The 72,089-nt window shown below is 44.3% G+C and overlaps 1 protein-coding gene and 1 pseudogene across 2 annotated transcripts; one reads left to right on the top strand and one right to left on the bottom strand.

Moving 5' to 3' along the window:
• Positions 1 to 3,072: 3,072 nt before the first annotated feature.
• LOC309553096 (E3 ubiquitin-protein ligase TRIM39-like) lies at positions 3,073 to 35,727 on the bottom strand (annotated as a pseudogene). Its single transcript has 2 exons — positions 35,583 to 35,727; positions 3,073 to 4,736 (listed from the first exon to the last, which is right to left on the bottom strand). The product of its transcript is annotated as an E3 ubiquitin-protein ligase TRIM39-like (transcript).
• A 6,108-nt stretch (positions 35,728 to 41,835) lies between these two features.
• On the top strand, positions 41,836 to 43,383 carry LOC309554215 (E3 ubiquitin/ISG15 ligase TRIM25-like; the record flags this gene model as incomplete). Its single annotated transcript, XM_082255848.1, has 1 exon — positions 41,836 to 43,383. The coding sequence occupies one exon, from the start codon at positions 41,836 to 41,838 to the stop codon at positions 43,381 to 43,383; it is 1,548 nt and encodes a 515-aa protein (XP_082111974.1).
• Positions 43,384 to 72,089: the final 28,706 nt, after the last annotated feature.

Below are 72,089 nucleotides of genomic sequence, written 5' to 3' on the forward strand. Positions count from 1 at the left end.
CTGCCTGGCCATGCTTCCGCTGCCACAAAACCTGACATGACATTAAGGGGCAGCACACTTGGGGTGGCGCCCCTCTAAATTTTGCACCCGGGGCCATAGTCTTGACTGGCTCCCCCCATGCTATGCCACTAGCTGGATGAACAGTGACTGGGAGATTCTGACCAATATGTTGTAAACATTTCTGCTGCAGAGGAGTACCTGACCTATCTCCTGTAATACTCTCTAATACTGGGAAATTACTTTAGCCCCATCATAGTAGAATGACCCCCATTCCAGTATTTGGATTTCTTTGTTTTTCAGCTTCTTTCCCGAAATATTAAAGACAGCAGTAGACCTCCATCTTTTCAGGTCATGTCTATCTGTGAGCTGCAGAAGTCCCTGTGTAGATGTGTCATCCTCCAGACCCTCCCCCTATCAGCCTCTATAATGATCCCCATTGGTGGATGTGGGTGGGGCTTCTGCTGGCTCAGATCATGCTGTGTGCAGTGGCGGAGCTCCTCCTTAATATACACAGTAACCCTGGTGTGACGGGTCTTTGGGGTTCTAGAACTTCTCATATCATAGTGAGCACAGCACAACCCAATCCAAGGAAATGCTTCATCTCCATTTATTATAAAGAAATCACTTCCAATACAATACGATTCCTTACAATCACTTCTAATTACTAGACATGATTGGGACATAAAAGATCTGAAAAATGATTGACAGAACTGATCACATGACTCCAGTAATAGAAATAGAACAAGACCAATAGAAACATGAACATTCCTAATCAGGTCCTCTGGTGGACAGCAAACGGCAGGATGACTATAACAGATGATAGATGTCTCTGGGGTTATCATAGGGGAAATCTGAGGTGGATTGTCAGCTCTTCCACCAAGCATAATCCAGACCCTGATCTGCAGATCTATTTCTGGATTATTTTCTACTAAATAAAGATTCGCTGGGATCCTTTTAGACATGGACAATACTAGTTCTATCACCTCCTCAGTCCAGCCTTTGCCCTATAACGCTAAATCTTCATCACTTCCTATCACTACATGATAAAAGAACATTAATGGAGACTTTAGGAGAAAACATTCAGAGAAAAATCTCAGGAAAGCAATGAGGAGGAGAATGTCGGGGGTCTTCTCTAATTTAAAGCTAAACTCCGGGCAGATAGAAGAGAGAAATGAAGTCAGCTCTGTATACATGAATACATCATTAAATGTCTTCTGTAAATACAAGCAGTAAGGACCTGAATGTCACCTGGGACAGGCTGGATGATGTACAGGTATGTGATGCGGCTTGGCTGTGCTGTCTAGAAGTTGTTCATTTGGGTACACGCAAGAAGGTTTTTTGTTGCTTAACCACTTCCAGCCCAGCCTATAACAAGATGATGGCTGGGCGGGCATCTCATTGATCTGGGAGGACGTCATAGGATGTCCTCCCGGGACATGCCCCAGGTGCAGCCTCACAGCGTCACGATCTGTTATCAGCCAAGTCCACCGGACACAGCCGATGACTGATCAGTGTACCGGCTCGCTGCCAGTAGCATGTGACCAATAACAGCAGAGTAAACAACAGTTGTAAACAATGGATGGCTTCCTTTCATGTAATGTGTACAATTGTGTTGCTAGCTGTGATTGGTCAGTGTGATCACATGGTACAGACAGGGTCAATCACAGCCCATCTGAACTATGTGATTATGTCTGGCCAATCACAGCTAATCAAAACAAAACAATCTAAATGAATCAGTTGCATTCAGTAAAATGCTTGCTTATAGCAATGTAATACACTGCTATAAGCAATCATAATGTGTAAAAAAAAAAATTTATAATAATAATAAAATCCCGATCACTTCCCCAGAGTAGTACAATGTTACTATGGAAACATTATATTGCTCTGGTCACAGTGGGTTAAAAAAAAAAAAACATAAAAAAAAATGTAAAACAAATTATTACTTTTTTTATGTACTGTCACCAGTCAGTATTCCTCATCACCGCCATACCTCCTCACTGCCACACATATGATGACACTGTACTGCACTGGTGACAGTATGTAAAAAAATAATAATTTTTATTTTTTAATTTCTTCCTTTTCCAAAAAATGATGACAAAAAAGTTCCAACTTTAAAAAAACTCACCATGCCTCTTACTAAATACCTTGGACTTTCTTTTTTTTCAAAAATGGGTGATTTTGGGGATATTTGTACTGTCCTGGAATTTTGGGCCTCAAGAAATGAGATTGGCTGTCAATACATCAGGGTTGATCAATTTTCAGTCAAAGAGTCAATACCGTGGACAACATGGTGTATATCCCATAGTTTGTGGACTCTATAACTTTCCTACATACTAAATAATATACACTGAGTTCGGTTGTTTTTACCAAAGAAATGGAGCAGAATACAATTTGACCTACATTTATAAAGAAAGATTATTTATTTGCAAAATGTCATAACAGAAAAGAAAAAAAAAAACAAGTTTTTTTTTCAAAATGTCTTTTTTCAGCATTTAGCAAATATAAAAAAAAAGCAAACCCAGCAGTGATTAAATACTACCAAAAGAAATCTCTATTTGTGTTAAAAAAAAATGATAAAAATGTAATAAGGGTACAGTGTTGCATGACCGTGCAATTTTGGCAACCCTATCTATGAAGGGGCAGTGGAGACCCCCTTGGACAGCAGCATTGTCTGGAGAGGGGGGTGTTATGTGGATTAGTAGATTTTGATGGACTTTACATAAGTGACTAACAAAATAAAGCCAAATTCCAGATAACATTTTATAAGCCGTTACACCCACATTTTTGTTTCCTATTGGGATAAAGGTTTTACATCAATGAATAAAAGCTGATCATTGTAACCCCCACTGTCAGTGGTATATGATTTTTCCCAACCCTCTAACTACCACTGCAACTTTTTCTGGACAGACTGGTCCGTTAAAGGGAGTTGAGAAAACAGAGTAGGACCAACAGGGTAAAAAAAAAAAAAGTTACAGGGGTATTCAGAAAAACAAAGGTTCCCATATTACTCACAGCCAGATAACTAGTATTTTCAGAAGAAGGTTTGCAATGGCAGCCCTAATACTTCTTCCAGGAGCAACCACTTCCTCCAAGCATTGGCTGATCAATGAACCAATCCCACCACCCGTCCCTGTGATGTCAACAGACTCTGGGCAAAGTACTCATATCTCTTAATTCCCCCCACATATCTTTATACATCCTCCCACTACACCTAACCCAGCATGGAGGGGCTCAGTGAAGGTGGTGGTGAAGGTGTGGAGGTGCCGGATCGGGTTACAAAGATCATAAAAGGATATCCGCCCAGCCTCATAATCCAGATATATCCTGACTCTCTTACTAAATATGTCATCAAGTAAGAAGGTCTCATCACTGTCATGTATCAATATATGCTCATCACATGACATGTTCAATGCCCAGGACTTGTTATTATATCCAATCGCTGACTGCCCCCCTCTCCTGTCTATACTGGGGTAACACATCCCAACTGTCCAATTTCTCGATCCCCTGACATCCACTTCCCAGTAATGTCTCCCTGAGGAGAAACTCTGACTGCTCATCACCTGAAGATCATTTTGAAATCTCTCTGGTGTTTCTGGGCGATTCTGGTTTATATCTGACCTGGATACAGTTTTCCTGTCATCTGATATCTATAGATAATTATTAGCTGTGTTTCCATCCAGTAATATGTCTGCAGCTCCCTGTATGGGGAAATATACATTTACCTCTGTTATTATATCAGATAAACCTGTGTGTAAGACCCCCGCCACATCCAGATCCCCTCCATTATAGAGGAGTTCCTCATGTCTCTCTCTGTCCTCATTATCTCCATCCTCAGTATCACACAAGTCACCTGTGTCTGATTCCTGTAAGACAGTCAGTGGATCCGTCATGTTACACAGCTTCTCAATGTCCACCATCTTCCTGGACAGCTCCTCCTTCTTTATTTCCAGATCCCGGATGGAGATGGAGATCCGCTCTGCCCGCCCGTAGATGTCTCTCAGGACTCTCTTCTCCAGGTCTTCCAGACGTCTCTTGATATCTCTAAACAGGACAGTGACTCTCTCTGTGTCACCAGCTGCTTCTTCTTCTACTTTCCTACTGTGTTCCTGCAGACTCTGGACTCTTTCCTCCATCTCCTCTCTCTTTGTCAGAAGTTTCTGCAGAACATTCCTCAGTGTCTTCTTCTTCTTCTTAGAAGCCTTATCCAGTAACTCCATCTCATGCCCTTTATGTCCTCCAATCATAGAACAAGACATACAAATACAGATCTCATCCTCAGTGCAGTAATACTCCAGGATCTTCTTATGGACGGAGCATTTCCTTCTCTCCATGGACAAGGTGGGGGTCACATAAGATGTGTTCTGGGGACTTTTTGTGGACTCTTAGGTGTTTATCACACAGATAATCCTCACAGTGTAGAGAGGATCTAACAGCAGGCAGCGGAGAATCAACACAGTAAGTACAGAAGACCCCAGAGTCCTCCTGATCCGGCTGAGCAGAGAGAAAATTCTCCACTATGTTACGCAGTGTTATGTTCCTGTCCAGTGCAGGACGATGCGGAAAATTCTCTCTGCATTCAGGACAGGAATATCCTCCAGACCCCTCCTGTGTATCCAGGAGACGATCAATACAGACCCAGCAGAAGTTGTGACCACATCTCAGGGTTACAGGATCTGTATAAATGTTCAGACAGATGGAACATTCCAGCTCAGCTCTTAGAACAGCCGATGCTATTACTGACAGCAGAAAAGGGAAGTGAAACTGAAAGTCTCTGGACTAGAATGCAGTTGAACCGGTTACAACTAGTTTGCACAAGGTGAGGCTGAGCTCAGCTCTCAGCTGATTTGTTAAAAAATAAATATGGGTATCTCAATATCTCAAAAAGTGTTATAAATAGATAAGTAAAAACTCAAAATTCATGTAACAAATGGACAAAACACAAAAAATATGCTTAAAAAATTGGTAAGTGATCAAGCGATTCCACTGTGCTAATAACCACCAGCACACCGCACTCACCAGAACATATGGCTGCATAAATTATAAGCAGCAAGTGCGCTCTGTGGGGTCATTTAGACAATGACATTTCTCCATTGTGTAGTGCTACACCCGTAGGAGCCACAGGATTACTGTCCAGGCCTTCCCAAAATGTCTGCCCTTCAGCCAGGCACACAACTAACTCATTCACGCTTTCTTCAAGGACTAGTATAGGGAATGTTGTTTTTGTGGTTTTTATATTTGGAGAACTTAGACAGGGAAGAGCGAAGTTGTGGGATACTCTAAAATAAAAAGAACTATGTACAACTTGAGGACTTGGTACTGTTAGACTTCCAGTAAAAAATAGAAATACATTTTTCCTATTACAGGTCAAGAATTGTGAACTTTGAGGCCTCAAATGACCTTGTCACTGATTCAGTATAAACCCCTTCAGTTTGAAGCACACATTGCGTCCATTTTTGAAATTGTTTTATTTACATGTACTTTGAGATGAGAAGCTATGTCGTCTGCCCCCAAAAGGAATTGTGTTCGGTAAACTTTAAATATAATGCTCTGGAGAGGCAGGCGACTAAATTGCTTATCCCAGGTGGAACGGCCTTGGGGGGAAGGTTTACATACAACGGACCTCAAAGGATAAAAAGCCATTTTTTCCCTGGTCATGAAAGGAGAGAAACCAGGGAGATCATAAAACATTAGGTTCTGGCCATGAGATGTTTTAACACACAATGGCCAAAACTCAAATTCAGGATCACACCTGTGTTCACCTATTCCCTAGCAAATAAACTTTTGTTTCTACCATCAGAAGACAAACAAACGGAAAACTACCTGGACAAAGAGAAGAACCTGTAATTCATTTACCTACACACCAAGACGGGGGTAGAGATTGTGTCATACAGACAATTGTCCATTGGAAGCTACATGGTGTCAAATAAACATTGTCACTTAGACTGATGAGAACTGCATCTTCAAATGAATTTAATATAATCATAAGCTTATACAACATCCTTGTCCCATCATATACCAAAGGGGGTGTGGAACTTATAATTTTATGACAATCTTCTATTGAGAATTACATGATATCTGTTATATAGTAGTGTCAAATGGTCAGAATGTCTCCCATATTTTATAACCCAGTCCCAAATCATAATTGTATTGTTGTTAACATAATAATCCCTTAATAGATAATATTCTGATTGGAAATAACCCATGTGTAGAAAAGTTTACATACACAAGTTGTTGTGTAGCAATATATATATATAACTGTCTATGTATCTATATAATTTGTACTGCTACTAAATGTAAAGTATGTGGGTAAATCAGTCATTTCCAATGTACATATCATATTAATAATATATCCTTATTAAATGGTGTTACCAGGTTCAATCCTTATCTAGATGCATGATGGAGATATTAGATGGACATGTATAGAGGATGAGAGTATGGATAAATTATTATGTTGTTTTTATGAAATTCTTAAATGGAGAAATAATCATATAGTTTTAAATATCCAATATATTGGTTAACAAGTAGAGGTGTTGCCCAATGACATCACCAGTTAATGGATAAGTTAGCCCAACCAATGGGGATAAAGTTACTCCTTCTGGGTTTGACTTATGGTAATTTTACAGCCCTTTTGTTCAATACAATATAAAAAGGGAACCCCAGGTGAGAAAGGGACATTACATTACACAAGATACATTACACATACAACACACACGCTACTACAGCCATGCATATACTCATCTATACAGACTCATCTTGCTCCATAATGTATCTGAAACTTTGAAGGACGCCAAACTAAACTCCTCCCTAACTGGCCACCATTGTGAGAAGGCAGCCATCTTAAGGACTCTGGTAATGACCATTTGAAGCTAGCAGCCATTTTAAATATGGTAAATATACCTTGCTGTTTATTTGATTATTTACAATTGTTTATTTCTTTCCTTAAATGTAGATTTTTCTCTAAGAGCTGACTTTTGCTTTTTATACATTTTTATTAACCACTTTACCACCGGAGGGTTTTGCTGTCTTACGTCCCGGCCACATTTTGCGATTCGGCACTGTGCGACTTTAACTGACAATTGCGCGGACGTGCGACGCCATACCCAAACGAAATGTACGTCCTTTTTTTCCCACAAACAGAGCTTTCGTTTGGTGGTATTTGATCACCTGTGCGATTTTTACTTGCGCTATAAACAAAAAAACAGCGTAAATTTTGAAAAAATAACAATATTTTCACATTTTTTTTATATGAAATCCCCCCCCCCCCCAAAAAAAAATTAAAAATCTAATTTTTTTTTAATTTTTGGCCAATTTGTTTTCTGCTACTTATGTTTGGTACAAAAAATCACAATAAACATATTTTGATTGGTTTGCGCAAAAGTTATTGCGTTTACTAACTAAGGGAAAAGATTTCTGTCATTTTTGGTGGGTTTTTTTAACGATTAATGGCGGCGATCTGCGATTTTTTTTGCGGGACTGCGACATAGCAGCGGACAGATCGGACCCTTGACTGACATTTTTTACACTTTTGGGGGTACCAGTGACATTACTACAGTAATCAGTGCTATAAATATGCACTGTTACTATAAAAATTACACTGGCAGGGAAGGGGTTAATTTTATTGGAGAGGGAGGGGTTAATGTATGCCTGGTGCTTACTAACGTGTGTGGGGGGAGGTGACTGAGTGACACAGGGACAGATCGCAGGTTCAGCTATGCTGAACCCTGCAATCTGTCACTGTCTGTCACTTAGGAGATCTTATGTTTACACAAGCGGGCGGATCTCCAGACTCGATTCCCCGACGATCGGGGAAGAGCAGCGGCGATCCCCTGGCCCGACTCCCGCTGTGACTGAATACAGCGGGAGCGAGCCTCCGGCGACGCGCGAGCGCTGCCCACAAGGGGAGGAGTCCAGCGACGTAGGTCTACGTCGCTGGACTGGAACAAGCCACTGTGCCGCAGTAGAGGCACAGTGAGCGGGGGTAAAGTGGTTAATATCAGATTTAGCGCATATTGGCGTATTATAAAAAAGGGGGTGTGTATAAGAGCCTAAGCCCACATAGACACTAGCAGCGCTAGAAACAGCCCCTAACGAGGTTGATGGTATATAGCAAAAACAAACAGCCTAACAACAATATTGGCGTATTAGTCTCTCGTTTTGCATGGCCTATTCTTGCTCCATCTGCAGTGGAGTGACTGTCGGCTGCGCAATTTGCAGACAATTGTGGTCTGATTATATAGCACACTTAAATATGGTTTATGCTACTACATCTGGGAAAACGTAATCTTGCTTTATTTTTACTTTCATCATTAAGTTAAATATCACATTGCATTCATAGTTTTAAGTTTGTATTTTATGTAAAGTTATCTTTTTGTGTCATCTCAAGTTTAATCATTTAATGTGAATACATGTCTTGCGAATAAATATTCTTATATATTCCATACTGTAGACTGTTTTCACTAAGATTGGTATATGCTATTAAAAAGAAATTAATCGATCAAAAAGAACTCGTTATACTCGTTCAGAATAATATTCTCGAACGTGTAAAACGCACAACATATTAAATGGAGGCGCTGCTGAGATCTCATTAATTTCTTACATATGCCAATCATAATTTTGATCATGGTGACATAATTAATAATTTTGCATTAAAAAAAAAAAAAGTTTTAATTATGAATGTTGATAGAAACGCCCTAAAAATGTCTACATAAGGTAAGGTTCACGCTGCCAACTCAGGTAAGGTGTCTATCCCACAGCCCCAGTAGATTCGGTACAGATCTAGAATATGTGGAGACACCTCTCTGAGTCTGAAATGGTGGAATATGTAAAGGCTGGTTGGAGTCATATCAAAATCCTCAGAAGTCGGGCCAAATATGGGCACCTGACATGGGTAGAGGAAAACCCGATGTATGAACTCACCAATAGCTTCTCTAACACCAAAGACGTCAGGAAGCGTGATCACATACTTTTAGAGTCATAGAGAACTGCACCAGAAGGCTCAGCAAAGAGGAATTTAGTAAAGTTCCAATTTCAACTCCAAATAAAAGAGAGTGAGATAAGGAACCTCCTTGAGCAGGTGAAAGTGACCTCTATTGGGACACATCAGTTAAGAGAATGTAGCGTGAAACTGCAGAAAAAAGTAGAACTGTGGCAGAAGTTTTATTCAGAAAGCTGTAATGAAAGTAAGCAGTTGAAAGAGAAATGTAATGATTAATGCAATAAGTAGGAAGTTTTGAGCAAGGAAAAATGTTTTCTAGAAAAAGTTGCCGAGTAACCAGCAGTGGAAAATTAAGTTGCCGAGTAACCAGCAGTGGAAAATTAAAAAAAAAAAGTGTGTAACAGTTCAAGTCAGGACAGGAACTCATTAGTAAATAAATAGGAGAGTTACAAAAGGTTATGGTGTCCATGTTAAAGGGTAATGCTCATTAGTCCTGCATTATAAATAAAATGAAGTAATTAAATAGACCCAGATATGACTCCCAGTCTGATGGTCATGACCCAGACAAGGGGGGGAGTCAGGCAGAGAGTCCACGTCCTCCCCCAGCCATCTTCTAAACATAGGAGGGCAGAAATTGGGCGGCCATGCATAAATAGGTATGAGTCATATCAAGGTCACTGCAAAAAGACGAGCACCCCTAAAAAGATACCGGACGCCTCCAGAATTATAAAGTTTTTAAATAGAGTACTGTCCCGATTTTTGTTAAGAAAGGGTCCTTAGACATTACTGATCATCTTGAGGCCTATGAAAACACCCTTTCTGTGTTGGGCCTGTAGGATGTAATTTAGTATTCAGCCCATACAAAAACCTTACCGCTGCTAGAGCTGCAATCTACAACCTAAAAATGTACACAGCACCAAAGCCCCACTGAATTTTTGGCTGTACTCAAAAGTGCCTACCACTTACCAATGAAGGAGCCTGAGTACAACCACCCAGAATTTAAATCCCTGTGCTTTGAGGCATTGCCTACATACATAATAATATGTTTGGCAAGGGACTACAAGTTGGGGTGTTCACTGGAATGGTTGGTAAAAGAGAGCGACAATTTGTACTCCATCCAACAGACCGGTGAATACAAAGAAAGGCGTGAGCCTGTCACCAAAATTGTGGCAGAAACGCATCTTTCTTCTCAACCCTCACACTGAAAAAAAAAAAGGAGCAAGATTTTATACTGGATACCTGAAGAAGGACACCAGACCTCCCACCAATTAGGAGGGGGGGTGGAACAGAGGCCAATTTAGGATTTCCTTCCAAGGGGACAGGGCCCAAGGTTTAGAAGAATCTCTAGGGAGTATCCCCAAAGAGACAAATTTACCCTTGAGGATGGAAACCCTCGCTATGCACAATATTCTCAATAAGGGGGGAACCCCCACAAATAAATAGGGATTTGCCCCACCTTAGGGCTCCCCAAAATCCTCGGGAAGATCAAGAGACATTAAGGCCCAGACCCCACGCTAGAACCGAGCCAGTGGTTCTGATAGGGATCTGTCCCATCTGTCTGTACCCGAGAGACATAGGCACCACAGGAGGCGAAGCCAACAATCCAATTCTGAAGAGGTTTTCAGCAGAGTAGATGCCAAGTTGGATCAAATGATCACTTGGTTCCCTCAGGGCATTGCAGCCCAGAACCAAAATATTCCTCTTTAGAAACAAATCCTGTGGCCAGCCAAAGGCTACAAAATCCTTAAATGCCCAAATGGCCAGGAATCAGAGGGATACACTGAATGAAGGCATAGGAGACAGAGGTTCTAACACCATTTTATCCCCAGGTCACAGTATTGAGGATCCTGAAATCCCTGCCACAGGATCTTGGTCGTTAGATACTAACTACCCTCCTATTTTTCAGTGGTCACTTTATCCCTCTGACTCAAACAGGTCGCTCAAAGCGGGCACATTTTGAAAAATCGCCAATGACGGTGATACCAAGGAGGATCAAACCCTAATGACGTAATGAAGTCAAGAGGTTAAAGGTTGCATTACGGTAACCAAGAAGGAATCCTCAATGTCAGGTAGTTTTGTTGCCTACAATGATTTGCATTGATGCCCCAAAGGGGGAGATATTATATATATTTTTTCCTCCCAAGTAGAAGGTAAATTCTAACAAAAATATTGTATTACTGTTCAATTGTTCAATGTGTGGTATCCATGGTGATGAATACGTCCCCATGTTAATGAGCCCCAGAAGTCAGTCTCCCCTGGAAAAGGTTGCATATATAGTCTCACCTTCCATGGTGGTCAGATAAAAGGCTGATCACACGGTGGACTAAAGGAGGACTCTGAGGAAGCTCAGGATACCAACCTCACATGGAAATTTCAACTACAATTTATGGATGAAAACTGTATGTATAATTTCCTCATGGAATCCATTTTCCTTTATAGGACTAAGAGCAGTGGCAGCCCGCCCATAGAGGGCGCAGGGGCGCCCCAAATGAAGCAGAAAAAAAAAGATTAAATAAAAAAAAAGTCAAGTTTTCGCCCACTAGGGGCGCCGGACTTAGTGCTGGGTATGGGGGGGGTTTGATCCCACCCTCGCCCGGCAGAGGCGCCGATTGGCACTCTTCTGGTCATCGGGCGCAGAGCAATGCACCCCGACACACCCCACTTTAACGATGTCCGGGCTGTGATTGGTCAAGAGTCCAGCCTGGACCAATCACAGGAGGACATCGGACCTGGTGACGTGACGCCTGGGGGGCGGTGCACCGCCCCGGCGTCACATTCACCTTCAGTTCCCGCCCGCCGGCACCGGAGAAGAGAGGAGATGGGAGAGCCGCCGCCGTGCGTGAGGAAGAAGAAGATTGTGTCATCACCGCACCGCATCCCGCCGCCCCTCGGGCTGACTCAGAGCAGCACGCCGTCCATAGGTAAGAGTCTGCTTTGAAGGGGGCACGCACGTTGATCTCTGTATTGGGGACATGTACACTGGTCACTGCACACTGCATTGGGGACATGTACGCTGGTCACTGCATTGGAAGCACGCACGCTGATCTCTGCATTGGGGACATGTATGCTGGTCACTGCATTGGGGACATGTATGCTGGTCACTGCATTGGGGACATGTACGCTGGTCACTGCATTGGAAGCACGCACGCTGATCTCTGCATTGGGGACATGTATGCTGGTCACTGCATTGGGGACATGTACGCAGGTCACTGCATTGGGGACATGTACGATGATCACTGCATTGGAAGCACGCATGCTGATCCCTGCATTGGGGACATGTACACTGGTCACTGCATTGGGGACATGTACGCTGGTCACTGCATTGGAAGCATGCACGCTTATCTCTGCATTGGGGACACGTATGCAGGTCACTGCATTGGGGGCATGTACGCTGGTCACTGCATTGGAAGCACGCACGCTGATCTCTGCATTGGGGACATGTACACTGGTCACTGCATTGGAAGCACGCACGCTGATCTCTGCATTGGGGACATGTATGCTGGTCACTGCATTGGGGACATATACGCTAGTCACTGCATTGGGGACATGTACCCTGGTCACTGCATTGGAAGCACGCACGCTGATCTCTGCATTGGGGACATGTTCACTGGTCACTGCATTGGGGACATGTATGCTGGTCACTGCATTGGGGACATATACGCTGGTCACTGCATTGGGGACATGTACGCTGGTCACTGCATTGGAAGCACGCACACTGATCTCTGCATTGGGGACATGTGCACTGGTCACTGCATTGGGGACATGTATGCTGGTCACTGCATTGGAAGCACACACACTGATTTCTGCATTGGGGACATGTACGCTGGTCACTGCATTGGGGACATGTATGCTGGTCACTGAATTGGAGGCACGCACACTGATCTCTGCATTGGGGACATGTATGCTCGTCACTGCATTGGGGACATGTATGCTGGTCACTGCATTGGAGGCACACACACTGATCTCTGCATTGGGGACATGTACACTGGTCACTGCATTGGAAGCACGCACGCTGATCTCTGCATTGGGGACATGTACGCTGGTCACTGCATTGGGGGCATGTATGCTGGTCACTGCATTGGGGGCATGTATGCTGGTCACTGCATTGGGGGCATGTATGCTGGTCACTGCATTGGGGACATGTATGCTGGTCACTGCATTGGAGGCACGCACACTGATCTCTGCATTGGGGACATGTGCACTGGTCACTGCATTGGGGACATGTATGCTGGTCACTGCATTGGGGATATGTACGCTGGTTACTGCATTGGGGACATGTACGCTGGTCACTGCATTGGGGACATGTACGCTGGTCACTGCATTGGGGACATGTATGCTGGTCACTGCATTGAAAGGGGGCATGTATACTGGTCACTACATTGAAAGGGGGCATATATACTGGTCACTACATTGAAGGGGGCATGTACTGTGGGATTAGTGCTAGGGGGTCTGTACTGTGGGATTAGTGCTAGGGGGTCTGTACTGTGGGGTTTGTGCTAGGTGGCCTGTACTGTGGGGTTTGTGCTAGGGGGACTGTACTGTGGGGTTTTGTGCTAGGGGGTCTGTACTGTGGGATTAGTGCTAGGGGGCCTGTACTGTGGGATTAGTGCTAGGGGGTCTGTACTGTGGGGTTTGTGCTAGGGGGTCTGTACTGTGGGATTAGTGCTAAGGGGTCTGTATTGTGGGGATTGTGCTAGGAGGTCTGTACTGTGGGGTTTTTGCTAGGGGGCCTGTACTGTGGGGTTTTGTGCTAGGGGGTCTGTACTGTGGGGTTTGTGCCACTCTCAGTCAGTGTATCCCATAATAGGGTGTCTCTCTCACAGTATATCCCATAATAGGGCCCCTTCTCCCTATTATGGGATATACTAGTACTGATTGACCCCTTAATATGTGATATATTGGGAGAATTTGTTCATGCAAGCAAAATAGAGGGGACAAAATGGGTGGAGTCTATAAGGGGTGGGGCTTCTGAGAAATGGGAGGGGTCAAAATGGAAGGGCGGGGTCTTGCGCCCCATCATCTTAAAACTTCACCAGCCGCCACTGACTAAGAAATCAAGGAAGTAAGCAGGAAACCGAGAGTCTGATGTGTCTGAGACACCCAAGAGGGGGTGTACAGTGTGAAGGACCCCGGGATACCCCTGATGGCCGGTCTACCAAGACGAAACCGTCAAGACAGCCAAAGGCAAAAGTGCCCGGAGAAATCCACATTCCACTGGCCAACAGATGATCACCATGATGACCAACATTCCACTGGCCAACAGATGAGTCACCATGCTTATCTACTGAAGTCACTGCACCTACTTGCAGGTCTCTACACCCCATTCAATTATTCCATACCCACCTACAAAACTGTCAAAGTCTGATTTAAGCCCTATTTCTTCAAGAGTCTGCCTTGGAAAAATGTTTCAAATGACTACGGCACTTTTCACACTTTTTCCAAAGGGGGGATTTGTTAGACTTCCAGTACGAAATAGAAATACATTTTTCCTATTACAGGTCAAGAATTTTGAACTTTGAGGCCTCAAATGACCTTGTCACTGATTCAGTCAAAACCCCTTCAGTTTGAAGCACACATTGCGTCCGTTGTTGAAATTGTTTTATTTACATGTACTTTGAGATGAGAAACTATGTTGTCTGCCCCCAAAAGGAAATTGTGTTCGGTAAACTTTGAATATAATGCTCTGGAGAGGCAGGCGACTAAATTGCTTATCCCAGGTGGAATGGCCTTGGGGGGAAGGTTTACATACAACGGACCTCAAAGGATAAAAAGCCATTTTCCCCCTGGTCATGAAAGGAGAGAAACCAGGGAGATCATAAAACATTAGGTTCTGGCCATGAGATGTTTTAACACACAATGACCAAAACTCAAATTCAGGATCACACCTGTGTTCACCCATTCCCTAGCAAATAAACTATTGTTTCTACCATCAGAAGACAAACAAGCGGAAAACTACCTGGACAAAGAGAAGAACCTGTAATTCATTTACCTACACACCAAGACGGGGTAGAGATTGGGTCATACAAACAATTGTCCATTGGAAGCTACATGCTGTCAAATAAACATTGTCACTTAGACTGATGAGAACTGCATCTTCAAATGAGTTTAATATAATCATAAGCTTATACAACATCCTTGTCCCATCATATACCAAAAGGGGTGTGGAACTTATAATTTTATGACAATCTTCTATTGAGAATTAAATGATATCTATTATATAGTAGTGTCAAATGGTCAGAATTTCTCCCATATTTTATAATCCAGTCCCAAATCATAATTGTATTGTTGTTAACATAATAAACCCTTAATGGATAATATTTTGATTGGAAATAACCCATGTGTAGAAAAGTTTACATATACAAGTTGTTGTGTAGCAATTTTTTGCTTGTTTGTTATGTATTCGGTCTGACCAGACTACCAAGGTTGAGCAACCCTCCCCACCCCCCACACACACCTGTACTCTATCAGTGTCCACTATCAAGTAGATATAGGAGGAGTCCCCTGTAGTGCATTTGCACATCTTTCCCAGCAAGGAGTATTATCTCCAAGGGTTAGAAAGGCTGGATTCATCTCTTTTTCATGGATAGTGTAGGACCCACTGATAATGGGGTACTTTGACGCAGTGGTGGGATTCAGCCGGTTCGCACCGGTTCCATAGAACCGGTGGCTAACTTTCTGCAAGTTCGCAGAACCGGCTGAATCCTTCTGCGCGTCTGAGGACGTGCAGGACAATTGAATGTCCGCGCTCGGGCAGACGTGGCGGCCGGGGGGCGGAGCAGTGCGCCCGACCCGCCCATTCTGTGACAATAGCGAATGAGAATTCGCTATTGTCACATGATCCTCCTCCTGGCCAATCAGGGAGCGGGTCCTCTCGCTCCCTGATTGGCCGAAAGGCAAACACCGTGCCATTGGACGAGGAGGAGGCGCCGCGGGAGGACTCGGAGATGCGGGGAGCCGAATGCGAGACCGTCCGTGAGGTAAGTGCATGGGTCTCGCGGGGATCGCTGGCACTCTGCAATTGGGGGCAATGTTGTGGCTGGCGCTCTGCAATTGGGGGCAATGTTGTGGCTGGCGCTCTGCAATTGGGGGCAATGTTGTGGCTGGCGCTCTGCAATCATTGGGGGCAAAGCTGTGGCTGGCGCTCTGCAATTGGGGCAATGTTGTGGCTGGCGCTCTGCAATTGGGGACAATGTTGTGGCTGGCGCTCTGCAATTGGGGACAATGTTGTGGCTGGCGCTCTGCAATTGGGGGCAATGTTGTGGCTGGCGCTCTGCAATCATTGGGGGCAATGCTGTAGCTGGCGCTCTGCAATTGGGGGCAATGCTGTGGCTGGCACTCTGCAATTGGGGGCAATGTGGCTGGCGCTCTGCAATTGGGGGCAATTTGGCTGGCGCTCTGCAATTGGGGGCAATGCTGTGGCTGGCGCTCTGCAATTGGGGGCAATGTTGTGGCTGGCGCTCTGCAATCATTGGGGGCAATGCTGTGGCTGGCGCTCTGCAATTGGGGGCAATGCTGTGGCTGGCACTCTGCAATCATTGGGGGCAATGCTGTGGCTGGCACTCTGCAATCATTGGGGGCAATGCTGTGGCTGGCACTCTGCAATGATTGGGGGCAATGCTGTGGCTGGCACTCTGCAATCATTGGGGCAATGCTGTGGTCACTGTGCATTGAAAGGGGGGCACACTGGTCTCTCTGCATTGAAAGGGGGGCACGCTGGTCACTGTGCATTAAAGGGGGCATGTACACTGGTCACTGTTCATTGAAAGGGGGGCACGCTGGTCACTGTGCATTGAAAGGGGGGCACGCTGGTCTCTCTGCATTGAAAGGGGGGCACGCTGGTCACTGTGCATTGAAAGGGGGGAACGCTGGTCACTGTGCATTAAAGGGGGCATGTACACTGGTCACTGCATTGAAAGGGGGCAAGCTGGTCACTGTGCATTAAAGGGGGCATGTACACTGGTCACTGCATTGAAAGGGGGAACGCTGGTCACTGTGCATTGAAAGGGGGCACGCTGGTCACTGTGCATTGAAGGGGGCATGTACACTGGTCACTGTGCATTGAAAGGGGGCACGCTGGTCACTGTGCATTGAAAGGGGGCACGCTGGTCTCTGTGCATTAAAAGGGGGAACGCTGGTCACTGTGCATTGAAAGGGGGCACGCTGGTCATTCTGCTGGGAAAGTCGGAACTGGTTACTAAAATTTTTGAATCCCACCACTGCTTTGACGTAGTAGTGGGCTTGAGCACTATATGGCCATATGGTGGGACCAAATCCCCATTTTTATTTATGGATTGTCTTCAGATTTGGTAGTAATTTCTTTTGCATGTGCGCGCTATTCTTTTTTAATATATTTATATATATATATATATATATATATATATATATATATATATATATATATATATATATATATATAACTGTCTATGTATCTATATAATTTTTACTGCTACTAAATGTAAAGTATCTGGGTAAATCAGTAATTTCCAATATACATATCATATTAGTAATATATCCTTATTAAATGGTGTTACCAGATTCAATCCTTATCTAGATGCATGATGGAGATATTAGATGGACATGTATAGAGGATGAGATTATGGATAAATTATTATGTTGTTTTTATGATAGTCTTAAATGGAGAAATTATCATATAGTTTTAAATATCCAATATATTGGTTAACCAGTAGAGGTGTTGTCCAATGACATCACCAGTTAATGGATAAGTTAGCCCAACCAATGGGGATAAAGTTACTCCTTCTGGGTTTGACTTATGGTAATTTTACAGCCCTTTTGTTCAATACAATATAAAAAGGGAACCCCAGATGACAGAGGGACATTACATTACACAACATACATTACAGATACAACACACACGCTACTACAGCCATGCATATACTCATCTATACAGACTCATCTTGCTCCATAATGTATCTGAAACTTTGAAGGACGCCAAACGAAACTCCTCCCTAACTGGCCACCATTTTGGGAAGGCAGCCATCTTAAGGACTCTGGTAACGACCATTTGAAGCTAGCAGCCATTTTAAATATGGTAAATATACCTTGCTGTTTATTTGATTATTTACAGTTGTTTATTTCTTTCCTTAAATGTTTTACATTTCATATTTAAGGGTATTGAGATTACAGTCCCAACCATATTAACCATATGTAGATTTTTCTCTAAGAGCTGATTTTTGCTTTTTATACATTTTTATTAATATCAGATTTAGCGCATATTGGCGTATTAGTCTCTCGTTTTGCATGGCCTATTCTCGCTCCATCTGCAGTGGAGTGACTGTCGGCTGCGCAATTTGCAGACAATTGTGGTCTGATTATATAGCACACTTAAATATGGTTTATGCTACTACATCTGGGAAAACTTAATCTTGCTTTATTTTTACTTTCATCATTAAGTTAAATATCACATTGCATTTATCGTTTTAAGTTTGTATTTTATGTAAAGTTATCTTTTTGTGTAATCTCAAGTCTGATCATTTAATGTGAATACATGTCTTGTGAATAAATATTCTTATATATTCCATACTGTAGACTGTTTTCACTAAGATTGGTATATGCTGTTAAAAAGAAATTAATCGATCAAAAAGAACTCGTTATACTCGTTCAGAAAAATATTCGCGAACGTGTAAAACGCAAAACTTAATTACCCCTTTCTGAGCAAGTTATAATGAAGTCCTTGAAACAAACAGTAGACTTCAGCATTTAGTAGTTAAAGTCACAAGAGTAAGAGATTAGGTAGACAAAGCTCTTCAGGACACCAGCATGTGTCCCCTTTAACAGACCCACAACTGACTATAGGGGCACCAGAGGGGTAGCTAGAGACTAATTTTCCCAAGATCTCTAAGTGTCTGTACTCACAAGGCCCAAGGAAAGATGGATGCCTCCAATCTTCCAAGCGACACCTTCCAGTGATACCAGGCAGATCTTTAGCAGACCGCTCCTCTCAGTCAGCTTCGCTTTGGCACCTGGGTCTCAGCATTCCTCCCCTCAGGTCACCCACCTGAGGCCTCACCAATAGTGGTTTGTGCCTTGGACGGCAGCATGCCCCCCCCCCACCTCCCCCCCAGGCTGGACTTCTCCACTCTGGGATAAGACCCAGAGCTCTGTGTGCTTCCAGAATATATGCAGTCTCCCAACATGCCATCAGACTCTACCTCTCTGGGATAAGTCAGGGCTGCATCAATATTCAAGCCATGTGCATAGCTCCACACCTATCATCCAGAAACTTCTCAAGTTACCTGGATACAGAGGGATCTATCAGGCAGACTGGCAGCAGCAGAGCACACATAGCAGGCCTAGCTAAACAGTCACAGCTCACTGAGTCCAGTGAGCCAAATTATGCTTTTACCTTATCCAAAATTACAGCCACACTGACTACAATGTGGCAACTAAATTCACCTATGAAAAAAGACACACTAACACTTAGCCAACTATCCTAGCACCTACCTAGGAGGGTGATACAATATGAATATGGTCCCTTTAAGATGATGTCTTATGTAAGGTTATGGCACTTACCGGATTAAAACTCGCCAAGGCCAGCAGGTAAGTATTACAGCTATGTGGAACAAATGCTCCCCAACCGGACCCAAATAAAACTTTTCATAGTGTAGTATTTATTAAAGCAATCCAGCATAGAGCAAAGTAAGTAAAAGAACACAGTTACCAGGACAAATATGGCCGCCACATATAGTCCATGAGGTGGCGTGACATCAGCACTCTAAAACTCTGCAAGAAGATGAACAGCAATTCATTGAGAGCATAGAGAAGGGTGAAAGAGTCAGGATAAACCAATTGACACATGTGTTCCATGGGTGGAGCCAGTGAGTGACATCATCCCACACAAGCATACCCCTCTCGAAGCCTGAGGTCACGGGTGGAGCCTGGCATTGCTACAAATAGGAAAAGTGTATGATTCCAGTGCCAGGCATGACACAAGATATTGTAAGTGTGTTTTTATTGTTTTCCCAATAAGCGATTTGTGGTTTATTGTAATGTGTCACCTTTCTGTCTTCCTTCTATGATGTGCTTTGATAAGGAGCACCAGTGTGATTCTGGAGACTGATCCAGGCTGATGGCAAGTGGAGATCTATGTCAGATCATCTGAATGCAGATCAGCCACATTCACTATTGGATTGGACATGCTGTTAAGTTTTTTTCAGCAGCATTTTTTGGGGTGAGTACCCATTTTCCTTTTAAGTTGGGGGACACTGGGTACCGAACTTTCTATTTTTTGCACAAGCACATATGCCGTTACCTGGTGATTAAGGATTGCATGAGAGAAGATTGATTTCTTAGCTTGCACCTTCATGAACTTCTTCATTGATGAATTGTTTTGGACTTTCACATGAACTTATTTTTTCAGCATTTGCACTTTCTATTATAAGTTTCATGAGCTCCTTCAAGGATGAACTTTTTTTGGATTTTACGTAAATTATCTATTGATTATTTGCACTTCAAATGACAGGCAGACAGGGGTCAGTTGAGGCCACCATGTTTCTTTCCTGAGTGTTTCTTTAATGAGTGATGTACCAGTTTCCACACAACAGTTTAAAGCAGGATAACTAAAGCTGTATAAAGAAACAACAGGAACTCTGATCCACTCTGGAAAGAAGGCAAGCAAACCAACATTTGATATTTCTGCTCGTGAACAGAAGGTAATGCTGGGGGAGTTGATAAAAAGTCTGTGTGGGACAGAATCGCTCCCTTGGAACAGCGGCCTGGATCTGTAAGCAGTGACTCAGTGCTAGACTGTGCCGTGGCCGAGTTGCAGAGAGGAGGAAGAGGGAGTCATTGCAAGCAGGTGCAGGAGCCTCAACTACCAATCAATTTGGGTCATTCAGCGGTAGCCTGGAGGCTGCTCTCATCACATCCATGCCAGATACAGCTGGGCGGTAGCGAAGTGCGACTTAGGATCAAACCCTGTCCCTTAAACCAGATTCTGCAGAGGCCTGCTGCAGAGCCCTCGTGCCACTTTTAACACTAAATTTCACTAGGATTGGTGAGTGGGCACTTGCCCATTCTATGTACACCAAAGGACAATGTATGCAGACATCATTACCTTTGTCATTCCACCAAGCTTGCAAAGGGACCTTTGGTACACTTGAATCCACACAGAGAAAGAATCTAGTGAACATCTTGTTTGTCAGGACACATTGTGCACATTTCAAAGTGCTAGCTGAAGACTCAAACCTATTCCAAGCCTTCTTCTTTAAAGGACTACAGAATATCACTCCCCACAAGCAAACCAACATTTGATATTTAATTTTCTATGAAGTGTAATTTCCGGTCTCCCTTTCCTCTAATATGCTCCCTACACTCATCTTTTTTACATTAGTGTTCTCTGTCCTCAAATTGTCCTTACTTTAACCCTCATCTCTACCCCACAGCTTACACATATAGCCAGGAGCTGGATAATTTTGACTGCATTATCAGGAGACACTGCAGCATTGCTACAGTAACACTGTCCTCTCCTAGTGCTCAGCCTGGACTCTATGTCATCACATCCTGAATGCCGAGTTAATGAGACCTAGGAGTGGAGCAAAGCATCTTGGGGCATATAGTCCAAAGAGCCAAATTTTACATTTAGTCAGACTGTTGTGGACTACAAATCCCAGCCAGCTGGTGAACAGCAGGGCATGCTGGGGGAGTTGATAAAAAGCCTGTGTGGGACAGAATTGTTCCCTTGGGACCGCGGCCTGGATCTGTAAGCGATGACTCAGTATTAGACAGTGCCATAGTGGAGTTGCGGGGAGGAAGGAGAAGGAGTCATTGCAAGCGGGTGCGGGAGCCTCAACCACCAGTCACTTTAGGTCATTCAGCGGCAGCCTGGAGGATGCTCTCATCACATCCACGCCAGATCCAGCTGGGCAGTAGTGCAGTGCAACTCGGGATCAAGCGCTGTCCCTTGAGCCACATTCTGCAGAGGCCTGCTGCGGAGCCCTCACACCACTTTTAACACTAAATTCCGCTAAGATTGGTGAGTAGGCACTTGCGTATTCTATGTACTCCAAAGGACACTGCATGCAGACATCATTACCTTTGTCATTCCACTAAGCTTGCAAGGGGACCCTTGGTACACTTTAATCAACACAAAATCAACAAGTATCTAGTGAATATCTTGTTTGTCAGAACACATTGTGCACATTTCAAAGTGCTAGCTGAAGACTCAAACCTCTTCCAAGCCTTCTTCTTTTAAAGGACTACAAAATATCCCTCCCCACAAGGGATAAGAATGTTCAGTGGCCACAAAGGCCTATCTATATTAACAGTATATGTTAGAGAGAAAGGTGAAAGAACTTTAGAGTGTTTGTTTAGTTTGTAATCAGAGTTACACATTGCTGGGACTGTGGTGGCAGGAAATGAAAGGCAGAGTTTTGACAGAAGTCTACAGTAATCACTCCTCTACCCTTTTGGCCTGTAGCAATAGACCCTGTCCAGGGTTAAATTCTGTATGTTCTTAAAGTTTTCTGATTACGTATTCCTTTGTTGAGTTTGCCACCAGATAATATCAACTTTGCTTTACCTATTGTATGTTGCACACTATTGTTGCTGAATACATTGCCATTATTCTGCCAGTAAACAAATTTAACTGGTTCACTTTGCTTGTGTGTGTGGGCCTTTGAATTATTTTACCTATAGCAGAAATGTCAGAACTCAGAGTGTCAGAGGTGTCAGAGGACTTGCAAGGTCAAGGCAACCAGTGGGGTACAGAGTCTTTGAGCAGGCCTTACGAGCGTAGCGCTACAGATATGTGGGACATCACAAGAATAGGAGGTGGGATTGGTTCATTGTTCATCCAATGTTTAGAAGAAGTGGTGACTTCTGAGAGAAGTATTAGAGTACAGATTGCACTCTATTAGCTTCTTAAACACCCATGCTTGCTGGGGGAAGTAACACCAGGTGATGTTTTACATATCACTTTATTAGTAGAACAGGGAGATCCGCAAATGGATGTTTGCTAATCTCCCCCCTGCAATCCCACCTTGCTGGTTCTGGGTTCACCGATGGGCGCACAGAGCCCGTAAAACATGATGGGACCACATGAGGGAGGGGGACTGGCACTTGTTGAAGTGATCAAGTAACTGCAAAGCCACGCAATCACTTCCATCTGACAGTCAACAATTAGCTTGTCAGATTTACACACATTGTAAAACCTTTCCTCTGCCAAGATGATTTATAGTGATGGGCCGAACAACCCCATCGCACCAGAACACCGTGAACGGGGGAAAAGTTTGTTAGAACATTCAAACTCCATTGAAGTCTATAGGACTCGAACATGAAAAATCAAAAGCCCTAATTTTAAAGGCTTAAATGCTTATTGCCCAAAAAGCTTGTATGGGGTTTTGGGTACTGCCCTGGGAGACATAAATCAATGCAAAAAAAATGTTTTTAAATTATCATTTTTAAAGGAGCAGTGATTTTAATGATGCTTAAAGTGAAACAATAAAAATGAAAAATTCCTTTAAATATTGGGCTTTGTGAGTCCCCTTAATGTGCCTGAAAAGTTGCGCATTTGTGCGATGTATGTAGCCTGCTGCAGCAATCCTGCATTTCTAAAGGAAAAAATGCCATTTAAACTTGTTTGCGGCTGTAATGTATTGTCGGCTCCCGACAATACAGATAAAAAAAAGAAAAAAATAGCATAGGGTTCCCCCCAGTCCCTTTGGGTCTGGTATGGATTTTGATCTGGTACGCCAATTTTATAAAAAAAAAGTGCAGGTGCAAGGTGCAGGAAGGGGCCCCGCTGTTAAAAATTCCATACAAAATTTAAATTGCATGTACTTGTCATACAGGTGCAGAAAAATTGGGCCTTGGGTGTTGGTGGTGCCTGGATAATGCAACCCCTCGAAGTTACTCTTGTTGGGTGCAGCAAGGGGTACTGCTGTTAAAAATTCAATGCAAAATTCAAATTGCGTGTACTTGTTATACAGGTGCAGAAAAATTGGGCCTTGGGTGTTGGTGGTGCCTGGATAATGCAACCCCTCGAAGTTACTCTTGTTGGGTGCAGCAAGGGTTCCTGCTGTTAAAAATTCAATGCAAAATTTAAAACGTGTGTACTTGTCATACAGGTGCAGAAAAATTAGGCCTTAGGTGTTGGTGGTGCCCTAATACAAAAACATTAATGGAAGCTAGTATATTCAAGATTTAGAAATAGGATAGGCAGCATATGCAGTCTTCAAGGGATGCCAGACCCCTAGCAAATTTAATGAGTTACATCAGCATCAGGGGCTTTTTAAGCTGCTGTTGATACAGGACTGATTCATTTTGATAAATGTCAGCTGGTCAACAGAGTCTGGGGACAGGCACGCATCAACGTATTTCCGGTATGGCACCTTGGATTTGTCACTTCCGGTTTACTTCCTGAACAGCCGTGGAACCCACGCCGCTAGCGGCGTTCCCGGAACTAACTGCAATATACCTTGCACTTTATTATATTGATATTGTGAGTATGTTTTTGGCTATTATTAATAAAATATCATAAACGGGCTTCACCATCCCTGCTCTTCTTTTTGGCAATTACGAATTGGAGCCATCTAGGATTACCACTGAGTAGGATTGTCCATTCAGCTCTTAATCATTAAGGAGAAGATTTGGTGTTATCTACATCCACTCGTTCACAGGCTTTTTAGACCCTATTTTAGGGTCCACATGTTCTGGTGAGAAGGGTTCCTGGAGGGGTCACAACAGCCACTTGGAGCACTAGTGTTTAAGTATTTGCACTAGAGCACTTCACTACTTATTAAATATTTATTTTATTGGACACTGCTTTGGATACCTATTCTAATTTTGGACACTTATATTTTGCATTTAAATTTTTTTTTTATATTTTTTCATATATATTGTTTCCTTTTTTTGAGTCACGTGATTTTGTTTATATATTCATGTATGCAAGCACTGTGTTAAATTGATTATATACACTCTTTTATCCATCACAAAACCTCCAGCAGCACTGAATGTCACGCTGGAAGCAGGACAGGCCAGTAGCTCGATTGCATATTGAGCAAGTTCTGGCCAGTGGTCCATCCTCAAGACCCAGTAACTCAGTGGATGCTCAGTTTGAAAGGTCTCCAAGCATGCTCTTGCCCCTTGATAATCCTGTACCATATGATGGAGAGGCTGCTGGTGGTTGCCTAAACCTAACAGCCCTGGGTGCTGAGGACTAAAGAATTGTTTAAAGGCATTGGTCAGCCAGCCGCCTTCTACGCTGCTCCTTCTTTGGCTGAACGATGCCTCAGAAACACGTCCAGAGAATGTTAACCTCCCAGTGTCTGGAAAGGTGTTACACAAATTTTTCTTTAAGGCGCCCTCAAGATGTTTCATCCTCTACTCCCTCTGTTAAGGCAGGATGAGCTCTTTAACTTTACCCTTGTAACGTGGATCAAGAAGGGTTGCCAACCAGTAATAATCCCTCTCCTTGTCCTTTTTCAGGCTTTGCAGAATTAGGGAGCCCATGCAGTGTAAGTTTGAGGAGGCATGCAACTCTGAGTCCTGTGGGTCACTAAGGATGACATTGTCAGGAGCAACCTCTCCCCAGTGACGTATAACTCCTGGGGTTTCTGGGGAATGAAAACCATCCCTTGAATACTGCTGTATGTTATCCTCTACATCCATGCTGCCACAATCCTCCTCTTCCTCTTCCTCCTGTGTGTTTTGTGGCCCAGCAGGAATGTTATCTGCATGTAACGCTCATGCGTTTTTGTAGTAGGCTGGATTTGCAGCTGAAAAATCTCCACTCAGTAGTCATGTAGAGATGTGTTGAATAACCAGATCCAACTCTCCAGACTCATCACTGTGGGCCTGTCAGCTTCAGCATACAGATATATACACACTCAATAAGATGTTCCTGGAGTGATAGGATGTATATGACAGTATGAAGGTGATGTGCTGAAGGGACAGGTGTGAACAGTGATAGAGATGGTAAACACTTGATAGGTTTGTTCAGGAGAGTACTAGATGGTATTTAGGTAGAATGCAGATAGGTTAGTAATCGAGTATGGTAACAGGTGGTAAGGACAGCAGATGACAAATACAGGATAGACTAACCCAGTGCAAGGATAGATGGTAGTAGACTCAAGAGCTAGCAATCTATGTAGCAGTGCAGATGATAGTTGGTAGTAGACTCAAGAGCTAGCAATTTATGTAGCAGTGCAGATGATAGATGGTAGTAGACTCAAGAGCAAGCAATCTATGTAACAGTGCAGATGATAGATGGTAGTAGACTCAAGAGCTAGCAATCTATGTAACAGTGCAGATGATAGATAGTGTAAGTAAGGTTATGGAGGATTCCCCTGTGGGGTACTTATCACTAGTAATGTTAGTAGTAGAGGGGTCCAGTAGAGAGGGAATGATCCGGTAGCGAGATACAGGGATCAGTAGCGAGGTTCCGGTCTGCTCCAGGTAAAAGTAAATAGCTGGAGGTTCTGACAGCGAGACAGGCTTGAAAGCATGTGGATACACAAGGCAGGTTAAACGAACGATGTGAGTGAGAACGCCGGCGGTTGAAATAGCCGCTCTGCGGCGCTCGGCGATGACATCATCCGTCTTAAAGGTGTATGCGTACCACCTAATGAGATAAGTGGGACGCATATTTGAAAGAAAATAGAATATTAAGGGTACCAGAGGTACCAGAATCTTACAGTACCCCCCCCCCCTTAAGGCCGGCTCCGGAAGGCCTATAGCACTGGTTTCTCTGGGTATTTCGAGTGAAACCTTCGTATAAGCCTAGGTGCATGAACATCAGAGGTATCCAACTAGGTGTCGTCTTGGGGTCCATAGTTCTTCCATCTTATGAGATACTGGAGTCTTCCTCTATGGATGCGAGAATCCAAAATCTCCTTGATCTCATATTCTTCTCCGCCTTCAACTTGTACTAGAGGTGGAGGCAAGATGGTAGGCCTTATTCCTTGGTTAGGAACATGGGGCTTCAGTAGCGACACATGGAAGATGGGATGGATCTTGAGATCTGCTGGTAAGGTGAGCTGTACTGCAGCTTTTCCAATAAGTTTCATAATTGGGAAGGGTCCCAAAAATAAAGGTCCAAGCTTTTTGCTAGGGATCTTTAATCTTAAGTTTCTTGTCGATAGCCAAACGAGGTCCCCAATAGCATACTGAGGAGAAGGTCTTCTACGAAGGTCGTAGTACCTTTTTTGTTGACTATGAGCGTGTGATATAGTGGTATTGAGTAAACCCAGAGAGTCTTTTATTTGGGTAAGATAATCCGAGGCTACTGGGTTACTTGATGGCAGGATGCGTGGTGGAAGAAGAGTGGGATGAAACCCATAATTCAAGTAGAACGGACTTTGCTTAGTAGTACTGTGGGTTGCGTTGTTGTAAGCAAATTTCGCCAGAGGGAGGAGATCCACCCAATCATCCTGTAGGTATGATGTGTAGCAACGTAGATATTGCTCAATGCACTGGTTGACTCTTTCAGTCTGTCCGTTGGTTTGAGGATGGTAGGGAGAAGTGAGCTTTCGCTCAATCCGTAATATTTGACAAAGTGCTTGCCAAAATTTAGAGATGAACTGTGAACCACGGTCGGACAAAAGAGTCTTTGGAATTCCATGCAACTTGAACACATGTTTCATCAGTAGTTCCGCTGTTTGTTTAGACGAAGGTAGTCTACGGATAGCAATGAAATGTGCCATCTTTGTCAAGTGGTCCACTGACACTAGAATGGTATTAAATCCTTTAGAAGGTGGTAGTTCTACTATAAAGTCTAAGGACACAACTTCCCATGGAACCTGGGGTATTGGTAGACTGCAGAGTAGACCAGATGGTTTTGTAGTGTCAATTTTGGACCTTGCACAGATGTCACATGAAGAAACAAATTTTTGTACAGATGTCTTCATATCAGGCCACCAAAACTGCCTGGTAAGCAAATTAAGGGTTTTCGTCATACCCATATGTCCTGCCATGGGCACATCATGTGACAACTCCAAGATCTTGGTGCGCATAGTAGGGGGTATGTAGAGTTTGTCGTTGTAATAGAGGAAGCCTTCTGCATCAGTACTTAGTTGTGGTGGAGGTGAATCCAATCCTATACTGTGCAAAATCTCTTCCTTCAAGGAACGGACAACACCAATAATACGTTCATAGGGTATTATGGGAATGGAAGTGATTTCGGCGCAGTTATCTTCGATTAATCGTGATAGCGCATCCGCTTTTTTATTTTTGTCTGCAGGCGTGTAGGTCACTAGGAAGTTGAATCTTAGGAAGAATAATGACCATCGTACCTGCCGGTGGGAGAGAGTTTTGTTAGTCTGGAGGTATTGAAGGTTTTTATGATCTGTATATATGAGTATTGGTAACTGGGTACCTTCGAGTAGATGTCGCCAATTCTCCAGTGCCAGTTTTATGGCAAGCAACTCCTTTTCACCCACTGGGTAGTTCACCTCTGGGCTGCTTAGTGATTTTGAAAAGAAAGCAACTGGGTGGAGTGGTGAAGTATTTGTTGGTCGTTGGGAGAGAACTGCTCCTACTGCCATATTTGACGCATCTACCTCCAGAATATATTGGAGGGATGGGTCTGGATGGCGTAGTATGGGAGCAAAAGTAAAGCTTGATTTTAACAAGCAGAAAGCTTGATTCGCTTCTTCTGACCATTTGAATGGTTTCTTTATACTTGTCAGTTGTGTGAGAGGTCTCACAATAGCGGAAAAGTTCTTGATGAACTTCCTATAGAAGTTTGAGAATCCAAGGAATCGCTGTAATGCCTTACGAGTTGTTGGTATAGGCCAGTCCAGAATACAGGATATCTTGCTCATATCCATCTTAATTCCAGTTTTGGATATGATGTATCCTAGAAATAATATTTCTTCCTTATGAAATAGGCATTTTTTTAATTTCACGTATAGATTGTGTGAGAGTAATCTGGATAACACAAGTCTTACATGTTTTATATGTTCAGGCATAGATCGCGAATAGATAAGTATATCGTCCAGGTATACTACGACACAGACATCAAGTAAGTCTCTAAAGATGTCGTTTATGAACCTTTGGAAGGCTGCGGGAGCATTACACAACCCGAATGGCATCACAAGATATTTGAACAATCCGTATCTGGTTCTGAATGCTGTATTCCACTCATCTCCGTCATGGATTCGGATTAGGTTGTATGCCCCTTTCAGGTCTAATTTAGAGAAGTAAGTAGCCCCACGCACTTGTTCAATGAGTTCAGGTATAAGCGGCAAAGGATAGCGATCCTTTATCGTAATCGTGTTTAATTGCCTATAATCGATAATAGGCCTAAGACTGGAATCCTTATTGCGGACAAAGAAAAGTCCTGCAGCTGTGGAAGAAGTAGAGGGTCTGATGAACCCTTTTTTCAAATTCTCATCCAAGTATTCCTTGAGATGAGAAAGTTCATCCTGTGAAAGGGGATAAACATGACCGAAAGGCAATTTGCTGTTAGGGAGTAGATCGATAGTGCAATCATAATCCCTATGGGGAGGCAACACTTGAGCATTTTTCTCAAGGAATACTTCGGACAGATCCTGATAGCATAGTGGTGCAATCTCATCTGACACCACAGACAGGATCTTTCCATAAGATGGGAGGTTACACGTAATCTCACAATAGTGAGAAGGGAAAGCCAAAGTCTGTTTTTTCCAATCTATGATTGGTTGGTGTGTGTGTAACCAGGGAAGTCCCAAAATAATGGAAAAATGGGGTGAGGATAGTATATCAAAGGTGATGGTCTCCACATGAGACTCGTTGGCAGTGGCAAGGAGTGCCTGTGTCTGGTTGGTGATTGGACCAGAAGACAGTGGAATCCCGTTAATGAAACTAACAGAAACAGGTTTAGGTTTTGAAATAATAGGTATTTTATTTAAGGTAACAAAACGTGTATCAATATAGTTTCCACAAGATCCAGTGTCGACCATAGCCTTGGTGGTGATCCTAGTCTGGTCCCACTGTAATGTTAAATGAACAAAAAGATAGGGGTTAGAAAAGGAAGTCGTTAATCCTCCTAGCAAGACATGTGAACACTCACCCTCTTTTTTGCGGACAAGGGGACAGACGCTTATCAAATGATCCGGGGATGCGCAGTACATGCAGAGATTTCTGGATCTTCTTCTGGCTCGTTCAGTAGTTGATAAAGGTGGGCGTATGGTTCCTACCTCCATGGGAGTAGGGTCAACGGCCGAAATCCGAGAAGGACTAGATAATGGCATTCCCATTTTTTCAGCCCTTCTTTCTCGCAGTCGTCTGTCGATGTTGATACTAAGTTGTATCAAGGCATCCAAGGTGCCAGGTAAATCCGCTCCGGCGAGCTCGTCTTTAACAGCTTCTGATAACCCGAGTCTGAATTGAGTTCGCAGAGATGTATCATTCCACCCTGAATCAAGGGTCCATCTTTTGAACTCTGCTACAAAGTCTTCTACAGGTCTCCTTCCTTGTTTTAAAGCCCTCAATTGAATATCAGCAGTACTCTGCCTATTGGGGTCTTCATATAAACTAGCGAGTTCTGCTAGAAATAAGGAATAGGAGTTGAGAATCTGATCATTTTTCTCAAAGAGAGAGTCTGCCCAGGCCCGTGGATCACCCGTTAAGTATGAAATAACGGTACAGACTTTAATTTGATCAGTAGGGTATGTACGAGGTTTTAACAAAAAAAGCAATTGACATGCGTTTTTGAATTCACAAAATTTTTTCCGATCACCTGTAAACACTAGAGGAGGGTTTATTTTAGGTTCAGGGGGCTGAACAGCAGTAAGCCGTGAGAGACGGGTTACCTGCTGCGTCAGAGTCTGATTCTCTTCTTTTACTTCAGTAAGAGCAAGTATTAACGCATTTACTTGTTGTGTTAATTGTGTCACTTGAGTGGGTAATTCTGCTGAATCCATTTTTTTTTTTTATGGTTCGTTCAATCTGTAACGCTCCTGCGTTTTTGTAGTAGGCTGGATTTGCAGCTGCAAAATCTCCACACAGTAGTCATGTAGAGATGTGTTGAATAACCAGATCCAACTCTCCAGACTCATCACTGTGGGCCTGTCAGCTTCAGCATACAGATATATACACACTCAATAAGATGTTCCTGGAGTGATAGGATGTATATGACAGTATGAAGGTGATGTGCTGAAGGGACAGGTGTGAACAGTGATAGAGATGGTAAACACTTGATAGAAATGTTCAGGAGAGTATTAGATGGTATTTAGGTAGAATGCAGATAGGTTAGTAATCGAGTATGGTAACAGGTGGTAAGGACAGCAGATGACAAATACAGGATAGACTAACCCAGTGCAAGGATAGATGGTAGTAGACTCAAGAGCTAGCAATCTATGTAGCAGTGCAGATGATAGTTGGTAGTAGACTCAAGAGCTAGCAATCTATGTAGCAGTGCAGATGATAGATGGTAGTAGACTCAAGAAGAAGCAATCTATGTAACAGTGCAGATGATAGATGGTAGTAGACTCAAGAGCTAGCAATCTATGTAACAGTGCAGATGATAGATAGTGTAAGTAAGGTTATGGAGGATTCCCCTGTGGGGTACTTATCACTAGTAATGTTAGTAGTAGAGGGGTCCAGTAGAGAGGGAATGATCCGGTAGCGAGATACAGGGATCAGTAGCGAGGTTCCGGTCTGCTCCAGGTAAAAGTAAATAGCTGGAGGTTCCGACAGCGAGACAGGCTTGAAAGCATGTGGATACACAAGGCAGGTTGAACGAACGATGTGAGTGAGAACGCCGGTGGTTGAAATAGCCGCTCTGCGGCGCTCGGCGATGACATCATCCGTCTTAAAGGTGTATGCGTACCACCTAATGAGAAAGGTGGGACGCATATTTGAAAGAAAATAGAATATTAAGGGTACCAGAATCTTACACTGCATAAAGGTGGCCTTGTGAAAAAAGGAAGTCCTCCTGTTCCTCCCGCTGTTCTGACTCAAATGCCCTGTGCTCCAGCAGGAAGACTAGACGGACAGTGTCACTGATGCATGCATCATCCTGGCTCACCATCCTTGTGGCCTCCTCAAATGGTGACAGGACAGTGCATGCATCCTTTATCAGCAGCCAATGGCGTGGCAAAAAAAAGCCAAGCTCCCTTGAGCCTGTCCCTGTGCCATACTCACACAGGTACTCATTGATTGCCCTCTGCTGCGTGTGCAGCCACTGCAGCATTGCCAATGTTGAGTTCCACCTGGTGGACTTGTCACAATTGAGGCGGTTGGTGGGCAGGTTGAATTCCCGTTGAATGTCAGGTAGCCGAGCATTGGCATTGTATGACTGCCGGAAATGACCACAGACCTTTCTGGCCTGTTCCACAGACACCTTGTCTACAGCTACTCGTTCCGTAGCCTCACCATCATGCATGGAGGAGTCACCTGAATTATTTGATCATAGTGTCAGTTACATGGAGCGTGACAAAAAGAGTGACAATTCTGAAAAAAAATATATTTTTCACTTTCTGCTATATAACATTCTCAAAAACAAACAAAAATAAAATTTAATTTTTTCATGATTTTTGGCCAATTTGTATTCTGCTACATATTTTTGGTTAAAAAAAATCCCAATAAGCATATTTTGATTGGTTTGCACAAAAGTAATAGCGTCTACAAACTAAAGGAAAGATTTATGTAATCTTTATTTATTTATTTTTTTACTAGTAATGGTGGCGATTTTTAGTGGGACTGCGACATTGCGGCGGACAGATTGGACCCCTAACTGACATTTTTGACACTTTTGGGGGTACCAGTGACATTACTACAGTAATCAGTGCTAAACATATGCACTGTTACTGTAATGATGACACTGGTAGGGAAGGGGTTAACCCAGGGTGATTAAAGAGTTAAGTGTGAGCCTAGGTGGGTGCTTTCTAACTGTATGGGGGAGTGGACTTGTGAAATCAACACAGAGACCTGTGATCCTAAATAGGAGGATCACAGACTCTCTGTGTTCATTCCAGAGAGAACGATGGTCTGCTGTGTTTACAACAGCAGACCGTCGTTCTCTCTCAGCAGGGTCCTGTGGATCGGCTTCCTAATGGGGGGCAGAGCGCTCCCACGAAGTGCCGTATCTACTGCGGTTCGCGCAGCTGAGCCAGCCTGCCCGCAGTATATCTGTGGCGGGCGGTCGGCAAGTGGTTAACTTCTCTCAACACCTTAGTTGCTCAATTATTATCCCTTTGGACCCATTACAAATCTAAACTTAGCCCAGTGTCTTCTGTTTTCCCAGATTCATCCTTTATAGGGGACCCCACTTTTAATCCTGCCTTTACTTCCCTAAAGAGCTTTTCGTGGTGACATATCAACTCCCTTATCCCTCTTGCTGACCTCCAAATGAGATGAACATTTGTTTCTTTTGAGCTTTTACGCACACAGAAACAAATTCCAAACCGAGAATTCTACCATTATCTGCAGATTAGACATTTCTATACCACTCACTATGGCCTCTCTCCAACTTCCCCAATTACATTTTTTGAAAGGCTTTGCCATGACACCCCTAAAGGTAATGGTCCCATTTTGGACCTCTATCTTTCAGCTCTCATTTCCAATTTTGCTAGTGTGCTCCCTTATATGAGTAGATGGGAGACTGATTGCACTATGCAGTTTAATCCTGAGGACTGGCATATTATGCTGGATAATTTATGCAAATGTACTAAATCACTTGCGATTGGGGAGACTGCCCTTAAATTACTGACCAGGTGGTATTATACAACCTCCTAACATCTAGCTATCTTTCCTGGAGCCTCAATGTCAGAGGTACCTGATCTGAGGCCAAGGTGCTGAGAGGGCTCCCCTTGCGGCTCAGTGCGGCACACCCCTGAAGTTGGTACAGAGGGTGTAGCGCCCCAAGTGGCATGGGTTACCAGCTGGAGGCAGATGGGTAGATCCGGGGGGAATCCAGGAGCGAGCTGGAAGCACAGTAGGATGGGAGTCTTCAAGAGCTCTGGGGTAGCCGGGCAACCTTGTGCCGTGGAATAGTCTTTAGTAGAAGAGACAGGAACTGGCCGAGGTCTAGGACTGGATCAGGCAGCGGGAACTGTGGTAGAAGCCGAGGTCATTACAGGAGACAAACAGGATAGTTAAATTCTTGAAGCAACCCTGGGTCATACAGGGTAGGTAGCAGGAGCAAGGTCAATGGAGGAAGCCAAGGGTAAAACCAGGAGGAGGAGATCAAGCAGCGTCAGGAGCAACCGGGTCACAACAGGAGATCCAAGAGCAGAACACAGGAGGCACAGGAACACTGGGAAGCTGAAGATAATTCAGCAATGAGTAGAATCCCACAGCCACCTTTTATAGGCCAGCAGGAGGCTGCGTCTGTCACGCATTGTATTCGCATGGTCGCGCATTCGCGCCTTTGTGCCGTCGCTCATGCGCGTTCACCATTCTCACGCCAGGGCGTATAGGGAAGCGCCAGATGCGCCTAGAGCATCCATCGGTATTACTGGCAATGTTGCCAGCTCTCCTACGGCCATTTCCCTGACACTCAGGATTATGTATTCATGGTTGTCCACTCTCACGTTCCCTTAAACATATTTTTTGGGACTGTGAGCAACTTTCCTATGAAATGGACCAAACAAAAAATGATGCAATGCACCTATCTCCTGCGCTCAGAGAAGTGACCTTCTGACAAGCTTCAGCCACACACATGCGACTACTAGCGACTATACACTTGGCTTCTCCTAAATGCATCAGCCTTGCAGCCCCTTTAGGACCAGGGTGATCCAAAATCACTGCAATCAAATTACAAACACAAAGGCCTAGTGCATTATCCTCCATAAAGGGCTTTATTAAATACAGAATTAAAAATACTTACAAACGATATGCACTTGATAAGTGCATATCACAATACTGAGTTGCCGTCAGTGTCAGAAACGGAAGATGTACCGTCCTCAGTAGCTTGAAATGTCTTACGCGTTTCGAGGCTTAGCCTTTTCTTCAGAGCCTCGAAACGCGTAAATCATTTCAAGCTACTGAGGACGGTACATCTTCTGTTTCTGACGCTGACGGAAACTCAGTATTATGATATGCACTTACCAAGAACTCATTTGTGAGTATTTTTAATTAAGTATTTTATGGAGGATAATGCAGTAGGCCGGTGCGCCCTTGTGATTGTATTTTGATTGCAGCAACTTTCCTATGTATGGAGCAAAATTTCTGCTATATTCTCAGCAATATTTGGCACTCCTTTAAACCTTACAATGCAGATGTGCCTGATCAGTGCTCCAATACCAGGCATTTTACGTAAAGAGGAAAGGTTAATTCACACTATTTGTGCGTTGACCATATGGGCCATTGCTTTACACTAGAAATCCCCAATGGTTCCTTTATCTACAATTCTGGATAGAGTTGATGGTATTATATTAATGGAAAGGGTCCTATACTGTATACTTTACAGGATAAGATGCACCTGTTTTCTCGTAAATGGGATGCGTGGAAGACCCACCGTCATAGGCTTGTACCTTGAACTTCTATAGGTTCACATTGTCATAGGCTAAATATTTAGCACCATTGGGAGCTCTTTCTGTTTGTCTATATGTGTAATTCTAGCGACCCAGATGTTAATCTTGAGATTCTCTATGCAAAAGATAAACAAAACCAGGCGCACATCCAACCTCGTGTATTATAGTTTTTATTAAAGGAAAATTAATCAATATGAAATGCACTCACATGCTACAGTAAGTACTGGGCATACGTAGGTTCCTCTCATGACCTGACATGTTGTCATAGCAACCAGTGCTGGGCCTTAGTTTCCATCCTCCACCACCATCTGCCGGAGTTGTTCCGTCCCCATAATTATCGGCTTCTGCCTGGATCCTTGTGCGTTGTGCGGGATTCATGGTGGGGACAGCGGAGTCGGGCGCAGGCGCACTAGTCAGAGATGCCGGAGGTGCAGCGGATCGCTCGTCTTGAGGGGAGCTTCACTTTCCAGGGGACACTGAGTGGGACAGTGCGGGATCTGCCAGAGGTGCAGCGGATCGCTTGCCCTGAGGGGAGCTTTACTTTCCAGGGGACACTGAGTGGGACAGTGCGGGATCTGCCAGAGGTGCAGCGGATCGCTTGCCCTGAGGGGAGCTTCACTTTCCAGGGGACACTGAGTGGGTACAGTGCAGGATCTGAAGTGGCCATACAGGAGGAGAGGAACCTACATATGCCCAGTACTTGCTGTACCATGTGAGTGCATTTTATATTGATTCATTGTCCTGTAATAAAAACTATAATACACTAGGATGGGTGTGCGCCTGGTTTTGTTTATCTTTTGCACAGTGTTCTCTTCTGCCACCCAGTGGAGTTGACTGGAGCAGCAGCCACCTAGCTTTAATAGAATATGTTTTGGAAGGAAGACACACAAGCTACGTTTGGACTGGTATGATTAGCACACGGATAGTGAATATCACCTTGTGTGTATATGTTGTGTTTGCGATTCTCTATGTGCTTCTAAATTGTTGTTTTCTTTATGGTATAAATTTATACCTGTGAAGTGTCTTATCTTTTTCTATATTGGCATGATTCTATGTACTACATATACCTAAATAAACAGTTTTTATATAAAAAAAGAAAATGAAGATGATGGTGATGTTTAAGATGGTTGTGTTTAAGGGCTCTTTCACACGGGCGGTCCGATCAGATCCGCCTGTCAGTTTTTTAGGCGGATCTGATCGGATGCCCATTCAGCCCTATGGGGCAGCGGATGTCAGCGGTGACGGAGGCGGACCGTGTGAAAGAGCCCTAAGATGAATATGAAGCCCTTTTTTCTCTCTGAATTCTTCCTTTTATTCCCAAAGATTCTATTATTTAGAGATCCGCTCAGAGGCTGTAGTTTGAAATATTTACTCACCTCTAATTGGGGAGTAATTTTGCTGATTGACTAATTGTTTGCACAGCCAGTGGGTTAACGTGTCCACCAGATGGCACTCTAATGGGCCATACACACTATAAGATTTTCTGAAGACATTTTCCTTCAGACTTACCAAAACCATACAGTATCTCCAAAGATGTTCAATCAGGTTCAAGTCTGGGCTTTGGCTGGGAAACTCATGGACATTCACAGAGTTGTCCTGTAGCCACTCCTTTGTTATCTTGGCTGTGTGCTTAGGGTCGTTGTCCTGTTGGAAGATGAACCTTCGCCCCAGTCGGAGGTCCAGAGCGCTCTGGAGCAGGTTTTCATCAAACATGTGTCTGTACATTGCTGCATTCATCATTCCCTCAATCCTGACTTCTCTCCCAGTTCCTGCCACTGAAAAACATCCCCACAGCATGATGCTGCCACCACCATGCTTCAATGTAGAGATGGCATTGGCCAGGTGATGAGCGGTTCCTGGTTTCCTCCAGACATGACGCTTGCCATTCAGGTCAAAGAGTTCAATCTTTGTTTTATCAGACCAAAGAATTTAGTTTCTCATGGTCTGAGAGTCCTTCAGGTGCCTTTTGGCAAACTCCAGTTGGGCTGTCATGAGCCTTTTACTAAGGAGTGGCTTCAGTCTGGGCACTCTACCATTTAGGCCTGATTGGTGGAGTGCTGGAGAGATGGTTGTTCTTCTGGAAGGTTCTCCTCTCTCCACAAAAAAAAAAAAGGGGGAGCTCGTCAGAGGGACCATCAGGTTCTTGATCACCTCCCTGACTAAGGTCCTTCTTCCCCCCCCGATCGTTCAGTTTGGCTGAGCGGCCCGCTCTAGGAAGAGTCTTTGTGGTTCCAAACTTCTTCTATTTACGGATAATGGAGGCCACTGTGCTCATTGGGACCTTCAATACAGCAGAAATTTTTACTTACGCTTCCCCAGATCTGTGCCTCCATACAATCCTGTCTCGGAGGTCTACAGACAATTCCTTGGACTTCATAGCTTGGTTTTTGCTCTGACATGCACTGTTAACTATGGGGGTCTTATAAAGACCGGTGTGTGTCTTTCCAAATCATGTCTAATCATGTCTAATCAACCACAGGTGGACTCCAATAAAGTTATAGAAACATCTCAAGGGTGATCAGTTTAAACAGGATGCAATTGAGCTCAATTTTGTCATGGCAAAGGCTCTGAATACTTATGTACAGTACATGGTATTTTTTCTTCTTTCTTTCTTTTTTTTAAATACATTTGCAAAGATTTCAAACAAACTTCTTTTACATTGTGATTATGGGGTATTGTTTGTACAATTTTGAGGAAAATAATGATTTTAATCTATTTTGGAATAAGGCTGTAACAGTAAAATTTGAAAAAAGTGAATACTTTCTGGATGCACTGTACCTCAAAAAAAGTTGATTTTCTTAATATTTTTTAATTTAATTCATTTTTGAATAAGGCTGTAACATAACAAAATGGGGAAAAGTGAAGCGCTGTGAATACTTTCAGGGTGCACTGTATATCCATAAAATCACATCACAGACTTTGTCTGTGCATTACTGTACGTTTAACGCAGTATTTATTAGGAGAGAGAGCAGATACAGGAGCAGAGAAGAGAAAATGAGGAGAGAAAGGTGAGTGTGAGGAGGGAGGAGGAGAAAAAAGGTAGAGAGTGGGAAGGGGGAGCTAAGAGAGCGAGAGAGGAGGGAACTGGATAAAAGAGAAAGATAGGGGAAAAGGAGGAAAGAAGAGGGAGAGACAGAAGTGAGGAAGAGAGAAGAAAGTAAGATGAGAGAGGAGGAGAGAAGATAGAGGAGGGATGAAGAGAGAAAAGAGAGAGAGAGGGGGAGGAGATATAGGAGGGAGAGGAGAGATGAAAAAAAAAAGATGGAGAGAGGAGGGTGGAGGAGAGAAAAGAGAGAGTGAGGAGGAAGAGTGAGAGAAAATAAAGAGGAAGACATGGGGTATAGAAGAGAAAAAATAGAAGAAGGAGGAGAGCAGGAAGAGAGAGGAGATAGTGGGAGATAAGAGAGTGGAAAGAGGATAAGAGAAAGAGGAAAGGAGTGAGTAAAAGAGAGGGAGAGGGAGAGGGAGAGATTAAGTAAAAGGAGATAAGAGACAGAGAGAGGAAGAAGGAAGAGAGAAAAGACAAAGAGAGAGAAGGGGGAGAGAAGAGATAGGGAGGAGGAATGAAGAGAGAAGAGGAGGAGAGGGGAGAAATGGAAGAGAGAGATAGGAGGAGGAAAGAAAAACAAAGAGACAAGCGAGAGAGAAAGAGAGAAGGGCGGGGGAGGAGTAGAGAAGAGAGTGGAAAGAGGATGAGGGAAAATAAAGAGAAAAGAGAGATGAAAGAAAAGGAGAGAAGAGAGAGAGAGAGGAGAAGGGAAGAGAAGAGAGTGGGAGGAGGGAAGAGCAGAGAAAATGGAGAGAGGAAAGAGCAGGAGAGAAGGGGAGAAAATGGAAGAGAGAAAAAGGACGAGGAAAGAAAAACAAAGAGAGGAGAGAGAGGAAAGGGAGAGAAGATAAAATCTGAGTATGGAGTTCCAAAAGCTGTGTGAATTCCCCCAACCATAGAGCAGGCAGCAGGTTGGAACCATTGTCACACATAATCTTTCCTGGCACAAGATGGAGTTAACCATTTCTGGGTCTGCCCCTGAGGAGCCGACCTAATCCCAGGCTCACTGTGGCTCCTGTCCCAGGCATACCAGCTGCAATATTATATGACATTATTTTTTTGCAAGAGTAATTGCATAGACCCTTGAATTGCTTTTCAGAGGACAACTCATCCAAGAAGGGCATTGAGGAGGAAGAGATGGATGCGACTGCACTGTTACTGTCATCAGCTGTAAGAATACTGGGTGGCACAGCTAGCTACAATAGTGTGCCCCCTCTTGTATTCTTTCTGGCTACCAGCAGAGTTACACAGTGAACACTATATAAAGTTTCTGCCTCTACCTGCTGGATTATGTGTCTACGGTCAGGTGGACATTCCAGGAACATGGAAACATTATCTTCCACATGATGGTGGAAGGCAGGGATGGCCCTATGGTCAAAAAAAATGTCAGCTGGGAATGCTCCACTGCAGGTAAGCGCATGCCACAAATTCAAAACCACAAGCTAGAAAGGCTGGAGCTGTAAAGCCAACAATTTGGCCAAGTTGCCATTAAGCCACTGGGCATAGGGATGTCTGGGGTTGTACTTCTTCTTCTTCTGTTCTATAAGCTGGACATAGATACTTGCCTGCTAAATGCTAAAGCTTGAAATGGCAGGGTGGGGTTGGCAAAATTAGAGAAAGGTTTAGGCCTACACATGCCCCTACTCTGTTGGGGACCTCTTCCCCATTGGAAGAGTCAAAAGGTAAACCGCTGAAACCCATTGAACGACTTTCAAGGCTGCTGATGGGGAATCATGTATAGTGGTGGTAGAGGTGGAAAGTTAGGAGCTAGAAGTAGAAGGAGGAGTGTGAACTTATTCATGTTGAAGGCTAGCATAGAGGTGCGGCTCCCAATGAGCCCATGGTGAGAAGTCATGTATCTCTGGTACCCAAATGACTGATGGTATTGCAACGCTTGGTACTCTTTAGACAGAGACTGCACATTACTACAGTGCAATCTACAGCATATGTGTTGATAAAGGTTGACACCTGCAATTACCGTATTTTCCGGCGTATAAAACGACTGGGCATATAAGACGACCCCCCTAATTTTCAAGTCAAAACAGGTTTTGGGCTATACTCGCCGTATAAGACTACCCCACTTCTGAAGCAAGGCAACACCATTGAAAAACATCAGATTTCTCATAGAGCTCCAAGGTATCCTAGTACTAGAATACATGTAATCTCTCATAATATCTCTAAGGTACCCTAAGTATTACCAGTAGATGTAATCTCAAGATGCTGGCTGTGCGGGAATCCTGTACCGATATACCGTATGTACCGTAGCTTCGGCTACATACAGTGAGCCAGTCACAGTGAGCAATGTATTCTATTATTGAATGCAAAGCCTGCTCGGATTGGCAGAGTCAGAGAGGTGGGCTGATGTTACTCCGCCAATCCGAGCAGGCTTTGCATTCAATAATAGAATACATCGCTCTCCCTAATTGGCTCAGCGCGGTACACTGTATGTAGCCGAAGCTACGGTACATACGGTATACCGGTACAGGATTCCCACACAGCCAGCGTCTTGAGAGATTACATCTACCGGTAATACTTATACTGAAGGTACCTTGGAGATATTATACTCGGCGTATAAGACGACCCCCCATTTTTGGGGGATTTTTTTGAGGTTCAAAAGTAGTCTTATACACCAGAAAATACAGTAGGTGGAATTTACCAGTTGCTTCCCCCACTCCTCTGTGAGCTTCCCAGATTAAATCCTGCCTTACTGATGTTGTGCCTCTCCCCATCTTTCCTCCTCTGCTATATATGGTACCCAAGTATAATCAAAGACTTTATTTTGGCTTCCCCACTACTAAATACTGGAGCCAATGTTGCAGAAGTTGCAGGAACATGTGTGCCAAATAGTTCATCCTGCCTTATCCCCCCCCTCTATGCTTCCATTGCACTCCTTCTCAACCTTGGAGCCCATTAATTGCTGTGCACCCTTTGCAGCAAATAGCTGATACTGAGCTTCATTAACTTAGCCGATTCCTCTGTGACAATTGGCAGGTAATGACAGAAGTATCTGTGGATGGGAAGGAAGAACAGGGAGCTTTAGCAGTTACTGAAGACTTTAAGCTATTCTGTTCCTGGGATACGGAGGAGGAGGATGAAGACTTGGATAGACACTCCACCACCTTCTCTTCATCTCTGGGTGTATAACAGGCTTGCTGCTGGAAAAGAAAGGCCAATGTGCCCTACCCCTAGGTGCTAGACCCTTGATGCCACCTATGGATTTGAATTCTGGAAGAAAGGTTTATCATGCTGGCCCTCAAGTGGATAAATAGATTTTTTAAAGTGTAAACATACACGTATCTTAATCTGACATCAAAAGGTTAGTTAACAAATCAACTGACAGCTGAGCTCAGCCTCGCCCTGTGAAGAAAAGATGTAACCGGTTCAACTGCATTTCTAGTTCCAGAGACTTTCACTTCATTTCTCTTCTGCTGTCAGCGATGGCGTCTGCAGATCTGAGAGCTGAGCTCGAATGTTCCATCAGCCTGAACATTTATACAGATCCTGTAACCCCGAAATGTGGACAAGAGGACTCAATTGATGGTGTGCTGGATACACATGAGGGGTCTGGAGGATATTCCTGTCCTGAATGTAGAGAGAAGTTTGAGGATCGTCCTGCACTGCAGGGAAGCATACCCACGAGGAACAAAGCGCAGCCAGATCAGGAGGATTTTGGGGTCTTCTGTACTCAATGTGTGGACTCTCCTGTACCTGCTGTTAGATCCTGTCTACACTGTGAAGTTTCTTTGTGTGATAAACACCTGAGAGTCCACAAAAAGTCCCCAGAACACATCTTATGTGACCCCACCTTGTCCATGGAGAGCAGGAAATGCTCCGTCCATAAGAAGATACTGGAGTATTACTGCACAGAGGATGATACCTGTATCTGTATATCTTGTTCTTTGATTGGAGGACATAAAGGACATGAGATGGAGTCACTGGATGAGGCTTCTGAGAAGAAGAAGGAGACACTGAGGAATGTTCTGCAGAAACTTCTGACAAAGAGAGAGGAGACGGAGGAAAGAGTCCAGAGTCTGCAGGAACACAGGAGGAAAGTAGAAGAAGAAGCAGCTGGTGACACAGAGAGAGTCACTGCCCTGTTTAGAGATCTCAGGAGACGTCTGGAAGACCTGGAGAAGAGAGTCCTGAGGGAGATCTCTGGGCGGGCAGAGCGGATCTCCATCTCCATCCGGGATCTGGAAATAAAGAAGGAGGAGCTGTCCAGGAAGATGGTGGACATTGAGGAGCTGTGTAACATGACGGATCCACTGACTGTCTTACAGAAATCAGACACAGGTGACTTGTGTGATACTGAGGATGGAGATAATGAGGACAGAGAGAGACATGAGGAACTCCTCCATGATGGAGGGGGTCTGGATGTGGCGGGGGTCTTACACACAGGTTTATCTGATATAATAACAGAGGTAAATGTATACTTCTATAGACAGGAAGCTGCAGACATATTACTGGATGTGAACACAGCTGGTAATAAGTTACATATATCAGATGACAGGAAAATGGCAGCCAAGTTTTATAGATGCCAGAATTGCCCAGAAACATCAGAGAGATTTCAGTGTCCTCAGGTGATGAGCAGTCAGAGTTTCTCATCAGGGAGACATTACTGGGATGTGGATGTTGGGAGGACAGATGAATGTATACTTGGGATGTGTTACCCCAGTATAGACAGAAGAGGACATAAGTCAGAGATTGGAAAGAATAACAAGTCCTGGGGATTGTACAGGGATAATGACGATGATCAGTATTGGGTAATACATGACAGTAATAAGTCCCTCTTACCCGCCAATATTTCCAGTAAGAAAGTCAGGATATATCTGGATTATGAGGCCGGGCGGATCTCCTTTTATGATCTGTGTGACCCGATCCGACACCTCCACACCTTCACCACCACCTTCACTGAGCCCCTCCATGCTGGGTTATGTGTATGGGGAGGATGTATAAAGATATGTGGGGGGAGGCGGGAGATGTGAGAACTCCACCCAAAGTTTGATGACATCACAGGGACGGGTGTCAGGTTGGTTTATTGATCTTCCAATACTTGGAAAAGGCAGTGATTCCTGAGAGAGGTATGAGGACTTCCATTGCGGACCTCCTTCTTAAAATACTAGGTACCTGGCTGTGTCTAATGTAAGAACTTATGAATTGGTATTAAAGACACAATAAAAAATTACAGATATGATGGCGTTTGTCACTGACATGAACACCGCAGTCTTTGTTTTTCGGAGTCCCCCTGTAACTTCCTCCTTTTACCTGTTGGCTCTGCTGTTTTTTCTCAACTTCCTATAACAGACCAATCTGTCCAGCAAAAGTGGCAGTTAGAGGGTTGGGACAAACCATTTACCTCTGACAGGGGTGCTTATAATGATCAGCTTTTATTCATTGATGTAAAACTTTTATCCCAATAGGAAACAAAAATGTTGGTGTAACGGCTTATAAAGTATTTTCTGGAGTTTGGCTTACATTTGTTAGTCACTTATGTAAAGTCCATCTAAATCTACTAATCCACCCAACACCCCTCTCTCCAGACAATGCTGCTGTCCAATGGGGTCTCCACTGCCCCTCCATAGATAGAGGAGCCACCCTAAGACAGGAAGTGTATCAGAAAGTTCACCAAATTTCTTATCTCTATACTTGTTCTGGGTCAAACACTGAGAAAATATTGAAGTAAAAAAATTAGCATGACAGCCGGGGAACTAGCATTCTTAAAAGTTTAGCAATGGCAGCCCCCATGATTCTCTCTTGACAGATGCCCTTTAAATATGATAAATGTAATTCATTAACTGACACAATGATAACTGCCAGGTGTGTCTGCATTGCAGGGACAGTCCCGGGAGTTAGAGGTTTGTCCCTAGAAATGTTGCTAATTTGAATAATAATTTCTCCAATTGTTTATATTATTATTTGTATTACTGAATCAGTTCACCTTCATGGTAATAATAATCGGTGACAGTTATTATATTCCTCATTTTTCTTGATTTTATTAATGTCAGCTGTTTTCAGTCCTGGAAATACAGGTCTTCGAATAATTATTAATAGTCAATTTTAATATGTACAAACCAGTGTCTGGATTTTGCTTTTGAATGCAATGCTTGGCAGAAGAACTGACAATCCACTGACAATCAGATTTCCCCTATGATAACCCCCAGAGACATATATCATCTGTTATAGTCATCCTGCCATCTGCCATCCACCATCCACCAGAGAAGCCAATAAGGAATGCTCTTTGTTCTATTGGTCATGTTCTATTTCTATCACTGGGGTCATGTGATCAGTTCTGTCAATCATTTTTCTAACTTTTTATGCCCCAATCATCGATAGTAATTATAAGTATTTGTAAGGAATCATATTGTATTGTGTCAGGAACAATTAAGTCAACGATATTGATTATTTAATCAATTATTATACAACAGTGCCTCCATATTAAAATACATTATTAAATATAACTTCACTGACCCAATGTATTATTCCTTGAAATTCTTGCTCGATGCAGATATTTTTAAGCAAAATAAAATTGTATGAAATTTTGGACTATGGAACGAGAGAAAAAAAAAATATACAAATTGTTATTGAGTCACTATCAAACATGTATAGCAGCAGAATTAATAGCATGATGTAGACACATAAAATGTATTTTCCACAACGAAATACATCAACTTATATGGCTAAAATATAAATATGTCTGGGAACTAGATGAATTCGATAATTTACTGTCCACTCGTAGGTATCATAACCGAGTACCACTAATCTAACCAACCTAGCAGACAACTAGGTCCACATCTATCAGACATCCCCTTTGCTTCTTCTGCAGCAAAATGAAGAGGTCGAGTCTATCTACAGGCTGTGTTAATACAGCTAAGAATGAATTACTGAATCCCCAGGTGTTATAATACCATGAACTAAATATATTAAATATATTAAAATTTTGTACAACATTGAGGAAATATATATATTATATATATATATATATATATATATATATATATACACAGCATCTCACAAAAGATGGAAGCAATGAGAACATATTATAACAAGGAAGTTATTGAAGCTAAGTAAGGGGCCAGACCCCGGTAGGACCTTCAAAAAGGTAAATTGAGCATCTAAGACTGAGAGAGTGAGCTGTATGAAAGAGTACTGATGATGATGATGATGAAGATACTGATGGTGGCTATGGTGGGTGTGATAAAGATCAATATGAAGCCCCCTTTTCTCTGAATTCTTTTTTTCCTTTATTCCCAAAAATCCTATTAATTTGGGATCTGCCCAAAAGGTGTAGTTTGGAATATTTACTTACCTCTGATTGTAAGTAAAACTACTGATTAACTAAATGTTTGCACAGTATAGAAATAGATAGAGATGAGTGTGCCAATTCAGTTATAAGCACCACACCCTTAAAGTTCAATATAAAATTGTATAAAGAATGGCTTAGGGTTATTAAGCTGCCAATACATCAAAAAAACACATATTAAAATATCAATTTTTTATTTTCAAAATTTTTTAACCGGTTGCCGACTGCGCACAGTATATTTACTGCGGCAGTCAGCCCCGGCCAGGCAGAGTGACGTAGATCTACGTCACTCGCCTGTCACTGGGATTGGAGCCAATAGTGGGCGCGCGCGTGCCTCGGCTCGTTCAGGGAGGAGTGCGGGCGTGTGACCGGCGGACCCGATGTCCGCCGGTCACTCGCTGATCGTCGGTACAGTGGGAGAAAGGCAGAGCGGTTTATGTAAACAAGCCGCCTGTCAATCTCCCGTGTAAAAATGAAGATCAGACGGTTCTTCTATGTAGGACCGTTGATCTCTGTTTTTACACCAATAGACCTGTCCCAATACAGTTAGAATCACGCCCCTAGGACACACTTAACCCCTCCCTGTCCAATACAGTTAACCCCTTCCCTGCCAGTGTCATTTTTGCAGTAACAGTGCATATATATAGCACTGATTACTGCAGTAATGTCACTGGTACCCCCAAAAGTGTCAAAAATGTCAGTCAAGGGTCCGATCTGTCCACCGCAATGTCGCAGTACCGCAAAACAAATCGCAGATTGCCGCCATTACTCGTTAAAAAAAAAAACACCAAAAATGACAAAAATCTTTCCCTTTGTTAGTAAACGCGATAACTTTTGCGCAAACCAATCAAAAGACGCTTTTTGCGATTTTTTTTTACCAAACATATGTAGCATAAAACAAATTGGCTAAAAATTTAAAAAAAATTTGATTTTTACATTTTTTTGGGGGAATTTCATATAAAAAAGTGAAAAATATTGTTATTTTTGCAAAATTTACGCTCTTTTTTTGTCAAATACCACCAAAAGAAAGCTCTGTTTGTGGGAAAAAAAGGACGTGAAATTAGTTTAGGTACAGCGTCGCACGACCGCGCAATTGTCCGTTAAATTCACGCAGCAAAAAATCGCAAAAAACCCCCTGGTCAGGAAGGGGGTAAAATCTTCCGGGGCTTAAGTGGTTAAAACCTCAAATATATGGTGCACCACTTAGGGCCTGGAAGGCCTCTTGCGGTACAATGATATCCAACCTCTCTGGTACTTATTAAAATCCTAAGGGTCCTGAATTCGTTCAAACAAAGAATAGAGGTGTCTTGGAAATCCACAGACAATTTACCCTTTATTGGGATTGTTGTTCTTCTAGAAAATTGCTCCAGCATTTCACGTATAAATACTATTCAAACAAAATACCTCTCCTGAAGAAGCTATACAGCGAAACATGTCGAGGAATTGTTTGTGGTATTGTGAGGAATTGTCTGTAATATTTCACTGAAATTGATCATTTGTTTTTATTGATGCTTTTTAAAAACTTTTGATAATAAAAATTGATATTTTAATATCATGTGTTTTTTATGTATTGGCACCTTAAAAACCCTAAGCCATTCTTGATACAATTTTAAATGTTTACACAGCCAATGGGTTGACTTGTCCACCAGATGGCACTCTAAGACTAGAAATCCATATATTAGGTCTTCTGGGAATAAAATTGGATTCACTTCATTCAATCTTATAGCAGATAAAATATTTTTAATCCCGAGATTAATTTTTATTTATATTTTGCTTAAGTGTATATAGTTATATTCTTGGGGTGTGTGGCATTGTTTGTGATAATAATATTTGGTGTATTGTCATCCTAATCATGTAACACTGGGTAAAGAACTAATATTTTATCCAGTGATCCATATTAAGGTATTAATTATTACTTCTTCAGAATCTTTAGATACATCTTGCATCATCTCCATCTTACTGCAGAAAACATAGATTATGAAACACACTTACTTCTTATTATAAGGATTACAATAAAACATAGACATGGTCAGGGCTTTTTTTCTCAGAGAATAGGTGCAGGAACTCCTCCCTTCTGAGTCACCCCTTGACTCCGTCCCCTACAAACCCCCGAGCACCGTTCCTTGGTTTCACCTCCTACCCACCTCCCAGTACCACCCCTTTAGATCCACCCCTGCAACAATGGACTTCCAACATCCAGCATCAATAGACTCTGCAGCTGCATTAGGCCCCTCCCTCAACAGTAGATCGCTCCCAGCAATGATTAATTCCCTGCAACATGATACCCCACCAGCAACAACAGACTTCCCAAGCAACAATAGACCTTCTGCGCAAATAGATCCCCTCCAGCAGCAAATAGATCCCCTCCGGCAACAAATAGATCCCCTCCAGCAACACTAGATTCCCCAGTAGCCAGCATCAATAGACCCTCCAGCAGCCAGCAACAAAGACCCCTCCCTCAACAATAAATTCCTCCCAGCAACAACTGACCCACCAGCAGCAAAAGACCCACCCCAGCAACAATAAATCCATATGAGCAACAGAAGACCTCCCCAGCAACAATAGACCCCCATCCTCTGAAGCAATAGATTCCCTATTAGCCAGCATCAATAGACCCTCCAGCACACCCCAGCACCCCTTGCCATTACATACATTCAATTCACTAGGTGCCGGAACTCCGTTCCCCCGCGTTCCCGCTGAAAAAAAGCTCTGGACATGGTAATATTCTTCTTATCATGATTGAATCATTTTAGATAGTATGATGTTCTGTATGCTGTACATCAGGGTTCCTCCTGAGGTTGCTGGGGGTTCCTTAAGCAATGGGCAATTTCTGCCTCTCAAATAGGTTTCCAATAACAATTGATCCTTTTAGCTATCTGTAAGGGGGGTAATTCTTCCCAATGATGACAAGAGTGAGGAGCATTCTTCCCACTGACTGCAAGGGTGTAGGAACCCACACAAATCTGGGGGGGACAGCATTTTTACTTGCCAGGTATATGCTTTTTCAGTAAACTGCGAGAGAGAGAGTGTGTGTGTGTGTGTGCATGAAAAATCTCAATGATTGCAGACTGCCACAGCATTGTACCCCAATGATTGCAGAGTGCCCACAGCATTGTCCCCCAATGATTGCAGAGTGCCACAGCATTGTACCCCAATGATTGCAGAGTGCCCACAGCATTGTAACCCAATGATTGCAGAGTGCCCACTGCATTGTACCCCAATGATTGCAGAGTGCCACAGCATTGTACCCCAATGATTGCAGAGTGCCCACAGCATTGTACCCCAATGATTGCAGAGTGCCACAGCATTGTACCCCAATGATTGCAGAGTGCCACAGCATTGTCCCCCAATCAATGCAGAGACCAGCGTGCGTGCTCCCTTCAACCCAATGCACTTACCTGGCGGCGGCGGCTCGGCTATCGGCTGCGGCGGGAAGGTGAGCGGCTTCTCCCTCGTCCTCTTCTGCGGCGGGAACCGGCAGGTGGCCTCTCCTCTTCTCTGCGGCGGGAACCGGCGGGAAGGTGAGCGGCGGTGACGGTGAGTGACTGACGCACACACCGTCACCGCCCCCATTGCGACGTCAGAGATCGGATGTCCTGGATGATGATTGGTCCAGGCTGGAGACTGGACCAATCACAGCCAGGATATCATGAAGGTGGGGGTGGCCAAGTGCTCTTTCCTGCGTCCAGGTTACGCCCCCAGAAGGCAGCCAATCGGCGCCTTTCTGGGTCGTAAACCCCACCCTAACAGTAGGTGTTCGGAAGCCGAATGCACTGGACATTTTTACAGCGTAATCAGCACTCTCCAAGTATTAAACTGGGGGGATTTCACCATACCTGTCCCTCCGCATTATTTCCTGGGGGGGATGTGTCCCCCCCGGTTCCTACGCCCATGACTGACTGTCACACTAATGTGTCACGAGTTGTAGATTTTTCATTTTTAGCAGGGGTTCCCCGACACCAGAAATTTATTTCAAGGGTTCCTCTGAGTTGAAAAGGTTCAGAAAGACTGCTGTGCATACATTGAAAAGTGATTTAAACTTTTATAGTCTCTTCCAAAAGTGTCCCAAAAGTAGAAACTGTTGTGTCTTATGAAAATATGGAAACAAATAAAATCACCTTTTTTCCCGGATTAACTTTCTTTAGAACACTCTTCTCATTTTGTTACCATTATTGTCTTCAAGGAAACATTGCACAAAACTTGGACTATAGAAGAAGTCTTCAGAAATAACCTTGATTACCCTGAAGCTCAAACAAACTTTCCTTTCATAGCCAATTCTCAGAGTCTTTTGGTTTGCAAATTTGTATAAATGTGGAGATGGTGGGTTCATCAGAATGTCATCTGGCCAACTCATTGAAAATAAATTTTATCTGTACAACTCATACTTTATCATTTAAAACCAGAGAAACACGGACAATTGTAAGTGATTTCTTTATAATAAATGGAGATGAAGCATTTCCTCAGATTGGGTTGTGGTGTGCTCACTATGATATGAGAAGTTCTAGAACCCCAAAGACCCGTGACACCAGGGTTACTGTGTATATTCAGGATGAGCCCCGCCACTGCACACTGCGTGATCTGAGCCAGAAGAAGCCCCGCCTACATCCACCAATGGAGATCAGTATAGAGGCTGATAGGGGGAGGGGCTGGAGGGTGACACTTCTACACAGGGACCTCTGCAGCTCACATATGGACATGATCTGCAGTGATGGAGGTCTACTGATGCCTTTATTATTTCAGGAAAGATATCTAAATATTGGAATGGAGAACTTTTGCTATTAGGGGGCTTAAGTTTTTTTCCATGATCCTCAGAGATAGTATTACAGGAGATAGTAATTAAAGAAAATGGCGCCTCCTATGTGTATCGATCAATTAATTTGATTCCCTGCAGCCGTTATCAATTCTAGAAACATTTCCAAATAATATAGCTAACTAATCGTATTTGAGGAGATGCGTGATATTGTGAATACAAAATTGATATAGTTATATCCTATTGATAGTGATATCCTATAAATTGACAAATAATATTGTATAGTTTTCCATCAAAGTAGAGCTTCAGAAAGGTAAATTTTCATCACTTCCGATCCCTGGATGAACGCAGCTGGCACGCACGCCGATTCCTGGAGTGAACAGCGTTAGCCACATCACTAAAACCTGTACCAGTTATGGCACAATAAAATGTGAGTGTACTCATCATTTGTATTTTTTTGGGGGGATTTACCTTTTAATAAACGTATTGCATGATCACCTGCCTTATCTTTTTTGGGGGATTACCAATGATTCAGAGCCTGATCCAGCGTTTAAAGATATATACAGTATCTCACAAAAGTGAGTACACCCCTCACATTTTTGTAAATATTTTATTCTATCTTTTCATGTGACAACACTGAAGAAATGACACTTTGCTACAATGTAAAGTAGTGAGTGTACAGCTTGTATAACAGTGTAAATTTTCTGTCCCCTCAAAATAACTCAACACGCAGCCATTAATGTCTCAACCGCTGACAATATAAATGAGTACACCCCTAAGTGAAAATGTCCAAATTGGGCCCAAAGTGTCAATATTTTGTGTGGCCGCCATTATTTTCCAGCACTGCCTTAGCCCTCTTGGGCATGGAGTTTACCAGAGCTTCACAAGTTGCCACTGGAGTCCTCTTCCACTCCTCCATGGTGACATCACAGAGCTGGTGGATGTTAGAGACCTTGCGCTCCTCCACCTTCCGTTTGAGGATGCCCCACAGATGCTCAATAGGGTTTTGGTCTGGAGACATGATTGGCCAGTCCATCACCTTTACCCTCAGCTTCTTTAGCAAGGCAGAGCGCGTCTTGGAGGTGTGTTTGAGGACAGAATCATGTTGGAATACTGCCCTGTGGCCCAGTCTCTGAAGGGAGGGGATCATGCTCTGCTTCAGTATGTCACAGTATATGTTGGCATTCATTATTCCCTCAATGAACTGTAGCTCCCCAGTGCCGGCAGCACTCATGCAGCCCCAGACCATGACACTCCCACCACCATGCTTGACTGTAGGCAAGACAAACTTGTCTTTGTATTCTCCTCACACGCTTGACACCCTCTGAACCAAATAAGTTTATCTTGGTCTCATCAGACCACAGGACATGGTTCCAGAAATCTATGTCCTTAGTCTGATTGTCTTCAGCAAACTGTTTGTGGGCTTTCTTGTGCATCATATTTAGAAGAGGGTTCCTTCTGGCATGACAGCCATGCAGACCAATTTGATGCAGTGTGCGGCGTATGGTCTGAGCACTGACAGGCTGACCCCCCTCCCCTTCAACCTCTGCAGCAATGCTGGCAGCACTCATACGTCTATTTCCCTAAGACAACCTCTGGATATGACGCTGAGCACATCCACTCAACTTCTTTTGTCTACCATGGCGAGGCCTGTTCTGAGAGGAACCTGTCCTGTTAAACCGCTGTATGGTCTTGGCCACCATGCTGCAGCTTGGTTTTAGGGTCTTGGCAATCTTCATATAGCCTAGGCCATCTTTATGTAGAGCAACAATTCTTTTTTTCAGATCCTCAGAGAGTGAGAGCGATAACACCAAATTTAACACACCTGCTCCCCATTCACACCTGAGACCTTGTAACACTAACGAGTCATATGACTCCGGGGAGGGAAAATGGCTAATTGGGCCCAATTTCGACATTTTCACTTGTGTACTCACTTTTGTTGCCATCGGTTTAGACATTAATGGTGGTGTATTGAGATATTTTGAGGGGACAGCAAATTTACACTGTTATACAAGCTGTACACTCACTACTTTACATTGTAGCAAAGTGTAATTTCTTAAGTGTTGTCACATGAAAAGATATATTAAAATATTTACAAAAATGTGAGGGATGTACTCACTTTTGTGAGATACTGTATATTCAATATCTTAATCGTGGTCATTTTTGGATAGAGGAGGATTGATCTGGAAAACGGGAGGCCAAAGCCCATATTGTATGCATAAGCTGTGAGGGTCCTGGTGGCCCGGATTGGTCTGGTGAGTGGCCCCCTTACACTAAGGTGGAGGATCATCACTTATGAGCACAAGCGAGAAGAAAATATAGAGCACAATCAAACACGGGGTGTGGAAGATATTCAAATATATATGTATAGAAAATTCTTATATTTGTATACATTGTTATTGTATGCACTGTTATATATGCGTCACCCGGTGGTACTTCCTCCTTCTGTTTCTTGTAGTTATTATTTTTGACACTTTTTTGGTGAATAGGTAGGGGTACAATTGACCCGATACCCATTCACATAGGGTGGGGGGGGGGGGCCCAGGTACTGGGGGCACCCTTATTTAATGAGTTCTGGACTGGAAGTATTTCCACCCTAAACACTTCCCGACCACCAGCCACTTTTTTTACTGTGGCAGGGTGGCTCTCCTGCGCAAACCAATGTAGACTTACGTCGGTCATGCGCGGGAAGCTAGGGGGTGAGCACGCGCCGCACTCGGCAGTGAGGAAGCCGATGCATGGGTCAGTCTGCTCCAATTGCCATCTGACACCCGCAATCGCTTCCCGTTGAGAGAGAAGAACGGTCAGCTGTTGTAAACACAGCTGACCGTTCTCCCTGAAATGATCATAGAGCCCATGTGATCCTTCTATATAGGATCACATGTCTCTATGGTCATTTCAGAAGCCATGCCCCCCCCCCCCCACAGTTAGAAACACTCCCCTAGGCTCACATTTAACCCCTTGATCACCCACAGGGTTAACCCCTTCCCTGCCAGTGTCATTATTACAGTAACCGTGCATATTGTTAGCACTGATTACTGTAGTAATGTCACTGGTACCCCCAAAAGTGTCAAAAAATGTCAGTTAGGGGTCCGATCTGTCTGCCACAATGTCGCAGTCCCACAAAAAATCACAGATCGCCGCTGTAACGGATCAACCGGCACCCCGACTGGGTACCTCCATTGACGGATGCTCCTAGTGCTTCCCGAGGGCTCCAAGCACTCCACCAGACACCATAACCACCTCAGACCCCACGAACCACCGCAGCTTGGTTGGGGTCTCGCCGTCTCCTACCCACCCTGGACCTACGACAAGGCTGCAGGTTCCAGTGGGTAAACCTCTCTTTCCCCAGAGAAGGAAGCAGGAACAAGTTCTTACAAGAGCTTAGTGATTATTCAAGGGAGTATGAAGAGAATAGCAATCCCTTGTAGCAGATTCCCCCAATAAAAGACAGGACTCTAGATTGACGGTGAAGAAGAACTCAAAATGTTTATTCAAACACATGCACAAAGAGATATACACTGTGGGACCATCCCCCCTCCCCCTTAGCAGCCAATCCACATACACATATACATCCCATAATAAGTTTATCTTAAGGCAGACAGAAACAATAGAACAATGGAATACAGGCACTTACCAATAACAAACCCCACCCCTTCTCACTATCTAGCAAGGGTCTATGAGACACTCCTGCAATATTCTAGCAATCTGAAAAGTCAAACCATTCATCTTCATACATTTCCTGAGAGATATTGCTGACATATATTACTGTCCCATCTGAAGCCATCCAAACCATTCTCTCAGCGGCCCCCAAGTATCTGTCCCTCACTCCCAGTGACGATGAACACCGTCACATATCTTCCCCCCAAAGGTAGACTGTGACGGATCTTTGTACCCCAGCTGGGCACATCCGCCGAAACTGTGTCTCCTGTCCTCCAAACGCACCCACAGCCTGCGGAGAAGCCATACCCAGCCCGTAACCCCTCAATCAGGAGACAATCCACACAGGTGTTGAGGGTTAACCATGCAGAGCTTAAACTGTTTATTACATTCCAAGACACAGTTTTACACACAGTTAGGGAAACTCCCTTTAGCCTTGCCACAGCGGGGGAAGGGGACAAGGAACAAGCCAATGGGAACTGAACATTTGTACATTGAAACAGTCTCTTAATACACACCCCCTGCAGAGAGATGTCTCCAGCTCAGACCATTGTCCACACAATTAGACACAGAAACAGGAGGGGGGGGGGGGTGGGTTGTAACATTACATTACATTAACTCAATGCCATGAGTCAGTTGTTCAGAGGATGAATAAAGGGAAAATAAAATGCAATGTCCCAAACTCATAAGAAAATGACACAAAGGGGTTTACAATCCAGGGACAGGGAGATCCGTCACCCATAGTGACGGCTAGTACCATCACATCTCTTCCCCCCAAAGGTAGACTAATCCAGGTATTAGACCTCCAACTGGTCTGTGCCTGAGTTAGTCGGGTAACAAGTCCCAAAGAGTCAATGTCTGTTTGCCTGGATAATTCGTCGGCGTTGCCGTTTTGCTTCCCAGGGCAGTAGTGGATAGTAAAGTCAAAAGACTGCAGCGCCAAACTCCAGTATCTTCTGGCCCATAGTCTGTCGGTAGGAGGCTTGCGCACAGTCCCCTCCAAAACACACAGTGACAGTGGGTTCTGTCACATAGACTAACTAGGTACCAGACCTCCAATCGGTCTGTGCCTGAGTTAGTCGGGTAACAAGTCCCAAAGAGTCAATCCATCATGGCAGCTTCCTTGACAAAGTTCCACATAGTTCGTAAGTTTGTCCTCGCAGGGCGCATGGAGCTCTCATGGCCGATCAGGCTGTGGAAGTCTGGTTTGAGCAGGCCAGACTGGGCTTCTTGGTCACCCTGTGTCCCTAATAGACACAGGGTGATTTAGATATAAGAGGGGCCTAGTGGGCTGAGAGAGGGATTTTCCAACCTCTCTAAGGTAGGTTGTGTTCCACAGGCCCTCCCAATGTCTGCACTCACCCAGTACCCCAAACAAATTGTCCAAAAAACAGCATTACTCACCCAGCCAACCTCTGCCTCCCTCGTAGAACATGCGTGGACTAACCCTTCTCCCAGGAGTCCTTTCAGCCGCTGGAGAGAAGACAGGGTGGTGGGGCACACTTTGTCAGGCTGTTGGGGATTTGGGCCGACTGTCCAGCATCCCTGGGATATAAACGTGAAGACTGCAGTCCCATCCACTACCACAGGAACTCCATCTTTTGTATGTTGAGGGCAGAGGCCAACCACACTCTGCTCTGTTGCCAGCTCCTCTGCTGGGTTGATGTCATCATTCTGGGGCACCAATTGCTGCTGGGAAGGGGAATCAGCTGCTCCATCTTCCTTACCCTCATCTGGTGGTTGGGACAACCTTTCTCTGGTACTGTCTCCTAAATGTACAGATCCTGGCTGGGGTGGGAAGACAGTTTCCTCCTCTCTGACTGACTGTTGGGGAGGGAGGACAACAACCTCCTCTCCCTTCTCAACCTGGGCCTCCAGAACTGCCACAGGTGTGGGGCAGAGATTAGTGATGGACGAACATCGGCCGGGGCGGTTCGCGAACGTTAGCCGCAAACTTTCTCAAATGTTCGCTGCGGGCCCCATTGACTTTAATGGGAGGCGAACTTTAAAAACCTTTAGGTCATATTTGCAGCCACAAAATACTTACTAGCTGTGCACAAATAGTCCCACCACATGGACAATGTCATAACAGAAGTATTGCTATTGAAAAAGTTGCCCTAATTTTTTTTTTTTTTTTAAGAAATTTTTTTTTTTTTTTCCTAAATCAGCCAGAACTCACAGCAGCCAGTAAATACATGTCAAATACATACAGGGTCCATTCACATGTCTGTAAAATGGGTCCGCATCCCTTCCACAATTTGGCGGAACGTTTACAGACCCATTGATTTTCAATTCCAGTCTGAAAAATTAGGCATTCACAGGATAAAGAAGTAAGTGTTGGCCAGTACAGGCCCCAAAAATTAGCCCACATGCGTTTACCTGACAGCTAAGAACGTTGTATTCTGTGGCTGAAGGTACATTAGGCATTCACAGGATACAGAAGTAAGTGTCGGCCATTCTAGGCCCCAAAAATTAGCCCACATGGGTTTACCTGACAGCTAAGAACGTTGTATTCTGTGGCTGAGGGTACATTAGGCATTGACAGAAAAAATAATTGTCGGCCATTAAAGGTCCCAAAAATTAGGAATTCAATGGACATGAAATGCTTTTTATGCCGCTGTATTTACCGAAGTCAAAGACCATGAATTGTTGTGGGTGGATAGCGGTCTGGCGGATATTTGTGGCCTGTCATGAGGAATTGTAATCAAACATGGTCTACTGGTCACATGTGTTGAATTCCTCAGAGATCCATGCCTTTTTCATTTTTATAAATGTGAGGTAGTCAACACTGTCATGAGCTAGGCGACTGCGCTTATCAGTCACGATCCCCCCTGCTGCGATGAACGTCCTTTCGGATAGGACACTGGACGGGGGGGCAAGCCAACAGTTCCATTGCAAATTGTGCAAGCTCTGGCCAGAGGTCAAGCCTGCCCATCCAGTAGTCCAGGGGTTCATCACTCCTCAGAGCGTCCACATCGGCCGTTAACCCGATGTAGTTGGACACCTGTCGGTCTAGGCGTTCCCTGATGCTGGATCCGGAGTACAGCTGTCGATGGGTCGGCTGAAAGAATGATCTCATATCAGAAGTGACCAACACATATTCAAAATACCCTCTTCTTGCAGGCGCTGTTGGATTGCTACCCGCAACTGTTTCTCTGTGAGTGGAAATTCCTCTGCCAGCGCACGCAAAAGCAGAATGCAGCATTTCTTGCAGCAAGGCCTGGAAGTGCTGCATTCTGACTGCCCTCTGTGATGGTGGTAACATTTCTGCCATTTTTTGTTTGTACAGGGGGTCTAAGTACGTTGCCACCCAGTACTGGTCCTTGCTCTTTATGCTTTTTACAGGGGGGTTCCCCTTAAATCACTGGAGCATGAAGGCCCCTATTCTCACTAAACTGGAAGCGGTATAGTGGCCTGGCTCCAGCTCATCATCCAGGATAATGCCGTCCTCGTTCTACTCCCCCCATCCATGGACAACACCAGGGATCCCAGAAAGATTTAAAGCATGCTCTTCTTGCTCCTCCTAGTCTGCCCCGACACCATCCTCCTCTGCTTCCTCTTCAGACTCCTGTTGTTGACTTGTCTCAGATGGAGTAGCACCCCCTGGGAATTCATCCAACATTGCGACTTCCTTATATTCCTGCTCCTGGACGGCTTGATCAATGACACAACGCAATGCACGCTCCAGAAAGAAGGCATAAGGTACGTTGTCACTGATGGCGCCCTAGCCGTGACTGACCAGTTTGGTGATCTCATCAAATGGCCGCAGAAATCTGCATGCGTCGCGCATGAGCATCCACTGGCGAGGTGAAAAAAACCCAAGCTCCCCAGAACCTGTTCTGTCGCAGAGTTCGTACAGGTAGTCGTTAACTGCACATTTCTGCAGGAGTAGCCTATCAAGCATATACAAGGTTGAGTTCCATTGCGTCGGACAGTCACAAATAAGACGCCTGATGGGCAGGTTGTGTCACCACTGAATGTCAGCAAGGCGAGCCATGGCTGTGTAAGATCTTCTGAAATGGCCCGAGATTTTCCTGGCCTGTCGCAAGACATCCTGGATCCCAGGGTATTTAGCAACGAATCGCTGCACGACAAAGTTCAGGACGTGTGCCATGCATGGCACGTGTGTAATTTTGCCCTGTTTCAGTGCGCTCAGCAGATTGGCACCGTTGTCACACACCACTTTACCAACTGTCAAATTGAGCAGTGTCAGCCACTGATCGGCCTGTGAACGCAAAGCTGAAAGGAGTGCAGGACCAGTGTGGCTCTTGGCTTCCAGGTACAACAGACGCAGCCCAGCATGGCATGGTCTCACCTGGCATGTGGAATGGGTTCTGGGGATCTTGGGCGACGCAGCGGAAGAGACGGTAGCAGTGGAAGAGGAGGAGTCAGCTGAGGAGGAGAGGGTGGATGAAGTAGGAGGAGGAGAAGAAGAGGCAGGCCTGCATGCAATCCGTGGTGGTAAAACCAAATCTACATGGGTGCCACGGCTTACATGCTTGACGGCAGTCAGAAGGTTCACCCAGTGGGCAGTAAAAGTTATCTACCTTCCCTGCCCGTGTTTGTTAGACCATGTGTCTGTGGTCAGATGTATCTTGGCACCGACACTGTGTGCCAGAGATACATTCAATTGCCGCTGAACATGGCCATACAGCTCTGAAATTCCCTTCTGTGAGAAATATTTCCTGCCTGGGACCTTCCATTGTGGTGTTCCATTGCTCACAAATTTTCAAAAGGCCTCCGAGGCCACCAGTTGATATGGCAGTAGTTGGCGGGCTATCAGTTCTGACAAGCCAGCAGTCAACCATTGGGCAAGAGGTTTTCCGGCGTCATAATTTTTTTACGCTCCAACATTTAAGCCACGGAAGCCTGCCTTTTTCCAGAACAACGTGAGGACGGCATGATGGAAGGTGGAGTGGAGGACAATTGTGAGGAGAGAGGAGAAGGAGAAGGAGAAGAGGCTGGACAGTGAGAGCCTGGAGTGTGGATTTGTGGGTTCTGATGGCATTGCTCCCACTAGGCTAGGTGATGGGAGTTCAGGTGCCTTCTTAAGGCGGTCGTCCCTAGGTGAGTATTGGGCTTACCGCGACTTATGTGTTGACTGCAAAGGCAGCACTATTGTCAGCAGCGGACACATTAAAAAAAGCCCACACTGCGGAGCCATGTGCCGGCGTCCTGGGAGCACCAGATGCGACCGTACATGGTTGATGGCTCGCTCCTGATACATTAGCACTCCGCTTTGTCCCTCCTGTGCAATGTAACTTCTGCCTGCTATTCCTCCCTATCTGCTGGTCCGTCTCTCCCTCTGAACTCCCCTCCTCTTCCTCTCTTGTGGCCACCCATGTGATGTCCATAGACACGTCATCATCCACGTCACCTCCCCCACCACTAACATTAGAGATCTCGGAGTAGGCAGCAACAGCGGGGACCAACCTCCTTGGGCTGATCTGGGTACTGTCGTCAGACTGCTGAGTGGTGGCTGTTGCTACCTCCTCTTCCTGATCCGATGCCAAGAAAGTCTTGTGATGGATCGGAAAATAATTCCAGTGACTCCAGCGGAGGGTATATGGTGGTGGTGGTGTCTTTGGGGGTGCACACAGCAGAGAGGGAAGAGGGTGAGGATAAAGAGGATGAGGAGGGTGCAGAAGAGGAAGGCTGAGTGAGCCATTCAACCAAGTCTGGTGCGTCCTTTGACGTAATCGAACGCACCTTCTGAAACTTCACACTTTGGCTCCGGCCTACTGCTCCTGCCCTACCCCTACCACCCCTGCGTAAGGGCCTGCCTCTTCCTCTGCCTGTCATTTTTTAAATTACCCTGTGACAAAAGTCTCTAGAGAAGCACAGTATATGTGGAACAAGGTATATAACACGCCACTTCAATCTGTGGTATTGGGGGGCCACTGGTCTATCACACCAGTTGTACATAAAATTGGCCAGTAAATTTGGCACTGTGTGTAGCAGAGTTAATGCAGCAAAAGAGGCAATATTGTTGCAGGACACAAATACACTTATAAAAGTATACTCAGATAACACCCCACTTCAATCTGTCATTTAGGGGGGCCACTGGTCTATCACACCAGTTATAATATTTTTTTAAATGTGCTTTTGTCACTGTTTGTAGTATTGCTGCAGAAATGCTCACCACACCAGTCACAATGCTGCACAGTGCACAATACAAATCCACTATAATATGCTTTCTATATTAGAAAGTATATTATAAGTGTATTACACCCCTATATAGTGCACTGCACACCAAATAATAGTACACCTATACCCAATACCAGTCCTTAAAAGGACTTTTGTGGACCTTAACAGAGCGATATGTGTCACTGACAATCTGTCCCTGGTGCACACAGCAAACCTCTCCCTACACTGACAAAAGAGACAGTACACCTATACCAAATACCAGTCCTTAAAAGGACTTTTGTGGACCTCAACAGAGCGATTTGTGTCACTGACAATCTGTCCTGGTGCACATAGCAAACCTCTCCCTACACTGACAAAAAGCAGAATGTGAAATGGCCGCCATTTATAAGGTAGGGGGTATGTCCATGTGCTGAAATGTCTCAATTGGCTGTCCTGTTCCACCTGATGGCTGTGTCATGGGTCAAAGTTCTTCATAATATAAAAGAAAATGGCGGCGCGAACATTAGCGTGAACATTGGCAAAAGTCCGCGTTTTCACAAGTTTGCGAACACGCAAAGTTCGCCGCGAACCGACCACCGGGCGAACTGCAAGGCCATCCCTAGAAGAGATCATTGACTCTCTGTCCGGCTGCCAGTGCTTCAGCTGGGTCTAGAAGCTTCACTTTATCAGCTTGTCGCTGGGGCGAGGGGCTGATTTCCCCTGCTTCCTGGAACTCTGTAGCTTTTGCGGGTGCTGGGCCGAGGTTGGTAGCACTCTGCCCTGTTGCCAGAACTTCTGCTGGAAAGTAAACTGAAAAGTCTGTGGCCTTGCACACATCTTCCTGGATCTCCAATTTTTGCAGGCAGAGGTCAGCAGCAATAGGCCTGGATGTCCACTCTTCTGCTGTAGGCTCACTGGGACGTTCCTCCTCAGCAGAAAAATCTATTAAATCCCCAGTCTCTGGAATTGATGAAAGTCCAGGGTATGGGCTGGTGGCATTTGGGCTCAGTGCCAATACTTTGGCAGTTGACTTATCATCCATAACATCCTCCGATGAAAAGTCAATTACATCTGTGATCCATGGTTGGGCAATGAAGATGGCTTCTTCTTTCTCCCATACCTTTATCCTGTGGCTGGACAGACACATTCCTCCATCCAAGCTCGTCCTGTGCAGAAACAGGTTCATGCAGGTGAGTCAGCACTTGCTTCATCCGCCATAAGACCTCCACATCCAAGACCGTGGGTGCAGGTGAGCAAAGCACACTATTACTGTGCCATATTGTCGATTCTTCAGTCAGGATTTCTGGAATGTCAGCTGGTTCTTCTGGATATTCCCAGGCAAGGGGAGCCCAACCCTGGCACTGAGCCGAGTCTAGCAGCTGTCTTTAGGCGATCTCTAGCTCCCATTCCTGAACGGCCAGAAACTCCATATCTTCCAGTGCCCAGAGCACATCCGAGATGTTCAGAATCCTTTCTCTGTAATCCATGATTTCCTCTAACCGCCACTCCAAATTGCTCCCAAAGTTAGGGTCCCCTGACAGCTTCTCGTACAACAGTCCCTGGCTGCCATAGCCAAAGCCTTCCATTGGGCTGTCATCCGCTATTCAAGGGCATGTTTGGGATACATGCCACCGGAGGGCTCTATAGCTCTCTTCCAACTACATCTCTACCCAGACCAGCCTGCTTAACTCAGCTGCCTGCTCCTTGTGCGGTTTATCTCCAAAAAACAGCTCCTGCAATCCATACTGCGACCAGTACCTTTTCTGGGTGCGATGGAGGGGAGGATTTTTCCCTGGTGGCGCTGCTCACAGGCTAGCATTCCTTCAAGAGATCCAAGCGCACAGAATCATGCCATCCTAGCAGGACCTGCTCTGACACTGGTCCCCAGTGCTGTATCTGCATCTCTCGCAACCTCTTCACAAATTCCTCTTTCATGGCGGCTGTATCTCTCCTCTTCCTATGGGGATGCTGCACGGGTGTTAGCTCGCTCCATAACATTACCGGTGTCTCCGAGAGATGCTTCTCCTCACACTAGGACGCCATCCCACCGCTTGCCAGTCTTAAAGTGGTTAATGTAAGCCTAGGGGAGTGTTTACTAACTGTGCGGGGAGGGGCTTGTGAAATGACCATAGAGACATGTGATCCTATATATAAGGAGGCGCTCTGTGATCATTTCAGAGAGAAGAACGGTCGGCTGTGTTTACAACAGCCAACCGTTCTTCTCTCTCAGCGAGGAGCGATCGCAGGTGTCAGGCGGCAATCGGTACCACCAGCCCCGGGCATCAGCACCCCCGCTGCCTAGTCGGGGGGGGAGCACACCAGCGGTGGCGCGTGCTCGCCCCCCAGCACCACGCGCGTGACCGACGTAGTGGGTGTGTAATGTGCGTGTAAAGGCAGGCGTCCCAATACTTTTGGTAATATAGTGTATATTCCCATGCTTAGCTGGATACCTTAAGTAATTCATTGTGAAGATAATTTCAGTGTCTGTGTCAGCCTCCCAATCTGATTGATTAATCGATTGATTAACCTTTTCTCTGCCAGAGACATTTTTTCATTTTTTGCACACCAAAATAATTTTAGGCCTGAGGATTACATAAAACCCCCCAAACATGATATATTTTCTGAAAGCACACACCCTGGAGAATAAAATAGTGGTAGTTTTAGAAATTTTTATGTCACTTGATTACCTCAAAGGTCTATGAAATGCAACATTTCAGTAAATAACTGAATTTTAGAGCAAACACATGCAATAAACTACCCAATGTTTTGGTAAAATATAAAAGACGAGGGTCACAGAGTAAACAGATACCCAACATGTCAAACTTTAAATTTGCGTGCGCCCTTGAAATGGGGACATACTTCAGTACCCTATATTTTCTATAGGCGGCACTTCAAAAGCCCCCTATAGGTCATCAGTTTAGTGTGCTAGAATTATAGCTCTCACTCCAGCATGCGCAGAGATTTGTAACATGTGTATCACAATCAACGTTTTCACACATAGGCACCATTGACGCATGCATTTACGTTCATACATGTGTATATAGGGGATTGGGGGAGCCTCAGCATTTACTTTGGGGGGGTGATGTGCTTGGGCGTAAGTTTATTTATTTTACTAACTTTTTTTTCATCACATACCGGGCAAAAAGTCCTCTATGTAATGATTTTTAGGTGACAGGTTCTCTTTAATAAGACATGCAGGGTCTAAAAAAAACCCAATGTCTCCCCTGTGCTCCACTGAATGTTTTGCAATGCAGATCTCACTGCAATACATCCCCTCATGGCTATGCTGGCCAGGGATACTGAGAGCCCGACCCAGAAGTGACGTCATACACGCCACTTTCAGGGTAACAGAAAGAAGGGGAGGAGAGTATGGCACCCGTCATATCGGTTCTGGGCTCGCAGATTGGCAAACGGACCCGGGAGGGGTGTGCGCACCAGGGGTGTGTGGAAGCAATCAGGCACAAGCAGGTAGGAGTCTTCCTTTCAGTTTTACACACATTCCCAGGGACTGAAGCCACCGGACTGTGTGTGAAACCCCCTGCTGTCGGGTCAGTATAATGTACGGGCCTGGCAGTGAAAGGGTTAAACAATTGATATAGCTTTCTAAAATAATAGTTCAACATCCCTGACAGTGTAGAGTGCGGGATTTTTTCACTAAATAGTTTTTACACCATAGGTCAGTGATGGCAAACCTTGATGCTCATGCACTCTGCAGTGTAGTTGAGTTTCATGGGAAATGTAGTTCCAAAACATCTGGGGTGCCAAGGTTCCCCATCACTGCCATAGGTGGTTTATCACAGCAGCTGAAAATCAGAATGAGTATTGGACACTTAGCACAGGTAATAGGGTTGTGTAGTAGAATTAAACTTCCAAGGGCGTACCATCATCTCAAAAGGCCATTTCAAGCCCGCGGGAAGACATTCATACCTGCACTCCGTCAGGTGGATCGGCAACATTCCAAAGAGTCAGTTTTGCAGGCTTAGAAATACTTGCACCTTGCAGAAAGACTATATTATACAAAGACAAGTATTAATGACTATGCTTCTCGGAAAATGTTACTCCTCTGAAGTGGGTGAAAAGACGGATCTAACTTACCTGATTCCACCAGTGAAAGAGAAGGATGTCAGTAAAGAAGGAGAAGGAAGAATAACAACACAAGGCTTTACCCCGATGTAGCGCATTCCACGTAGGAGCCACTGGTGAACTGGGATCCCCCACCCTGAACAGCCAGGCATACTGAATTTCCACAGGCACACTTAAGTCAGGAAACAGTCCAGCAGTTTGTTTTTGTGTTTTTTTTTTTTTTTTTGAGGGGATAAAACTTGGATAGGGAATAGGGGTATTATGGGATGCCCACTTGACTTCAGAACTCTTCAGGGACAACTCTCCTATATACAGTCTATATACACTCCTTTCTCTTCCTCCAGCACTTCACTTACTTGCAAACACAGCTGGGACACTTTAAATGAATCTAGCAAGGCACTCTGCCATAATAAAGCAAAAGACATTTACAGGCAGGTTACAAGGACCCCTTTGATGTGTAGAGAAAAAGTCCAGTGTCCAGCTTATGTTCCTCTGGCTACTGATCCCAGCACCACCTATTAAGGCACTGCCAGTCCGCCTGGCTGCAGCTTTCTCTCTCACTAGCCCTCCTGCCTATCTCTCCACAGTCCACCCAGACTGACTTCACAGTCCTCCCAGATTGCTCACTCACTGACCCACCCGGCTGACTCCTCCGAAAAACTCTTGGACTTGCTGATCTGCTCCTGCTGTCCTCATCTTGCTCCCGTCCCTCCAGGAATGATTTTCCATCATGTGTTTTAGAGGGTCCTTCCAGCAGAGGCATACCCAGGGTCTCCAGCGCCCTTGGCGAGGAGCTGCATCCGTGCCACCCCTCCACCCCTAGAAAGAGAGGGATAGGGTTTTACAGAGAGAGGAGACAGAGGGGGAGGGTTTGACAGGGAGAGGGGGTAACAGGGAGGGAGATAAGGTGACAGGGAGAGAGAGGGGGTGACAGGGAGAGGGGGTAACAGGGAGGGAGAGAGGGGTGACAGGGAGTGAGAGGTGGGTGACAGGGAGAGTGAGGGGTGACAGGGGAAAGAGGGGGTGACAGGGAGAGAGAGGGTGACAGGGAGAGAGAGGGGGTGACAGGGAGAGAGAGGAGGTGACAGGGAGAGAGAGGGGGTGACAGGGAGAGAGAGGAGGTGACAGGGAGAGAGAGGGGGTGACAGGGAGAGAGAGAGGGGGTGACAGGGAGAGAGAGAGGGGGTGACAGGGAGAGAGAGAGAAGGTGACAGGGAGAGAGAGGGGGATGACAGGGAGAAAGGGGGTGACAGGGAGAAGGGGGGTGACAGGGAAAGAGGGGGTGAAAGGGAGAGAGTGGGTGACAGGGAGAGAGAGGGGAGGTGACAGGGAAAGGGGGGGTGACAGGGAGAGAGAGGGGAGGTGACAGGGAGAGGGGGGTGACAGGGAGAGAGAGGGGGTGACAGGGAGAGAGAGGAGGTGACAGGGAGAGAGGGGGTGACAGGGAGGGGGTGAGAGGGAGAGAGAGAGGGGTGCAAGGGAGAGAGGGGGGGTGAAAGGGAGAGAGGGAGAGAGAAGGGGTGACAGAGAGAAAGAGATACAATGTAGACACAGGTGACCCCGCACATTATAACCGGTCATGGTTAGTGTTGAGCGAACACAGACTATATTATTCGTGTTCGTACCGAATAATTGGATTTTTGTTACCCGAACACAGACCCGAAAACTTTACTGTATGTTCAAGTTTAAAATCCGTGTTCGGTCATTTTATTTCCGGGTTTGTATGTATTGGCTCGCTTTTAATGGCGGGCTTTCAACAGCCAATCAACAAGCGTTTAACTGGTGTGCCTTAAGCCATCCCAGCCATGCCTACAAATGTATTAGTAGCTGTGATTGGCCATCTGAAGCATGTGACCAAGTCTTTATAAGTTCGAAACCGAGCGCCGCTGCATCATTCTGCTGTAGTACAGGGACAGAGCACACATCATACGCGCTGGCTGCTGATTAGGGACAGACAGTCATAAATTATATTGTGTCCGAAAAGAATTCAGAATCAGGGACAGGTCGGAGTGCTGCAGGCAGGGTGAGTTGTTAGGGCATTTTAGGGCGAGTCTGGAGATAGGCAGGGTCAGTGTTCTACAATCGATTTTGCTGTGGGGGGGGGGGGTTTGCAGTGCCGGCAGTGACCGATCTTATCGATCATTTTAGGGCCAGGCTGGAGATAGGCAGGGTCAGTGTTCTACAATCGATTTTGCTGTGTGGGGGGTTTGCAGCGCCGGCAGTGACCGATCTTATCGATCATTTTAGGGCGAGGCTGGAGATAGGCAGAGTCAGTGGTCCACATCGATTTTGCTGTGTGTGGGGTGGTGTGAACACAATCTTTTTGCCCGCTGGGTTAAAAAATATACACCCTTTTGGGTTAAAAAAATTAAATTGTGGCATAGTCTGTACTAATCTATTTAAAAATTACAAACTTAAAAGGGGAATTTTCTTTTTTTTTTCCCTCCATAGCCTGCAGCAGAGCTGGCTGATATAAGACACTGCTGTTCACATGTGCTATTGAAAAATCACCAATTTTATATCATATTTTCTATTCCGATATTCAATCTACACCCTTGGGTTAAAAACAATTAAATTGTGGGATAGTCTGTATCGGTACGTGTGAGATACACCTTTCCAATTTTTGGGGCGCATCTCATACCGCCGAGGATTGCAGGGTGCTTCAGTGTGCCTCCTGCCTGTTCCGAACTCCTCCTACTCCTCATCCTGCCTTTGGGGGTACAAAAAATAGTAATTTGGGCCTAGTCTGGGTCTGTACGTGTGAGATACATACACCTTTTGATATCATATTTTCTATTCCGCTATTCAATCTACACCTTTGGGGTAAAAACAATTAAATTGCGGGATAGTCTGTATCGGTACGTGTGAGATACACCTTTCCAATTTTTGGGGCACATCTCATACTGCCGAGGATTGCAGGGTGCTTCAGTCTGCCTCCTGCCTGTTCCGAACTCCTCCTACTCCTCACCCTGCCTTTGGAGGTACAAAAAATAGTAATTTGGGCCTAGTCTGGGTCTGTACGTGTGAGATACATACACCTTTTGATATCATATTTTCTATTCCGCTATTCAATCTACACCTTTGGGGTAAAAACAATTATATTGCGGGATAGTCTGTATCGGTACGTGTGAGATACACCTTTCCAATTTTTGGGGCGCATCTCATACCGCCGAGGATTGCAGGGTGCTTCAGTGTGCCTCCTGCCTGTTCCGAACTCCTCCTACTCCTCATCCTGCCTTTGGGGGTACAAAAAATAGTAATTTGGGCCTAGTCTGGGTCTGTACGTGTGAGATACATACATCTTTTGATATCATATTTTCTATTCCGCTATTCAATCTACACCTTTGGGGTAAAAACAATTAAATTGCGGGATAGTCTGTATCGGTACGTGTGAGATACACCTTTCCAATTTTTGGGGCGCATCTCATACCGCCGAGGATTGCAGGGTGCTTCAGTCTGCCTCCTGCCTGTTCCGAACTCCTCCTACTCCTCATCCTGCCTTTGGGGGTACAAAAAATAGTAATTTGGGCCTAGTCTGGGTCTGTACGTGTGAGATACATACTCCTTTTGATATCATATTTTCTATTCCGTTATTCAATCTACACCTTTGGGGTAAAAACAATTAAATTGCGGGATAGTCTGTATCGGTACGTGTGAGATACACCTTTCCAATTTTTGGGGCGCATCTTATACCGCCGAGTATTGCAGGGTGCTTCAGTTTGCCTTCTGCCTGTTCCGAACTCCTCGTACTCCTCATCCTGCCTTTGGGGGTACAAAAAATAGTAATTTAGGCCTAATCTGGGTCTGTACATGTGAGATACATACACCTTTTGATATCATATTTTCTATTCCGCTATTCAATCTACACCTTTGGGGTAAAAACAATTAAATTGTGGGATAGTCTGTATCGGTAGGTGTGAGATACTCCTTTCCAATTTTTGGGGCGCATCTCATACCGCCGAGGATTGCAGGGTGCTTTAGTCTGCCTCCTGCCTTTTCCGAACTCCTCCTACTCCTCATCCTGCCTTTGGGGGTACAAAAAATAGTAATTTGGGCCTAGTCTGGGTCTGTACGTGTGAGATACATACACCTTTTGATATCATATTTTCTTTTCCGCTATTCAATCTACACCTTTGAGGTAAAAACAATTAAATTGCGGGATAGTCTGTATCGGTAGGTGTGAGATACTCCTTTCCAATTTTTGGGGCGCATCTCATACCGCCGAGGATTGCAGGGTGCTTCAGTCTGCCTCCTGCCTGTTCCAAACTCCTCCTACTCCTCATCCTGCCTTTGGGGGTACAAAAAATAGTAATTTGGGCCTAGTCTGGGTCTGTACATGTGAGATACATACACCTTTTGATATCATATTTTCTATTCCGCTATTCAATCTACACCTTTCGGGTAAAAACAATTAAATTGCGGGATAGTCTGTATCGGTACGTGTGAGATACACCTTTCCAATTTTTGGGGCGCATCTCATACCGCTGAGGATTGCAGGGTGCTTCAGTCTTCCTCCTGCCTGTTCCGAACTCCTCCTACTCCTCATCCTGCCTTTGGGGGTACAAAAAATAGTAATTTGGGCCTAGTCTGGGTCTCTACATGTGAGATACATACACCTTTTGATATCATATTTTCTATTCCGCTATTCAATCTACACCTTTGGGGTAAAAACAATTAAATTGCAGGATAGTCTGTATCGGTACGTGTGAGATACACCTTTCCAATTTTTGGGGCGCATCTCATACCGCAGAGGATTGCAGGGTGCTTCAGTCTGCCTCCTGCCTGTTCCGAACTCCTCCTACTCCTCATCCTGCCTTTGGGGGTACAAAAAATAGTAATTTGGGCCTAGTCTGGGTCTGTACGTGTGAGATACATACACCTTTTGATATCATATTTTCTTTTCCGCTATTCAATCTACACCTTTGAGGTAAAAACAATTAAATTGCGGGATAGTTTGTATCGGAAACGTGTGAGATACACCTTTCCAATTTTTGGGGCGCATCTCATGCCGCCGAGGATTGCAGGGTGCTTCAGTCTGCCTCCTGCCTGTTCCAAACTCCTCCTACTCCTCATCCTGCCTTTGGGGGTACAAAAAATAGTAATTTGGGCCTAGTCTGGGTCTGTACATGTGAGATACATACACCTTTTGATATCATATTTTCTATTCCGCTATTCAATCTACACCTTTGGGGTAAAAACAATTAAATTGCGGGATAGTCTGTATCGGTACGTGTGAGATACACCTTTCCAATTTTTGGGGCGCATCTCATACCGCCGAGGATTGCAGGGTGCTTCAGTCTTCCTCCTGCCTGTTCCGAACTCCTCCTACTCCTCATCCTGCCTTTGGGGGTACAAAAAATAGTAATTTGGGCCTAGTCTGGGTCTGTACGTGTGAGATACATACACCTTTTGATATCATATTTTCTATTCCGCTATTCAATCTACACCTTTGGGGTAAAAACAATTAAAGTGCGGGATATTCTGTATCGGTACGTGTGAGATACACCTTTCCAATTTTTGGGGCGCATCTCATACTGCCGAGGATTGCAGGGTGCTTCAGTCTGCCTCCTGCCTGTTCCGAACTCCTCCTACTCCTCATCCTGCCTTTGGAGGTACAAAAAATAGTAATTTGGGCCTAGTCTGGGTCTGTACGTGTGAGATACATACACCTTTTGATATCATATTTTCTTTTCCGCTATTCAATCTACACCTTTGGGGTAAAAACAATTAAATTGCGGGATAGTCTGTATCGGTACGTGTGAGATACCCCTTTCCAATTTTTGTTTTTTTTTTTTTCAAATTATATCTTTATTTCTTTAAATTCAGTTACATAAACATTTAATACATGTTAACTTCCAAAATTATAGTGTACAAAACATCAATGTCCCTCATTCGGGACAATTATCTTTCATAATATTCTATAACTGAACCCAAATCTCCCCTTTTTCCTTATCTTTTCCCTCTTTTCCCTTCCCCCCTCTCCTCCGAGGTCCTAACAACAGACAGACTACAAAAAAAAAAAAAAAAAAAAAAAAAAAACAAAAAGAAGGGATAGTTAATACTCTGTTATTCTAATTTATCTATTTTCTGTATGCTAATGGGCTGGTTCTTGCTCTATGATTACAGATTGGCCTTCCTCTGAATTAGTATAATCTATCCACTGTTTCCATTTCTTCTCATATTTATCCGTTTGTTGGCGGGCTGATAGAACCAATTTCTCCAGGCTGCTTATCTCCTCCACTTTCCTCATCCACATGTTTATATTAGGTGGCTTAGTCTCTCTCCATCTAAGGGGTATGCATATCTTTGCTGCGTTTACTAGATGGGGCATAATAGATTTTTTATAGTTTTGCACCGGTTTACTGGGGGCGTGGAGCAGAAAGAGGGATGGTTCTTTAAGAAAATTGCATTTCATAATCTTCTGTATTGTCCTCCAGATCTGTTCCCAAAACACCTCTAGTTCAGGACATGTCCAGAATATATGAAGCATTGTCCCTCTCCCCGCTCCACATCTCCAGCAGCGGTCAGTATTTGCTACAGAAATTTTATTCAATTTAACTGGGGTATAATACCATCTGGTAAAGATCTTATAATTCAGTTCTTGAATTCTCATACACATTGAAGTTGAAAATACTGACTTAATTATTTGATTTTCTTGTTCTATTGAAAATATGGTACCCATTTCCCTTTCCCATTCCCTCAGGAACGGAAGTTTTCGCCGTTCTGCTGATGTCATTATCAGGGAGTACAATTTTGATATAGTATGTTCCAAAATCCCATTCTGGCTACATATTTTTTCAAAAGGTAATACAATTTTGTCCCCCTGAGAAGGCATCTGCAACGTCCCTAGAAAGTGGCGTAATTGAAATGCTCTCCATAAATCTAGGCCAAAATGGCCTGAGACACTTGTTAGTTCCTCCATGGTTACCCATCCTGTCTCTGAGATGAAATCTGATATCTGGAATATTCCTCTCTCTGCCAATATCTTAAATTTCTTATCCTGATATCCTATCTCAAAGTGGGGGTTACCCAAGACTGGATACAGGATGGAATTCTCCCGTATGAGTTTTTCCTGTTTGAATATTTCCGCGCATATTTTAATTGTGTTTCCTATAATAGGATGATTCTTCATGGATGCTGGTATAATTTTATAGCACCATGGAGCTCTTTTCAATAAGATCTCACATTGTGCCTGCTCTAAGTTTGGCCATGTCTTATATTTCCCATGACGGCACCAGTCAATCACTCTTCCCAGTTGAATAGCTTGGTAGTATTTCCTCATGTTCGGGACTGCCAGACCCCCCTCTGATTTTGATTTAAATAGATATTTTTTCCCTATTCTCGGACGTTTTGATTTCCATATGAAATTCATTATCATGGTTTCGATCTGTGACAGGAATCGAGATGGGATATGGATGGGAAGTGCCTGGAACATATATAGAAATTTTGGTAGTACACTCATTTTGACTATATTGCACCTGCCGATCCATGAATACATTCCCCCTTTCCATTTTTGCAATAATAGGTTTATTGATTTTAGTAAAGGGTTGAAATTTAAGCTAAATAGTTGTGCTATTTTTGGTGTAATCCGTGTTCCAAGATATTTTAGGGCCTTCTTTGTCCAATTCAACTTAAAATTTACATATAATTGTTGTTGAAGTGCCTCTGACAGTTCTATTCCCATTGTTTCGGACTTAATAAAGTTTATCTTCATATTCGATTGAATGCCGTATCTCTCCAATTCATATAACAAATTGGGAAGTGATATAGTT

This window comes from Pelophylax lessonae, assembly GCF_965119305.1.
Source record: "Pelophylax lessonae genome assembly, chromosome: 4".
Classification (NCBI taxonomy): Eukaryota; Metazoa; Chordata; class Amphibia; order Anura; family Ranidae; genus Pelophylax; species Pelophylax lessonae.